The 72,089-nt window shown below is 39.8% G+C and overlaps 2 protein-coding genes and 1 long non-coding RNA gene across 7 annotated transcripts; 1 reads left to right on the forward strand and 2 right to left on the reverse strand.

Moving 5' to 3' along the window:
• Positions 1-206: 206 nt before the first annotated feature.
• On the forward strand, positions 207-7,436 carry LOC128906159 (cytochrome P450 7A1). The gene is made up of 6 exons (XM_054193054.1): positions 207-409; positions 1,726-1,966; positions 2,643-3,256; positions 4,584-4,714; positions 5,672-5,847; positions 6,476-7,436. Exons 1-6 carry the CDS (start codon positions 330-332, stop codon positions 6,773-6,775), a joined length of 1,542 nt encoding a protein of 513 aa, XP_054049029.1. The 5' UTR covers positions 207-329; the 3' UTR covers positions 6,776-7,436.
• Positions 7,437-8,778: 1,342 nt separating this feature from the next.
• Positions 8,779-15,801, reverse strand: LOC128906160 (uncharacterized). The gene is made up of 3 exons (XR_008465081.1): positions 15,687-15,801; positions 13,633-13,747; positions 8,779-10,322 (listed from the first exon to the last, which is right to left on the reverse strand). It is a non-coding gene; the product is annotated as an uncharacterized LOC128906160 (long non-coding RNA).
• An 11,106-nt stretch (positions 15,802-26,907) lies between these two features.
• On the reverse strand, positions 26,908-46,165 carry UBXN2B (UBX domain protein 2B). 5 transcript variants are annotated; one of them, XR_008464988.1, is made up of 10 exons: positions 46,000-46,165; positions 43,680-43,780; positions 41,160-41,231; positions 39,434-39,593; positions 38,813-38,890; positions 37,336-37,445; positions 36,741-36,878; positions 34,259-34,420; positions 28,819-32,137; positions 26,908-28,258 (listed from the first exon to the last, which is right to left on the reverse strand). XR_008464988.1 is itself a non-coding variant. In XM_054192316.1 (9 exons), exons 1-9 carry the CDS (start codon positions 46,126-46,128, stop codon positions 31,975-31,977), a joined length of 1,113 nt encoding a protein of 370 aa, XP_054048291.1. In that variant the 5' UTR covers positions 46,129-46,165; the 3' UTR covers positions 26,908-31,974. The 5 variants fall into 5 exon arrangements, 4 of the variants coding, with proteins under 4 accessions (XP_054048291.1, XP_054048294.1, XP_054048292.1 ...); XM_054192316.1 differs by having other exon boundaries at positions 26,908-32,137; XM_054192319.1 differs by having other exon boundaries at positions 26,908-32,193.
• Positions 46,166-72,089: the final 25,924 nt, after the last annotated feature.

The raw sequence follows: 72,089 nt of genomic DNA on the forward strand, positions 1-72,089 counted from the left end.
AACAGACCTTCAGATTATCAGCTGTTACAGCTGTTTGATTACTTTGGAACCGCTACTGATAGGTGACATCAGCTCAAGGCCACGTCTGCAACCCTCTACATCAGTCCAGCGAAGCTCTCTGCAGAAAGATGTCAGAACAGAGACAGAACAGGCCTCCCTCCAGAAATGGTTAATCAATAGCTCGCTAGGTTGACTGAAGGCCATTAGATACAGTGGGGTCCCTACTGTATATAAATTGCGACCCGTCTTCTGTATCATTCTCAGTCACCATTCCTGCCATACTGGTAGTTACCAATTTTCCACTTGGAAGTTTTTGGGCATTACCAGACATGTTCGTAGCATCATGGATCTGGGGAACTGTGATAATACTCTGCTGTGTTTTTTGGTTTCTTCTAGGGAGGAGGAGGAGGTAAGGTATCGATTTGTAAACGCATCTCAGTATACCTAGCCTTTATTTCTTTCAAATATACTGTACATATAACTAAAATAAATGTAATCTTAAGACTGTCAGATGGACAGATGCAGGACAGCATGGGCAACACTGTAGTTTGGTCTTTTGAGAGATTTATTTTATAACAGAATTTTTGTGTACCGGCTTTTTAATAATAGTGAACTAACACCTAAACATAGCTGCAGATAAAAATCTGTGCATAAATGAGGTAATTAAAATATGAATATGCATGTTCTGATTTCCTGAAGTGCTGGGCTATAGTTTTACCTGCATTGTAATCACAGCTAATACCTACTTTTATCTAATTATAGTTTAATACCTACTTACAAACATTTTCATATTATCAGTCTATTATATCTAGTTACACCATGTAATAAAGGTAATATTTATGTACCTTACTACATTGAATACATATTCCTTAAAAGCATTTATCCTACTGGCACATTTACATAAGGACCAAGTAATTTGCTTACCTGTTGTAATTTTGTATTTTTCAGCAGTCATTTTCTTGTTTTACTTTAAAAATTTTAATGGCAAAAGGTGAAAATGGTGAACTTCAGATAATAACGACCAGGAATTTACTAGAAAAGCTGAAGTATTATCTGAAAGTTATTTTAGCAGCTGTGGTGTCCTTATGCAGGAAAGTAGTTTTCAGACTGAAAATAAAAAATATCATTTAAGCATATGCTTCACTTTAAGCATATGCTTAAGTTAAAAGTATGTGCTTTGCCTGAAAGACTAACTCTTATGCTTACTGAAGATCATGGCAAAATTCCCACTGTTTTCAGCAGGATCTGGTCCAAATGGGATATGCCAATAATAACAACCTTTCTACGCTAAAAGGCTATTCCCCTTGGTATTCAAATTGAATTGTGGATACTGTTGCCCAAAAATGTATCAGACAATATTAGCGGGACAGATTATTCGGGTATGGGACCATAGTGTGCATGTTAGCTAGTGGCAACAATTCTGCATTTAAACAGGTGAAAAATGTACTCCTGATCTAGGGAAAAGAAAGATGACATAGTCAAACTGTGTTTTATTATGTTTATTATAATACAGGCTGCTAAAGTTATTCTTTCTTGTATATCATAGACCTCACAGCAGGATTGCTCCTTAAAGGGGATAAACTTGTCAATATACTGTTTGTTTGGGTGTTTTTTACATTTTTTCACATTAAAAAAGCCTAGCATCAGCATTTTACCTACCTGGTAGTCCTGGAGGAGAGATCTTTATACATACTTCTAAATTCAGCTTTTGTTTGTGTTTTGTAGGCGGCAAGGTGAGCCACCACTTGAAAATGGGTTCCTTCCATATCTGGGCTGCGCCCTGCAGTTTGGTGCCAACCCCCTTGAATTCCTCAAAGAAAAGCAGAAGAAGCATGGCCACATTTTCACTTGCCTAGTAGCGGGGAAATACATTCATTTTCTCACTGACCCTTTTTCATACCATGCGTTGATACGCCAGGGAAAACACTTGGACTGGAAAAAGTTCCATTTTGCTACTTCTGCCAAGGTACGACTTTAAAAATGGTTTTAATCTCTAACATGCAAAGCATCTGCTGGCAGGACAGAGGTACCCTGTTAATCCCTATAGCATAGCTATGCCTTTGGAATATTTCGTTCACATTTCTGCGCTTCTATTGGTTTAAAACATTGGGGTCTTTTTTTTTTTTTCCCTTTCCTTAATGGAAAGGAAATTTTCAGTGATTTGGATTATCCAAGAATGGCATTATTTAGTCATGCAGTATCCCAAATTGCTAAAGTAGCAATACAATTAGCATCATCTGCAAAATGATAATATAGGTTGCTGAAGCTGAAAACTTCAGGAGGCACTCACCACTACGGAAGATTTGGTCCTAATGCCTTAAAAAAAATGATGCAACACAGTAGGAGCTCAGTCAAACTCTTACTGAAGTAAGCAAAAAGACTCCTGTTGATTTCAATGGGAGCTTAGTGAAGGTCTAGGTACCACATCCATTTATTTGTAAGCATCTATTCGAATCTACTTTCATTTGCCTACTTAACTGCTATGGTTCACTGAGAAAGTGTCAGTCCTAGTACTAATAGCCCTTATTATGCTTCCCTCTAGTAAGCTATAAAGTTATACCTTGTGTTTAATTTCTGTTAGACTTTATCGTCCGGGTTATGGCAGGCCTTATTTATCATGCACACAATTTATTTTGTGACAGGCTTTTGGGCATGGTAGCATTGACCCAGCAGAGGGAAACACCACTGAAAATTTTCATCAGACTTTCATTAGAACCCTTCAAGGTAATGCCCTAGATGCCCTCATTGAAGCAATGATGGAAAACCTACAATACGTCATGCTGCAGTCAAGAACACCTAAACTTCAGTCTAATGTTTGGGTGACAGAAGGACTTTATACATTCTGTTGCCAGGTGATGTTCGAGTCTGGCTTTTTAACACTTTTTGGTAAAGAATTTAATTCAAATCACGACAAAAATCTATCATCAAAGCAGGAGACCGAGAGGGCTCATATCCTAAATGCCCTCGAAAATTTCAAGGAATTTGATAGGATCTTTCCAGCCCTCGTGGCGGGGCTGCCTATTCACCTCTTCAAGAGTGCCCACAGCGCACGTGAGAAGCTAGGAGAGGCGCTCCTCCACAAGAACCTCCTGAAGAGGGACAACCTCTCTGAGCTTGTCACCCTCCGCATGTTCCTGAATGACACTCTGTCAACCTTCGATGACATGGAAAAAGCGAAGACCCATGTGGCGGTGCTCTGGGCCTCGCAAGCCAACACCATTCCTGCCACATTTTGGAGCTTGTTCTATCTTCTTAAGTAAGTCCCAGTGCTTCTCGTTTTCAAACAAGAAAAATGTTTGTTGTCTTTCAGAAACCAGTTCATTACTACAGGCAAATTCCACTGCTTGGTACCTTATCAGTGTCAAAAAGCTTAGTCATGACAGCAGAAGTGGCATGCTGTTCTGGACTTCCACAGAAACCCCCTTCACTCGTCTGAGACCAAGTAGTGGTACCACAGAGCAATTCTATAGAAGTTTTTTTTAAAAAAAACACTCCAGAGCAATGCTACAGTTTGTCAAGAAAGCTTTGGAGTAAATCTACAAGAAATGACTTTGAAAGTGCTGGTTGCAGTCAGAACACTAATTGTATTAAGGATCCCAATGTAATCAGATATTTTTAGACCATCTCGCTACAGCAGGCAAAATAAGCTTTAACTTCATCATTGTTTTCACAGAGACTTAATAGAAAATAGTTTATACATTGATAGACCCTACTGCGGTTGCAGTGGAAACTGCAGTTGCTGAGCATGTTACTCACGAGAGGAGCGCACAGTTCAGATAATATTATTAGGTGTCCATTTTAGAGTGGGCATCTGTGGAGTATAATTCACCTCAGCATGACCGACTCTTCAGTATGCAGCTAAATTGCTGATGGTTTCATTTAGTCAGTGGCTTGCACGGTCATATCTACCTGCCAATGCTAATATCTGAGGGGTTTTAGTACTTTTCATTCCAAGAATGCATTGGCTTTAGGTCTTCTGGCCTTGGAGTCTTTTAACTGACTGATGGTGCCTTCATCAAGACACTATTGCATCCTGTACTATTATCTATACGTATTTCACCATAGGTCATATATTCCATGTCTGTAAGAAAGTCTAGTCAGTGAAGGATACTATGTGGTCTTCTCGTATTAGGAAGATTCTTTTCAGCCAGACAGAATATTGCCACGTAATAGGACATCATCCAGGATAAGTGATGTTATAAAACTGATCTATGATCCTGTTCCTAAACTTTCTCCCCACAGTGGGGCTATTTCCTAATCTGCAACTGATCGTTTTATTTCTTATTCTTGGCGTTGCTTTTAAGTGACATTCCTATTTATTACCCGAGTTATGCGCATTAGTTCTGTCCCACTTCTCATTGGAGAAAGAATCAAATACTTGGGTTTTTTTTTCCTTTTTCTGAAGCTATCGTATCTTTGCCAAGACATGAAAAAGTGTAATTGCAGCATACCCCTGCAACCTTTTCATTTTAGAACGTTGTACTTCTCAGCTAACAAACTAAATTTTAGTCAGGAAGAAAGTTAATGGCAAAACTCCTTTTTAAAGCATTCTTAAGTGTAAAATGATGTTTTTTTGATCTTAGGAATCCAGAAGCAATGAGAGCTGCTACCAAAGAAGTGCAAAGTATTTTGGAAAGTTCCGGAGAGAAGATCAGCTTAGATGGCAAACATATTTCCTTGAACCGGAAACAGCTGGATAATATGCCCATACTAGGTAGGATTATTTCATACAGGAGTACCAGAAATCACCCTGCAGTTTTCACAGTCTTCTATTTGTTACCATATAAATGCTTGCTATGGAATTATTATGGAATTAGCCAATGAACACTAGAACAAAAAACCTATATATTCCTTAGCAATAGCCAACACAATCAGTCTTCCAGATGTCCCAGTTGCTACTGAGGGTGTCAAAATTCACACGAATAGCACTTTTTCGTGGGTAATGGCAAGTCTCAATACTGCTACACAGCTACATAACATCGTATTGGAGACCCATGGATAATTCAGACCAATATTTTGTTTAGTAACGACTTTACATCAAATAAAAGGGTGTTGCCAAATTTTACATCCCAATTCTTATGACGTGAAACAATATCTTCTTATGTAGCATCACTTTTATTTCTTCTTAGTATTTTTCAAATTATAGGTACATTTTTTCAAAAGTGTCCAAGTTGCAGAGAGTTTTGAAAATGTCACCCTTTAACTACTCTTGCTTTTTTTAAAAAAATAAAAATATCAGCTTATATTGAAACAAAGAAAACCTAAGTTACTTTTTATGAGAACTGGTTTCTGTGCAACACATCTTAAAGTTTCAGAAAATCCTGATCACTGCACTGCTTCTTTTTTGCGTTATATTTCCAGTTTTGACCGTTTTGTTCTTTATCGCAGGGTGAAAATGTGTCTCACTTTCAAATATTCTGTCATATCAACTACAAGTATTTTTCTAGGGGAAAGCAGATTATGTTCTCACTGTTATCTGCGGAAGGGATAATAACACTAAAAAGAAATGAGAAAGACATTTCTTAGGCATCTAGAAAGTTATTGCTAAAATATTCCTTCTAATAAATGCAGGGTTTGATAATGGGTTTGAAATAGTTCAAAATGCCTGACCTCCCCCAAGGACACACACACACTATTTCCATGGTAATCGTTCCTTTTCCTCTCCCGATAGACAGCATCATTAAGGAGGCAATGAGGCTATCGAGTGCATCCATGACTTTCCGAGTTGCCAAGGAGGATTTCACTTTGCAATTGGAGAACGAATTTTACAACATTCGCAGTGATGATATTGTAGCTCTTTATCCTCAACTGTTGCATTTTGATCCAGAAATCTATGCTGATCCCTTGGTAAGTAGTTATCAAAGTACATTAAACTCTGAGCTCTAGCAAAAGCTTTTATATAGCTTTTAAAAAGAGCATTTATCATGGGTGCCCCCACGGCTGGGTTTCCACTGTACTCCAGACAGTCTGTTCTTACACCTGGAGACGTAATGATAGGCAAGAAAAAGAATAAAATCAGTGCAAGTGCTATCCGCAAAACATGTTTTAGTGTAACCAGAAGGTGTGCTGCCATCCCAAGAGAGCCTTCTACTTACTGCCTTCCTCAGTGAGGAAAGATCACCATTATGGGGGGGTTCGAGGGAGGACAAGGATAAGGATAATATTTTCCCAAAGGTGCAGAATGAGAAATCGTCCAGTTCTGCTGCATGAATGAGGATTCTGGTTACACTCCTTATTTTAAGAGCTCAGAAAATAAAAGGAGAGTTACCTGAAAAGAACTTGGGATCACGTTCCGCATACCAGAACTTCTCCGGGTCTACCCTCTCCAAAACAGCACCATGGAGCCTGGCGCTACTGTACAATGCTTACTGCGAGAGGGTCTTCTTTCCCAGCCTGCATTTTGTGTCTTAATGGCATTATCTAGTCTTTGGAGGTGTTCATATATCAAGTAACTCTTTTTTGGGTTTTATTGCAGACATTTAAATACGATCGCTTTCTCAATGAGAATGGAGAAGAAAAGACTGACTTCTACCGCAATGGTCGCAAGTTGAAGTATTACTATATGCCATTTGGGGCAGGCATAGCAAAATGCCCTGGCAGGTTATTTGCTGTCCATGAAATTAAACAATTTTTGGCCTTGATATTCTCATATTTTGAGATAGAGCTTGTGGACAATAATGTGCAGTGTCCTTCTTTAGATCAATCCCGTGCAGGACTGGGTATTTTGCAACCAGCCAATGACATTGATTTCAGGTATAGACTGAAATGTCTATGAATATACATTTTATATTATACATATAAACTATGCACTATATAAATACACTATATAACATATACTTTATGTATATATGCAAATGAAGCGTTGCAAGTCTTGGGGGAAAATCTGTAAGAATATGATAATTCATCAGCCTAATGGAAAGTGCATAATGTATACCATTACGGGACCAGCATGCAGTGGGTTTAATGCACTGTGTTGATACAAATATTTCCCCTTTTACCAACCATTTTGAAATTCAAGTTGAGATTCTGAATTGTGCATGTACAGTAGTTGGTTGTGTTTTTTTTTTCTGACAACAAATACTTTCCCAGAGTTGTTAGAATTTCATCAGCTAATTCAAAATAATTGTCAAAATTCAACTACAGTTAAAACTTATTCTTTTTTATAATTGAAATGTTGTGGATGGTGGTTCTCTCCACAGGTGAAATAAAAAGTTTGTTGTATAAAGGCAGGTGGGGAGGGTGGAGTTTCCTGGGGAAGTACCTTTATGGTTTTATGAAAAACTAGAAAAAGACTTGAAGAAAATCTACAAAAATGTTCACGTTCTAGTGAAACTGCAAAACTTGTTTTATATTCATTATAATATACTACTTTTCAGAAAGCTGTAACTGTATTAAAATAAATGATATTGGCCGAACCAAATGCATCTCTAGACTGCTTGTCATTTGCGTGTCTTAACATTCTCAAAGATTTACATCAAAGCCACCTAAGCCAGCTTTAAATCTGTCGTTTGTTTTAGCGGCCAATCTGGCCCCAACTGCGACAACTAGCCAGCTCGAACACCAATATGGAGATAAATAAATAGCCACCATATATTCACCAGGGGTTCTGGTTGGATTTCGCACCATTCTCGGAACTCCATATTTCCATAAGCCTCCATCGGTCATACTCCTTCGGTCTTCCTGGTCTAATTCTATTAAAGTTATCATGGGTATGCCCACACGTTTCATTTTCAGTGGTGGCATGTCCAAAAGAACAATTGTTCCAGGAATAATAGAATTTGGTTCTCTGTAACGTCCCTGTCCTTTCCTGCTGCAAAGGATGGATGGATGTCACAAAAGTCCATTTTTTAATGAAACATCTTCAGGCTGAAAGAGATAGTTTTCTTATCATCTGCCAATAAAAAGAACAAATGGGCTTAAGATATTGCTGTTATGCTCTTTTTGTATATTTCTAAGGACTTATCGTCTGACCTTTTGTCCTTGATTCAAAAGTAAGCCTTATCACAGGAGATGAGATACAGGACTATTAGATATTTTCAAATTTCACATTCTGGCAAGATGTCAGTCTGTCTGAGAGAGCTCTTCCTAAACATGGAATTTTGGATCGAGTCCTAGAACTGCTTCAAATTATGCATCTGTTTCTCTTCTCACTATCTCCTGTGCTAAATATTCAATGGAAAATGAAAAGAATCTTTAGTGTGTGATTATTTATTACCTATGTGTTGTCTCTGTAATTTTATTTAATCATCTTTAATTTTCAAAAGAGAACAGACAACACCAATTCATTGCCATTTGCAATACGTGTAATATTAAACTATTATGTATAATGCAAGCGGTTTTGAATTCTTACTTTGGTTCTCTTGGTAAGGGAAGCATCCAGTCTTTAGGTACAGCTTGTTTTCATACTTTTGTTAATTGATTTTTTTTTAATTATTTATATAAATTATAGCATATTCATTGTGAGTTGGCACTGACTCAGACAACGCATGAAAACCTGACATCACCAAAATTACATGTGCCCTGGCACATATTATTACCATTAGAGTATCTACTCCCCCTTTCTTAAACAAATATTGCTTAAACCAACAGTTTTTGTGCGTGGCAAGGCTATGCAATGTTTTAAGCAACACACCCCTCCTTGATGAAAAGGAATTCCACATAGAATTACAATGGCAGATAACAAAAGGTAAAAAGATGACTGCAAAACTAATTCTAGGTTCTCTGGAAAATTAAGCCTTCTTTTACACCCTTCTGTCTCCTTCAAACTGACTGCTCCAGATCTGACTGTGGTTTAATGTTTTCTTTCAGCCCCCTTGGTCTATGAGAAATTGAAGTATTCAGTAGCTCCTAGAGCTGATCTGACTTTCAGCTACCCAAGCAATACCAACAGTAGAGAACTGAGGGGAAGGTAAAAACACCACAGGATTCACCCCGCAGGTTAAAATCAAGTACTGAACATTGTGGGGAGTCTAGCAGCTTTATCGCCAAGTGCCCGTACTCCCAGAGACAGCACAGGAGATACAAAAGCCAGCATCTCCGTGTCTGCATTGACTGCTTGGCACTTCTTCTCCCTTCCCCTGCTATGTGATAATCCCAGTGCACTGGAATTGTGTTCTCTGAGCTTTGCTTGACTGGCCCGATCCCATTTCCCAGTCTTCCCCACTATGCCGACAGTATCTGCATTAGGTTTTTCTTTTCCTGGGACTTTGAAACCCACTCTTCCGTCAGCTACTCATTCTTCTCCTTGTCATAATCCTTTTTCATTCCTTCTGAATACTTGCTACACGGGCAGATCTACAGAGGGTATTTGGAAAGACATTGGTGTGGTCTCTCTGCTCTTTCGATCCCTTCATAGGGACTTCAGCATTTCAAATAGAAGTTCAGCTAAGGGAACCATGCCACATTTTTCATTGCGGCAGACATATAGGGAGAAGCTTCAGTTTCTGTTTGAGGTTTATTTTTTCATACTTTTTTTCAGCAAGGATTAGACTAGACTTTAATGTTCAGAATGTACCAGATAAATGCTACAAATAAGTTCGGTTTTGTCTATAGCCTTTAGCGGTTTTGCACCGACAAGATGAAGAGCAAGTAAACAAAAATTGTGAAGTTCTCTCAGGCTGGACTGCTATTTACAAATTTATGTTTGGCTTTGAAGTCAGTGCTAAAATGCTTGACATTCTAGAACAAAAAGTGCTTCCTTGCAACTTGCATAAATCCCTATGAATTTCTAATGGAAATAATCTAACTGATGGTCTTAGAAGTCTATTTGCAATTAAAATAACTACAATTTTTTAAAAATTTGTAATACCTATTGACGCACATGATGAACGACTTTGCTTTACAAAATATTTACTCCAATATGCAAAGTACCAAGCTTCATTTTAAAAGAAATCTTAATAAATCCAAGTCCCTTCTAGGGTAGATATGACTAAGGAATGGACAGAACTCCCACATGTTCATGCAATGCAACTATCTTGTAATAGTAACAACGCAGGTCTGCATACTTTAAAATGGCCAGATTTAGTACACTTCACATTGCCCTCCTGGGGAGCTAATCCGAAGATTTCCTAAAAGAGGCAGCAAGACCATTCCCAGGTAAGAAACAACAGCAGGGGCAGGCACCAGTGTCCATACCCATCCCACCCAGGTCCAATGCCTTAACTGCAGAGTCATCATAAATTGGCAGAAGCCAGACCGTACACCGGGTCCCGCAGGGGTGGCTCAGGGGCTCCTGCCAAAACTCCTGCGGGGAGCGTGTCTCTTGTCCCGTCACTCCTCTCTTGCTGGGGTAGCAGTTCTCCAAGGACGGCTGGACCCATAACCTGTGGATTTATGGTCAGTGTATAAAAGAACAGAGGCGACCAGCTCTTTCTGCCCAGTTCTGAACTCCCGTAACACAAGGGGTATATCAGCATGCCCTCAGGGGGCTCTGCAGAGCCATGCTGCTTTTTAATGTTGACTTAGTGTTATGCCCCTGAAAAGATCTAGTACAACCCGCTGAGTACGCTTCCACTTTGTGACAAAAGACATACAGACGAACAGTTTGAATAGTTTTCCATAGGGATTTCTTCTTTTTTTCATATTGGGCTATATACAAATATTGTGGTTTGCTGCCAGGGCTGATAATTTTCTAACCTCAGTTACACCCTCATTACTGGGGTCACACAGATGCAAGTGCGGAGAGAAAAGAGTACAAAGTCTGTGGCTGCTATGCCACAGCTAATGTAATCAAATACTTCAGCAATCGATAGTCATCTGCCTTGCCAGGGTCATGGGCAACCACAGGGTTATAACAGGGCAATTCTCTTTGCTGCCTCTCCTAATAGCAGTGCTTTTCTTAAGACAGGAGACCAAAAAAAGTAAGACCAAAGACCATAAAGGCAATTACAAAACAACTGGGCAGATCCAGGCTGGCGGGAAGGAGCAGCCTCTGCCGTGGGTTGTGTATTTCACATTACGTACTAACTAGGCAAAGTGCATAAAGAGATATGAGCAAAAGGGTGGCAAAGACCTCACTCCCCAGGTAAGAACCTTACCCATTAGCTTAGCTCAGGCATTCACTCCTTTTCTCAGGGAATCTGCAGCCTGTTTTCTTGGAAAAATGGAACAGATTCAACAGGATAATTTGCATGACTCCCTGACGGTATCCTTATAGCTAACGTGCTCTCTTAGCTGAGAAAAGATTCAATTTCCACATGGGATTGAAGTCCCTGAGGCTCTCCCACAGCCCAGGGAATGACTTTAACCTTGTGGTTGTCCTGTAAGGGGGTGAGTCCTGCAAGAGATACCTCCTGAGGGAGGCACAACCACGTTATAATTAGGCACAAAAAGGAGTTTAAGCACTCAAACTTTTTTGGACCCAGATGAGCTCTGTGTTGGGTTAGCCAAGTGCCTCTGCACTGGGATTAGGAGCGAGACATAGGCAGCCAGGTGAGAGCAGGTGGCTCATAACCCAGCAGAAGGAGGCATTTTGGCTCAGCTGATGGAATCTAGGCAGTGAAAATGTTTTGCAGTTTTCAGGCTAAAAGAAGTTTTTACCTCATCACGGAGTTCTTGGAGGTGACATGATGATGTTACTAATGAAACAAGACACCTTATCAGAAAACAAGACAGTTGTACATTTCTGAAACCGTGCTGGCCATAGCTGTTGTTCACCAGCTGGGATTCATCCACAGAGAAGCTACCCCACATAAGCTTTTGATATATATTAAGGGTTATGTAAAACTACCCTTGGCAGACTCATCTAACCCCAGCAAGCTGAACCAGCTCCTTTCCAGCAATGTGAGCCTGAAGCATCGGCAGCCACACTGGGAGGCAGCAGTGGGAGGCAGCAGTGGCAGGCTTGGGAGCAGGAGGATGCAGCGTGGAGGGGCTCTCAGTGGTTGAGACCTGGCCCTTGTGAGCGGCAGTACACTGGTGATTTTCTCAAGGTTAAGGTTCAGCCTGGAGCTGCCTGACAGGATGAAGCTGAAACCATCCAAGTCAAATTTTAAAAGGAAGAAGCTGCCACTGCATTTGTGTGGGGACTTGCTCTGCAAGGCTTGCTTTGAGGAGCTCCCCAACGGCAGAAGGAGAAGACCTCCTGGTCTATGGATCCTGATGGGCTGAGGGTCAAAGCTGTGTGCAAAGTGCTGCTCTTCTCAGTCAAAACTACAGCACGTCTGGGCTCAAACAGAAGCAGAACTGTAGGCACCTAGTAACAGCGCTGCCACTGAATTCAGGCAGCCACTCTCCAACTTGTCAACAGTGGCTTTGGTGACTGCGGTTTTGAACAAAGACTTTCAAGCCCTACCTAAATTTCTTAAATGGCTTTTGCATTCTACTGTAGAAATATCAGGATGAACTGGTGATTATATTGTAAGACATTTCACGCAAGTTTCTGAAGAAAAAAAAAACCAAGGAAGTGAAAAGAGGAAAAGTCATGGGATTTTTTTTCTGAGAGCGTGAATTAAATTTTAGTGATAAATATAGTTTAGTTGGCACTAGGGTGCTTGAAAATATATTGCTCATGGTCTTTGTGTAAACAGGTAGCTGTAGCAGCATAAATAGGTTATTTACCATCTATGAACCGCTCTGAGTGCTACAGTCGTGTGTCGGCAGCCTGAAGATAGGGCCAAGATCTGCTCTCATTTACACCACCGTCAGGTGAACACAGTTAAGCAGCACACAGAGGAGGCTTGATCATAATTATGCCTACAGTCTGTCCCTCTTAAGCTAGCTGCATACAGGGTTTGGTGGTAAAAGCAGTCATTGTCTCATAATAACCTTAGAATTAAACAATAAAAAGGTTACATACTATTAAACGGACTGTTGTCTGTGTAAATACACAGCTTGCTAACTGTTGTTGACTTTAATTTGTTTTCTGCCAAGATGGACAACTTTGTGGGACACATTTCAAATCAAATGATCTTCAGTGGTCCACGTGTCATGAAAAGAGAGAAAGGTCACTTCAGAGCAATTCACTAAAGAGCCACAGATTTTTAAAATGAGAAGTTCATTTTACATAATTCGGTGATAAATAAGATCCTGCAGACCCTGCTTATCTTTTTAAGACTAATAGTAATTTCTGAAATTCATCTCATCAGACAGCAGGATCCCACAGAGATTTTGAAAGATTAAAATACCTTGTCTGACTCTTGTTTTGAGCGCTCTTCAGTGTGAGGAGCCATGTAATTATTTCTCATCAATGTTTGTGGAACAGTTGATTGGAAGGGGACTAGAAGTCTCACAGTCTCCAGTAACAGCAGACTTGAGACACACAAACATCCACAAGAACATCATTAAAGACCATAGGCTGGAAACGGTCAGGCTAGAGGTCAACTTCACCCTAGGCATGACAAGAGGTCCACTTCAGCCAAGAGCATGGCAAGCACAAGTGGAGCTTCCTCAGGATCTGTATGAGGCTCCTAAGTAAGGGATTTACTCTCAGAGGTGCTCAACCTACAAGTGCTCAGCACTTTTCAAGAAAACAGCTGTTTTTCTGTCAGGTTCTGGAAGGCTCTGGGAGGCCTCCATCCTCCTGTTAGCTGCTGGTGAACACCCTGTGGGCAGTGCCTGCTGGTGGGAGCATGGTGCCCTGTCCTTGCCACCCCTCTGATGTCCCTCTGCCAGCTGCGCCGTGGCCAGTCTCACCTTTCACTTGGTTTATAGAGAGACCAATGCCAGCTACCCTGCCTCTTCGCAGGCCGTGCTCTGTATGGACCTCTGGCCTCTTTCACGTGGAGCACCTCAAAAGATAAATCAGAGCCTGCAAGAGAATTGTGGACAGCTATGAACATCTGGTGACTGCGAGAGCTTTACCATAGAATCATAGAATCTTCATGGTTGGAAAGGACCTTTGAGATCATCGAGTCCAACCAAACAACCTACAATCTCTGCCACTAGAGCATGCCCTGAAGTGCCACATCTAGATGTTTCTTAAATACCTCTAGGGATGGTGACTCAACCACCTCCCTGGGCAGGCTGTTCCAGGGCCTTCCACTCTTTCAGTAAAGTAATTCTTCCTAATATCTAATCTAAGCCTCCCCTGCCACAACTTCAGACCATTTCCTCTGGTCCTGTCATTATTCACCTGGGAGAAGAGGCCAACACCCACCTCTCTCCAACCTCCTTTCAGGTAGTTGTAGAGGGCAATGAGGTCTCCCCTCAGCCTCCTCTTCTCCAAGCTAAACATGCCCAGCTCCCTCAGCCTCTCCTCATATGACCTGGTCTCCAGACTCCTCACCAGCCTGGTAGCTCTCCTCTGGACACGCTCCAGCACTTTCTAACTCCAGTTATATGAGTTCTGTTAACTGCGCCTCATACTCGTGATACATTGACTTCTTACAGGTATTAGTTACACACAGCAAAGCTATGTAAACGGACCAAAACAATTGTTGTCCATTAAATTGCGTGTCTGGAGTTAGAAGAGATTCTTCTATGTCTGAAAAGAGATTATAGTCAAAGGACTTTTCCTGAAATCTGCTGATATGATAAAGCATTAGGAATTCTGCAGCATCTGCAGAAACCATAGCCAGATGCTCCGAGATGCTACAGAGATGTTCTACACTGCAGAGGTTTCTGCAGACAGCTGACATTAGGTTCCTCGTGGAGGCATTGCAATGCCAGAAGGTAGATGCCTGGTTGCACCGCAGAAGACCCAAGCTGGCTGCTGAGACTCCTGGCGCAGGCAGAGCAGAGGTAAGGGCTAAAGGGCCAGCCCCATCTCGCCCCACGAGCCGTTTCTAAAGCTAAATGATACCTTTGGTTACATGCTTATTCCTTAGCCTCCCTGCTAAGAACATTTTTACTATTGTTATTTACTATTGATATTATTTCCACACAGATCAGGACTTTGATATAAGAATTATACAAACACAGAACAAACCCACCATGCTTTTCCCAAAAATGTCACAATCTAAGGAAATGACAAGGTGAAAACCATCCATCTAAAGGAGGGCAAGGACACAGTGAGGCAGCGTTGCCAGCATGCCAGCTACTGGTCTGAAGAGACCAACATGTTGGTTAATGTCAAGATTATCACTGACACTAAAGCATCTTGATATGGTCAGATCTAAAACATGAGAACTACACGGTCAATACCAGATGACAGATATGTGAGGATTAAGCTATGAAGCTCCTTGAAAGTGAAAAAAGAGCAATTTATCTTTGGTGCTATAAAGGATGCAGAAGAAGGTGGCAAGGGAGGAGGGATCACAGTATAGATAAATGACATTTGCAACAAAAATACAAATGGATGTAGTAGTACAGGAGAGCACTAGAAAATTGGTACAGTGCAAGAAGGGAGCACTTGGATTAACGTTTTGTTAGGAGAATGTCTAGTAAAGGCTATATGTTAACAGCAGTTATGCAGAAGCCAAGAGAGAACATTTTAAGAAGAGGAGCACCACTGACTGTGGCAGAGACTGCTGATGGGTGACCAAGGGCGAGGATGAGGTACTGTTTTTGAGACTTGACCTGGCTAAATCATTGGGAAGCAGCGTCACTTGAATGAAGCAGGTGTAAATTCAATTGGTGGGAAGCCAGAACAGCACTTAAAAGCAGTACTTCAGAATGTGATTTTAAATGGTGTGTTCAGCAATCTTGGAAGCAAGAGAGGAACGTGGCACGATGACCACTGGAGTAAGCTTGCGTTAGGAAACAAAAGAGCAAGGGAGAACAAGAGGTTAAGGGAAGGAGTGACAGACCCGGCAACTCTCAGGAGATACGACAGGATGGGGTCAGAAGAAGAGGAGGACAGCCCAGTAAAAGTGCTGGTTTAGTGGAATCCACAACCCTCGATTCCTAGAGTAGACCTCAGACAGACCCTATTCCAAAATTACTGCTGTAAATAAAATACAGCAGACTGAATCCACATGCACGTACTTATGCAAATATTTGCTACCCCTCTGATCAAAGTTATTAGGTGATAATATTCAGCCTTGGAAACTGGCCTTGAACAGCATTTATTAAGGTGTTCCACTACTACAGCTATTGCTAAAGACCAGTACACCAAACTGCACCATCAATCAGCCTTGAACCTTTGTGCAGAGGACTACCAGTAAAAGCGTACAGAAAATAACATACCTGGAGCCTGCCAAATAAAACGCATGTGCAACTATCACCAGCACTATAGAACCATTATTACAATTTACGTATTATCAAAAACATGCTGGGAAACAAGAAATAACTACAGAAATACAGAATTTTCACTGCTTGTTATGCTTATCTGGGGGATAATTACAACATTTTTGAGGCAGCTGCTTTTCTTAAGTTAACGGCCTTTACTTCAAGTTCCTAGTTTCAGCGTAATACAGATTTTTGCAATGAATACATAGTGAGCATATAAGAAAGAAAGGAAAAAATTGGGTGCCACATATATAGATGAAAATAATTTACGTTACAGTCTGAAGAATAATTAAATTGTGCCACCAAACACTATAGGAAAAGATAATAAAAAAAAAGTTTTAAGTCCTATTTTGAGAGTGTCAGAGAGTCAGAGTCAGCTCACAGATTAAGGAACCTATCTGTAGGTGTCCATATGTGAACTAGATTTCAAAACTCCTAATATAGCCGATGGAGATCTGTTCAGCACAAGCAGAGAGCTGAGCACCAGCAGCTGCCAAAGCACGCGTGTCTCATTTAGGGTAAACCAAATAAATCTCTACACTGAAATGACAGCACTGACAAAAGTTTTGACTCCTTTGTCCACACACAGGTATCTAGAGCCATCTGAAATGCCCTGTGGTATCCCATGTAATCTCTAGACTCACTTCATACAGGCATGTGGATTCCCATAAATCAAGTGTCAAATCTGTCGGCTTCATGGTGTCCTCAGAGACCGAAAGGCTTCTGGAGTCTGACTGTGGGAAGGCAGCCTGATCAAGCCCTAAACCTTCACAGACTAGAATGGGAACTGGGCACCTTGCTCATACGTAAATGTGTACAAGTAGATACCTACATTTAAGTGTCTTTGAACTGAATTCCATTCTCAGAGTTTCAAGGACTGCAAAAGAAATGCAGGCTTTGAGTTCAGTTTTGGTCATCAACTTTTAAAACAAATTTTGATTTCTACAGGAACAATAGCTATCGATCCTGTAAAATAATAAAACTGCTCTGAAGACTTTTGCTCTTAATTACCCTGTGAAAGGAGATCCTGGAGAGATGGTGTTCTTGGTTTAGGCATCGTAGCATGTAATTTGCGCATAAGGCAAGGGAGTAAAGATTGCACAGATCTGGGAAAACACTTTGGCCAACAACCTTTGTGGAAAAAAATGCAAATTGTAGCCAATCAAAACAGTTATATGTGGTTTGTATTTCCTGAATCACTTAGATTGGAAATAAGGAGATTAATTCTTTCCTTTCACTGTATTCAAAATGACACATTTCTGGTTTTCTTCCCATTTAAAAAGCTCTTTTTCAAAATAACTTCAAGTTAAAGGATTAAAAGATGAAAAGCACAGCACTTTGTTTCAATTGATCTATACTGGCTGTCACAATGTTTTGGTTTGCTGAAGATTCTGATATATTTTACTTAGGCCAGATCTGCTAAATGGCTATCATCCAGGTCTTTCTGAAATTAATTATTTTCACAGCTTCCCTAGAAACCAGAACTTCTCCTTTTTCCATTTTAGCCATAGAACTGTTAACTTTCTCCTACCATGTATTCATATACTGAAATCTATGTGGAGTCACATAGCATTTTCTTTTGGAAACATTTACCAGCCACTTCTTTGAAATTCTTACACAGTAAAAGTTCCCTGAGACACTTGGCATTGGTTTTCTTCCAGTCTCATCAACATCATTAGGAATTTAATCTAGAACTTCCACCACAGGAAGAGAAACCACCTCTTGAAAGTCTCCTCTATAACTTTTACTATAAGGGCAGAAAGTGGCTTTGTGTATTTCTATTAACTTGAAATCACAGAAGAGATACATCAGGGCAGATTCCAAAAATAATTTTCTGTTTATTGCTGTATGCACAAATATGGATCCATCAAACTACAGAGATGTTTCCATCTGCTGACATTAAATTTTGGTATGCAGCGTCTCATGACTATCACAGGCATACTGTTAAAATCAATTGGTGAGATGTACATTGCATAAACACTTCACAGTAAAAATTCCGGTGCAGAACTGCATTTTTGTTTACTTTAAAATATAACAGAGAAAACCTACCTGAATTCCTAATCAGAAATCAAAGACATTGACTGTCATTTTATAATACTATTTTTTTTGTTCTGTTTGCTGTTTATTCTGATAAGCTACTACATATTTATGTTTCATGCTGCAGATGTTTCTTATAAACATGATAATTTTATTAATTTGCTTGTTTTATACAAAGCAATAGAAAATAATCTCTGCTCACAGGAGGGGAAAAAAAGCCGCTCTCGCTAGGCTCAGTGGTGCAAGTCAAATTTACCTCCATCACTACTTCCACCCTGCAAACCTCAGAAAGAAATTATATCAATCATATCATTCAAAGGAAGAATTTTATAGAAACCCAAAGACACCTAGAAATCTCTTCTGGGTAAGAACTACATTCTACCCTAAATGACAACCTCACTAATATAAAATTGAAAACTGAGTTGTATTCCAAAAACTTATAAGTCGTGATTCTGGGGCAAAGATTATGTTTTCGTTTTTGGGACCTTGCCCTTTCTTGACATCTATTCCCATAATTTCTGAAATAAGGTGTATCAAGTCCTTGTTCTAAGCGTTGTCACTGGTGGCAATAGTCCCAACAGGTCCACAAACCTACATCTTTTCATTTGACATGTGCATCACATCTGTCTGTTTTTCCTCAGCCAGAGAATTCATAGAATCATAGAATAGTTTGGGTTGGAAGGGACCTTTAAAGGTAATCTAGTTCGGAGAGCAGAGTAAAAGGGCAGAATCACCTCCCTCGACCGGCTGGCTATGCGTCTTTTGATGCAGCCCAGGATACAGGCGGTTTTCTGGGCTGTGAGCACACATTGCTGGCTCATGTCCAGCTTTTCATACACGAGTACCCTCAAGTTCTTCTCCGCAGGGCTGCTCTCAATCCCTTCACGGCCCAGGCTGTATTGATAGAGGGGTTACCTCGACCCACGTGCAGGAGCCTGCACTTGGCCTTGTTGAACCTCACGACATTCATATGGGGCCACTTCTTGAGCTTGTCCAGGTCCCTCTGGATGGCATCCTGTCCCTCAGGCATTGCAACTGCACCATTCGGCTTGGTGTCATCTGCAAACTTGCTGAGGGTGCACTTGATCCCACTGTCTATAATAATATCTTTATTAAGATATTAAACAGTACTGGTCCCAGTTTGTATCTCTGAGGAACACCATTTGTCATGGATCTCCATCTGCACATTGAGCTGTCGACCACTATTCTCTGGACATGACCATCCTACCAATTCCTTATCCACCAAACAGTCCACCCATCAAATCCTTGCCTCTCCAATTTAGAGAGAAGGTTGTTGTGGGGGACCATGTCAAAGGCCTTAGAGAATTCCAGATAGATGACATCCATAGCTCTTCCCCTGGCCACTGATGTAGTCACACCACCATAGAAAGCCACTAGGTTTGTCAGGCAGGACTTGCCCTTGACGAAGCCTGATTCATGACCTTGCACTTCATGTTTCTCACTTGCAACTCCACAGATTTCCTGCACTACCGTGGTTTTAAATGGATCATGATTTGTTTGTCCCTTACTAAGTCTGCAGAGCAGGGTGAAGGAACCCTAGGGCACACATGAAAGAGAGGTAGCTTTCAACCTAAATTATTCCGTGATTCATCCCTCCTCTTTTATCCCAGTCTTGGTACTGCAGCAGGGAAGCTTCAAGGGACTGATGCAGTGCTTATAGGAAGAAGTTCATAAGCAGAGCCACTTTTTGCTTCTGGAGGTTTTGTCTGTTTGTTTTCCTTTTAACTTCCTCATCTACAAAACCCAGAATCACAGAACGAGAACCCTGGCTCACAAAATGAGAAGAAACTCCTGCTGACTTCTGCAGCAACACAGTCTGACTGTTCTGCTTTAGGAAACAGGGGAAAAAAGTAAAAAATAAAAGAGAAGAAACAACAGAAAGGGTAAGTTCTCTCACAGCTAGGTTGTAATATCTGCAGTCTTTGGTATGTCACTGGATGACAGATCAGCTGCAACGACAGCTAAAATCCCATTACAGAGAAGAAACTAGGAGAGTTTCCCTTGGGAGGCAGTGTTGAAGAGCGAAGGTGCCCAGGAAGGCTGGTCATACTTCAAGCAGGTGCTCTTAGAAGCACAGGAGAAGGCCATCCCCATGTCTCGAAAAATGAGCTGACGGGGAAGAAGACCAGCCTGGCTAAATAGAGAGCTTTGGCTGGACCTCAGGAAAAAAAGGAAAGCTTACATTCTCTGGAAAAAGGGATTGGCAACTTATGAGGATTATCAAGATATAACAAAGCTATGTAGGGGGAAAATTAGAAGGGCCAAAGCTCAATCAGAACTCAGCTTGGCCACTGCAGTTAAAGACAATAAGAAGAGTTTCTATCAGTATATCAATAGAAAAAGGAAGACTAGGGAAAATGTAGGCCCACTGATGAATGAGACGGGTGCCCTAGTGGTGGAAGACACAGAGAAGGCAGAGCTACTGAATGCCTTCTTTTCTTCGGTCTTCACTGATAAAGCCGTCCCTCACAAATCCCGTACCCTGGAGGCAAGGGGGAAGGTCTGGAGAGAGGAAGATTTTCCTTCAGTTGAGGAGGACCAGGTCAGAGACCACTTGGCCAATCTGGACATTCATAAGTCCATGGGCCCTGACGGGATGCACCCGCGAGTGCTGAGAGAGCTGGCAGATGTTATCGCTAGACCACTCTCCATCATCTTTGAAAGGTCATGGGGAACAGGAGAGGTGCCTGAGGACTGGAGGAAGGCAGACATCACTCCAATCTTTAAGAAAGGCAAGAAGGAGAAGCCAGGGAACTACAGACCGGTTAGTCTCACCTCTGTCCCTGGGAAGGTAATGGAGCGACTCATTCTGGATGTCATCTCCAAACACATTGAGGAACAGGAAGTCATTGGAAGTGGTCAACATGGATTTACCAAGGGCAAATCATGCTTGACCAATCTGATCGCTTTCTATGATGTTATAACGGGTTGGCTGGATGAGGGGGAAGCCGTAGATGTCATCTACCTTGACTTTAGCAAGGCTTTTGACACTGTCTCCCATAACATCCTCATTAGGAAGCTGAGGAAGTATGGGCTAGATGAGGTGACGGTGAGGTGGATCAAGAACTGGCTGTGTGACAGAACTCAGAGGGTTGTGATCAGCGGCATAGAGTCTAGTTGGAGGCCTGTAACCAGTGGTGTCCCCCAGGGGTCAATACTCGGTCCAATTTTGTTCAGTATATTCATTAATGACTTGGATGATGGGACAGAGTGTATCCTCAGCAAGTTCGCTGATGATACCAAACTGGGAGGGGTGGCTGACACTCCAGAGGGCCGTGCTGCCATCCAGTGTGACCTGGACAGGCTGGAGAGCTGGGCAGAGAAGAACCTAATGAGGTTCAACAAAAGCAAGTGCAAGGTCCTCCACCTGGGGAGGAAGAATGCTAAGCACCAGTATAGGTTAGGGGTGGACCTGCTGGGAAGTAGTTCTGAGGAGAAGGATCTGGGGGTCCTGGTAGACAGTAAATTATCCATGAGCCAACAATGTGCCCTTGTTGCCAAAAAGGCCAATGGAATCCTGGGCTGCATAGGGAAGAGTGTGGCCAGTAGGTCGAAGGAGGTCATTCTCCCCCTCTACTCTGCACTGGTGAGGCCACAACTGGAGTACTGCATCCAGTTCTGGGCTCCCCAGTTCAAGAGGGACAGGGAACTACTGGAGCGAGTCCAGCGAAGGGCAACTAAGATGATTGAGGGACTGGAGCATCTCCCTTATGAGGAAAGGCTGAGAGAGCTGGGACTCTTTAGCCTGGAGAAGAGAAGGTTGAGGGGGGACCTTATTATGGCATATAAGTATCTAAAGGGTGGGTTTAAGGAGGATGGTGCCAGACTCTTTTCATTGGTTCCCAGTGACAGGACGAGGGGCAACGGGCACAAGTTAGAACATAGGAAGTTCCATTCAAATACACGGAAAAACTTCTTTACAGTGAGGGTGACAGAGCACGGGAACAGGCTGCCCAGGGAGGTTGTGGAGTCCCCTTCTCTGGAGATTTTCAAGACCCACCTGGATGCAGTCCTGAGTAATGTGCTCTAGGCAATCCTGCTCTAGCAGGGGAGTTGGACTAGATGATCTCTAGAGGTCCCTTCCAACTCTGAAGATTCTGTGATTCTGTGAGTTGGCAATACTGCCAAAGTGCTCTGAACTTAGGTTAAAAGTGATAATCGTGCGCTTAGTCAAAAATTATGAGAAAACAGAGAGTCAAGGTCTAGCATGCAAAAGACAGAAAAGCAACAGGGAAAAGAGGAGTCCATAATAATGTATTGCCATGAGAACTGGCCACCACCCCAAGGTCCTTTTTTGTTACCATTCACTTCTCATGTCCGCTATGTATTTCACTAGAAAGATCCTCTGCAGTCACAGTACTTTAGCTCACTGAGTAAGGGAATAGGCTCATGCTTCCAGTGCAGATCTTGCCTTTTACCTCTGTCTACGAATTAAAGGACTTCATTCTGGCCACAGTAGGGCCAAGAAACATCCAGATACCAATACCTTCACAGTACTGGCAACAGAGAAGCAATGTGGAAGAGATTTGAGGTATTTAATATGAAACGTTTAGCTTAGCTACTGCAAAAAAAAAAAAAAAAAAAAAGGAAGTGCAAAGAGTATAAAAGTATAAAAAGCAGAGTCCATTAGTGATGTTTGCATCTGTCACTACTGAGTTGAGGGAGAGTTGTTTTCCTTTCTTCTACTTTAATACATCTTCCAAATGATTTCTTAAATGCACAAAAATCTGGCTCTCTGAAAGGCGAATCCTTGGAATACAAACTATTATGATCTATCTTCAAGAAAGTAATTTTTCAGCAGAAAAGAAACTGCTACATGACCAGCCTAATAAGCCGACCAAGCTATCATCATTACTCAAGCGTTAGCTGCAGAAGACCAAATAAAATGGATGAGGTGCAACATAATAGACAAGACCCTGAGGGTACAGAATGAAAATACGCTGTCAGAAGACTCCCTCAGTTTCAGTGTCAGATGCTCAAGTAGGCAAGACTACAAGAAAAAGCACGATGTTCATGAAAGAAGGGCAGCCACCTGCATGGGAAGCGCAGACTGCAAGCTCTGTGGGTGCTATGATAGCTGGAGTAAGAAGGCAGTGTCTTTTACTGTCACATCTGTTGAAGCTTTTCTACCTGATACAATCTGTTCCTCCCTCAGAATGACAAGTTAAAGAAAGGAGAAAAGAGGAGAAAAAAAATCTCCCCCTAATCATTTGCTGTGATCAACTTGCATCGTGTTTGTAATCGACTGCTCTATGTAAGGGCAAACCAGAAAGGAAAACTGGGCTCTGCTGATGTTAGCATCTGCTTCTTAATTGCTGAAGTCTGGCCTTCAAATCTCCAATACACTCAGGCTTCTTTTTGAAGCCTGACACTTTCCTTCTGTTATAAAGTACAACTTACTGGCAGAATCCATATTTCACTGAGGGAATTTAGGCAAAATACTTACCATATCCTGAACAAACCATAATAACAGTTCATTCTTGAAGATTAGTCTGATTTCATCAGACCCGCAGCTTTGGCAACCCCTGCTTGGTTTCACCTGTAAAATGCTAATCCAAATAAATTTTTCCTATCTGATAGTATAGTTACAGATCTTTTTATCCTGTCTTGCAGGAATTAAAATATCCTTATAGCTGTAGATAAGCTCTCTATAACAATGCTACTGCTACTATACAAAATTTCAAGTTCTTCTGAAAATATTACAAAAACCGATATTATAGACTATCACATTGTTACTCTATGGAAAAGAGACTGATTTGTTCATCTAAGAGTAGACCTAAACAAGTCTATTCACAAAATATAGTTTTCTCCATAATAAAGATATCTCATTATTGTAACAGCATTTAACAAATACTTAGTTACTGTGCTTGCACAAAGACAGCAGTACTATCTGAGCTTGCATGTGCTACTATTCTAAGAAAATTTATAAAATTACATGCGTGTTTGTTGGTGGCCTTGGTCACGAGTAAAAGCTATTTGGAAATCACTGACTCCAGGTCACCTCTACCTTCTCTGCTTGCGCAGTTGATTGGGTAATAAAGCCTATATAGACATCTAAGGCAAACAGACCTTGCCAGGTTGACATGTTCTGACTTTTTATGGGTTCAGCTAAACTGCCACTTCAAAAGAGAAAGAGAAAAATATTTTTCTCTTCCATACACTTTCTCTACGCCAAAGCTACAGATTATAGCCATCAATGCATCAACTTGGAGATTCATGGGACCGATACTGCAATATCAGTCAAGGCACTAGGAGCTAGAATTTGTTCTGGTATTAGGAGCTAGAATTGGAGAAACCAATAACGTAGTCATTAAACTGATTTTTTTTTTTGTTTCAAAGTTTTACTGCCACTATTTTTAGGAATCGCACACACACTGAGAGACATGGCACGAGCCACAAAAAGCTTAGGATTCGAACATTAAACCTGAAGTTAATTATTTTCACATGTGCCAACAGTCTCCAGGGAGTTCCTTAGGAAGAGATGCATTAAGCATTGCAGGCTCAAGCCTCTGACACAGAACTTAGAGACTTTCTGCACACATATGAGATAATGTTTATCTGAGTAAATAACAAGTAAAAACTGCTGTGTGGAAGAGGTCAGTGCAGGTTATAGGAGAAACATGGAGAATCAATGTTCTTCCAAAATCCTTTCAAGGCTCTAGGTTTCTCATATTTATTTACCAACACTGTGACCTACTCCACGTCTCTATCACATGTGCAACCTAAGCTTTATTTCTTAATTTGGGCAATGACATACTACAAAAAAAACACAAAAAAAAGACAGAAATGTATTCCAAAGGCTGAGCTCTGCAACAACAGGAAAACAAAAAGCACTAGCTAAGTAAACCTCATATATTATTGAGTCCCTTGGGGAAGCGTCAAAGAATTAGATTTAAATGTGAAATATCAAAACATTGGAGAACTCTGTGCAGCCTGGAATACACAATGACTAACCAAACTTTATTTGCTAATAAACCAAGCAAATAATAGTAGTAATAATAATAAAAAAAATAATTCTTGCCATAGTGAATTGAGGACCTGAGGAAGGAGAGCTTCCCTCATGAGAACTCCACAGGGCTGGAGTCCTTGGGTAGAAATTATCTGCCAGCACCATAAGCTTACCAGAAGGGATACAGGGAAGGCACCAAAATTTTGATTGTATAATTTGTTTTGTTTGGGGCAAACCAATTAGACAGAAGTAGGGCAAGTGCAATATTTCTAGGTGACATGGTGAGACCATAAGACAATCCAAAGTTGATTAATGCAGCCAGGTTAAGCGTTAGTTTAGTATATCTTTGGGTCTTCTGTTGAAGAAACTTGATCAAGAAAGATATTGAGGGAAAGGGGAAGACTTCAAGTCTACCTTTTGTAGCAGACTCTTGCAATCCGCTACAGTTGTCTGTAAGAGCCGACATACTCCAGGCACTATTCTACTGAACGACCAGCAGAGACAACTAGTAGAGAGCCAGGAATGAAGGAAAGCATGTGTCAGAAGCTGAGCAGCCTGGAGTCCCAGCTTTGATCCAGCTAACAGCCTCTCACAGAACACTCACTATTTCAGCAGGGATGTGTTACAGGTCCGCACTAAACAAGCATCCTCTCCTGCCTACGCCTGCTGAGTGTGGCTGTTCTGCCTCCTAGGCTCAAATTGCCTCTGGGTTTACCAGACTGACACATCCACCTGCCCCCTCTCCTCCGTTTATTTATCTCTGTTCGTTTAAGTAATTGCTTTAGAGAGGGGCAAGTACAGATCATGAGACCCAGGCAGAAACCTTCATGCTGAATTGCACTCTGTTTTCCAAAAATACCCCTTTGAAATTAAACCTTTTTGTCAGCAAGTCGAAATGACTCCGCTGACATCAACACCTTAAATCACCACATGGCAAAGAATCCTTCATTTACGATTTCCCCTTGCCCACGTGACAGGCGTGGTTAATATACAATGGGCAAGACGGAAATGTTCAGGGAACCTCCCTTAGGCACATCCCTAATAATAGGGCTTAGTCCTCCACTAAGGGTTGTGCCTGATGCCAGACCTATCTGTTATGCCTAGCTGAAACCTAGAATGTTTCCAGGCCTTTGAGTTTGATTTTTGATTCTACCAAGGTGGATTGTTAGGCTCTGTCTTAAAACCAGCTTGCAGTACAGTGAGGTCAGGAAGAGTTAGCTCTCTCCTTGCAAGCCAGTTGCACAAAGCTTATTTTTACCTTTTCCACAAAGAGCAGAGGGAAGAGCACCTTCAAAACAACTAAAATCAAGTTAGAACAGCCATTTTCCCTTTTTGTGGATGAAAAGATAAACTTTAAATATGCATATACAACTCAGCCTACGCCTGAACTTTCCCAGCGTTGAGATTTAAGACAGGATTCAGTTTCACTTTTTTCCTCTGAGCAGACTGTTTCAAGGTCTAATGGTCTGATGTCTCCAGATGAAGCATTCACTCCTTTCACGGAAGAATAAATTCTGGCTTACAATATTTGGAGTGGTGACCAAGGTTACCAAGCAGTTCCAACTGGGTCTAAGATCTGTGTCTGCTTCCAGGAAAAACAGTGTTCAGGAAGACTCCTTAGAAAATCAAAAGAATTACTAGACTGTAAGAGCAGGAGCACATCATTTAGTGAAAAACATTTAAACGTAAACATCTGCCTATGCTCCCTCTTCTGCTTTCAATGATTCTTATTAGACTACAGGAATTGAGGACTGCTATGGTAAGTAGCACCGCATTAATAAAAATATGCAGGATTTTAACTATTTTATAATGAAAAGTGTTGAAAGCACACACATGACATTCAAAACAAAAGAACCAATGTAAAAAAAGTCATAAATAAAAAAGTGAAAACAAGCATTTCACACGTATCGAGATACTCATTCATGGACAAAAAGCGGCAGCACTACTTCTGCATTCAGAGCCAAAGTCTTCTCCATTGAATATTTCTCAATTTCTTTTAACAAGAACCAGCTTGCTAAGAGAAGAATTCAAACACAAGTAGCAATAAATATCTTACCTAAGTTATTTTCTATTAACTGCAAACTTTCCAAAAAAACTAGCACTTACATTTGCACATTCAGGCAGAGATTATTACTTGTAAAATCTAATTTAAAATGAATTAACTAAATCAGCACAAAAGACTGTAAGGACATTTAAGTTGTGAACATCTGATTAATGATGATTTAATTTAACTTGATTAGGAACAGTTGCAAGATAAACAGAAATGAATTCTGTTCATCGAAACGGAACATTTATCTGGGGTTTGCACAATGCAGGCACTAAAATTTGAGGCTTCCAGTGGTCCAAAACACTGTTATTACCACGAAAAAGTTAATTAAAATTTAATTTGGAAATCAGATAATGTAATTTGTCCTCAAAGTGCAATTATTTGGTAATTTTTATGACAGATCTAGTAAACACTATAAATTCTTTTGTTTTTTTTCTAGCTAGACAATCAAAATTTTTATATCAGCACCTAGTAAGACACTAAGAATTCCATGAAATAAATGCCAGCTTCACAGCCCTGCATAAGTAATTCTTTCCGTTCCAACTTCAGCGAAAAATATCATGTAGGAAAATGACTCCTAGGTATTCCCTTTTGGGAGTACTTGCTCATTAGTACATAAATTGTCTTAAGATCTCACCAAATTCATTTGGACTGAGGTAGATATATAGATGTAAAATAGTAGCTCTTCCAGAATAATTCCCTAAAGGAATTTTTTAAACCCCACTGCTAAGAACATCTCGCTGTTTACCTTAATGCAGTTTGGAATAACACATCTACCTTCTTGTGCCCCGGAAAAAGAGCCCAAATCGGTAGCTTATAGATCACATATTTAACTCGAGAGCAGACAGCTCCCAGCAAACAGAAAAGAAGGAGATACCCTCCTCACTTCTCAGTTTTAGATGAAAAACTTTTTAAGCTTAGTTTCTTTCCTTTAATGTTCAGATGTGCTGTCAGAGAGCTCTTCAGTTATGGACAGAAGACGACCATTACCAAAGGAGGAGTGTTGCAAGTACGAAGTGCAAGAAGGTGACTTCTGGTCTGTCATCTAAGTTCTGTTAATCATCTGTTTGAAGTTCAGTAGGTTGTTTTTGGAACGCCTGTAATGAAAATATTGAAGATGCACAGTATTCTGGCCTTTAAATATGAAACATACATCAGAATTTATTAATTGGAAGTATGATTAGACAAAGGCAAAATAAATTGCTTTCCAAAAACCAAGCCATCTGATTTTACCTTGTCTCAGTAGCAAAACCCAAATAAATTTGGTTTAATTAAAACAAATCTTACACAAAGCCAGCATAATAATGAGAATTAAACAAAAACCCAGAAGACAGAGAAGTTGATTTCCAAAGCTGGTTCATTCCGGTAGTTCAGCTATTGAAAATTGTGGTTCAATTTCACTTTGAAAATACCTGAACTGAGTTTCCAGCTTTGTACAAGCTTCTAATTCTTGTTATGCTTTTCTCTATCAAACAGCCCTATGATACTTTTTCTCCCTCTGTGAAGTAACTCACCTCTGTTTTCTTCCTGATAAGCTACCTGTTTTTAACTGTTTCAAGATAAGACATTTAATTCAGCATTTCCGTTGATTCTTTTGGTCCCGTCTCTAAAGTTCTTAAGAAGCAGGACCGGCACCACAAAACAGTATCAAACTCACCAATAACAAATACATGGATTAAAATCATCTCCCAGTCACAACATCAACTCTGCAAACCCCAAAGTGGTGTAAATAGTTCTGCTGCATTGTTTTCCCACTGTCATCCAACTCCTTTCCAGGGCCAGCACTTTCCAGGCTATTGGTGTCTTTCACAGTTGGTTCCAGATCCGTAACTTGACATTTGGCTGTATTAAGGATGCAGTTGATAGGATTATTACAGTTCATTAAATGTTCATCATAGTTGCTGCCTGCTGTTGTTTATCATTGCACTAATCTTTGGGTTTTCAGTTTATTTTCAAATATTTGACGAGCAGTCCTACTTTGAATCTCTTCAGGAACCCATTACAACTATATCCATCCCATAGAAACACCACAAACTTACTGCTTTTGGCGTGCCATAAATTCAGTTTTTATTATTTCAGACTCTTGCTGCTGACTGTCTCATCTGCCCATAGAACAGCACCTGTCTACGCTGAGGCCTGTCAGGCTTAATCAGCATGAGCAAGGGGAAGGTTCAACTCCGGGTCTCTTCTCCCTGCACAGAATAATACAATTTAAAGATCAAGGGAGCTTTAGCTTAGTGCAAGCAACTAAGCAGGGAGCTTAGTAACAGCATCTCTCAGTGCTTCCATGCTATTCCTTGGTTCATTTAATACTGGACAGATTTTCAGCAAAGAGCAAGAACAGCATGATATAGCTGTTAATATATGCTAATTGCACAAGTGTGTCCAGTAGTTAGATTAAACTAGAATGTTTACAAACATCTCAATACGCTGCTGAAAAAAACCCAAATCCAAAAAACTAACAAGGCTGATTGTGTTTACCCAGAATAAATGTTTACAAAGATGGGAGCAGTATCAAAAAAAAAAAAAAAAAGAAACCACAAGTATTCAGGTGCAGGGAGATTTTAAGAGAAAACATTCAGTTTTGGATTATTTGGCTCTTGGGTGATAAAGGATTTCTGGGAAATACAAGCAGAGGTAAAGCCTGAGCCTTTCCTAAGCTGCTGTGAGGGAAAGATCATCATCCTCTACCAAGTTACCTCTCCCTTGTTTCAGTCTCCCTTCTCCCTTGTAGCCAGTCTTAACTGCATATCCACATAGGGCTGTATTCAAAGAACTGGTTTGTGCCAAAAATGCCAACGCGTTAGCTACAAGAGTGAGAATTTAACGTTAATGAAAGGTATGACATAAAGTTACGAGACAGAAGATTCTACAGGTTTTAAAGTACTGAGAAGCAGGAAAATACATAAACACGAGCATTGATACGTTTGCTACCAAACACTAAAGTTTAACAGATATTTGAAACAAAGAGATTGTGAAAATATGCAGTTGTGGTTTTTGGCATAATAAGAGGGGGAAAAAACCCAATGATTTAGTTAACCACTGTCCTTCATACATCAGTGTTTAATTAATAATGGTCTTCAGAAGTAATAAGCAATGTAACTTTGTCTATATTCTGAAATATGCCCAAAACACAGATTGCTCAAGATCGATGCCACAATACTGACTTTGGCCTTGCATTTATATAGAGAAGTGCTAATATATAAAATATATGCATAGGAAGTGTCCATTCCTTTCCACTTAGGCTTAAATATTTGGCATGCAACACAATCACCACTTCATCACAACATAAATTGGGAAGAAAACAAGATTTGTTGACTATGGTCTTTTTAGCTTAAAACTTTAATTACTTAGCATGTGAAATGAGTTATGAATAAAATCATGCAGATATTCACATTACAAAACAAAATACTTCAAATACAATTGCACATTTAAAATTTAGTCAAATATCTACTTTGAGGTAAAAATGTAAGATTAATCAAATATACGGAGCAATTATAAGCTTAGCATAAATAAATTATTGATATTTTCAGAATAAAATAATCAGTGAAAACAGCATTTTTAACACACATATTGGTACAGAGATACAGCCCATTTACCCTCCTTCAGAGTGTGATCCACTCATCTGATATAAAGCCACAAATACTATAAAATTGCATACTACTAAAGCACAGCAGCCAGTTTGCCTACAACATAAGATTCCTACCTGCATACTGCAGTGCAGGGCCAAGTTATTTGAAAAAATATATAATTTCAAAGATTAAAGGGTTTAATTATACAGCATCCAAACAAGTATACCGAAAGCTGCACAATCAAATCCCCACTGAATACTAGAAAACGCCTTTGGCCAGAATTCCAAATATAAAGACCTGAAATTCAGGTCAAAAATAGGTGACCAATTAACACGTCTACTTTTGTGCATACGAGTGACAGCATAAACAAGTTCTGAGTTTGTGCATCTCAGTGGATTTTTTTGTTTGGGGTTATTTAAGTTACTGTTCATGTGAAGAAACATGTAGCTGCACAGGGTTAAACTGCATATTCAGTGACCAGAGGTCTACTCTCATGAAATCTAAATCACAGCATTTCTCCAGATGACAGTGGACTCTCCAATTTCTCTAACTTCAAGAAAAAAAGTCATACTTATTTTCACAAGTAGAACAACTAGAGTACAAATGAGAACAATCTACTATAGTCTGCAACAGCTGAGGTTTGCATCTCCTGAACTGATTCACTCATATGAGCAACAATACAGGGAAAACTACATAAAAAATAGAATATAAATATTATACTGCACCATGAAACACTACAAACAGAATATACAAAAATTATATTAGGGCATTAATTATCTGTCAACCTATTAAACAGAACACCTTAATATTACTACAGATTGGAAGGTAAACATAACCTACAGGCTTAGTTTTCACATGGCTGTTTGTCAATGCAGCATAAAACATTTCCATAGTGCAAATCTTACCAACTGTATGAAAGATACTATCCCCCTCAGAAAAATGCTTCTCCCCCCACCCCCCTCAAAATAACAAAGAGTCATTTCACATTTAGTACAAGATGTGGTTTGAAACATACTAACATATGGAAGCTTAATTTTAACACCGAAAAAAAAGGTTAAACAATGTTGAGAAATTAAAATTAAAAAGTTAGATATGCTATAGCTGGAAGACATGAAACCCAAAAATCTGATCCGTGGAAGTGAGGGAATAAAAAGATGCTGATCTTTTCTTTTTTTCATCTGTTGGAATCATATTGTATGACAATGCAGCACGCTCCCTATTTTGTACCAACAGCTGTAAGATTACTTTAGTTGCTGAAGAATCACAGTGTTCAGTATATCTGCTTCTTGTAGAGTCAGGCTTTCATCTGTCAGCTCTTTATTTGGAAATGTAGTCACAAGAACAAAATCAGTTGTTGCAAATGCTGGACGGGACTGGATAATGAAATCTCGAATATCCTTAATCCTGTGGAAAGCATATGGACATGAAAACTTTGTATGATTCCATTTTGACATAAATCTCTGAATATTAAGACGATCAGAGAATACAAAACCTTCTAACAGCCTAAACCATTTAATATGTCCTGTTGATTTTACATTTCCATTTGATCGAGATGACTAATGGGTTTAGCCTAGAATTTTTTTTGCTTCTTGCATAAAAAAACTTAAAAATTAAAATGAATGCTGCTTGTTTTCTCAAATAACAGAAATAATATTTGTAGCAGAATTATATTGCAAACTGACAATTAACACAAAGTCAAGTAATTTCAACACCAGGTGTCAAAAATTTCACTATTAATTAGTATATTCCAAAAAGGCTAAGTTATTAATGCAAGGAGGAATCTTAAAATATATGGTGACAGTGATGAGAAAGCAGAGGGGAAATATTAACGCACTTCAAAAGCAAGAGGTTTCCCCTACATCAGCAGTATAACAAGAATAATTTAGTTTTATAAGACATGGATGAAAAATAAGATTTTAGAGATAAAAACCTGAAATTTTATGTTTCTGCCTATGACAGTAAGTAAGCTGAGAATAAATCTTTGAAGATCTATTGTAACTAGTAAGTAGACAGATTTACTGTGGCCAAATAAGCAGGGCCTTCAACTTTCTACCAGTCTTCAAGGCTTATGACACAAGCAATGCACTTTAGTAGCTGATTTTGATCATACATATGGCAAGTATAACTAAAAAGATTCACATCCAAGAGAAAATTAATAATGATGAAAATAAGCTTCTGTCAACGCACCCTTGGTCACAGATGTTACTGGGAAGTTTACCACTTCTACCCTTTCATGCAGGCAGAAGAAAACACATCACGGCTACAGAGGCTCCAAATAAGCCCTACTGTTTATCTAAGTCACTTCTCCAGCCGGTTCTGTGAAGAAAGGATCTGGGCCTGTACTATTAGTGTACATTACCAGGTCTGCAAAAATATGTAAAATTATTGCTGTATCTTCCTCCCTATCTTGGCTAAAATTGCCTTATTGTGGTCTGTGTATGTTGTCAGGTGAAGAAAGCTGCACATTGGCTCTGCCCTTATTCTGAGTGAGAAGGAAAAAAAGGAAACGTGAACTCTCCATATAACAATATTAACATGGAACTGGGTCCACGCTAAGACCACCTCCAAGGCAGGATTCAAGCTCAGTGCAGATTTCAGATCAAAGCTGGCTTGAATCCTGCTTGCTGTGAAGCATGGGTGGAATTACTGCCCAAATCTCTGCCCTCTGCCCAAAGTTCTCTCAGCCACACAGTGCAAAGCAGAGCTTTGCAGAACCTTGCACTAACACAACCTCTTAGGCAAATAAACAGGGTTGGCCAACACCGTTTGTGGCAACGCCCCAACAATGTCAATAAAACTGATGGCAAGCTCTAATCAGCAAACTACTAACAGACCTAAAAAACCCACCAAGTTCACAGGCTGCCAATTCTTAGAAGATGACCACCCAAAACAAAACAAAGGTTGGTTCTCATTATTATGTCCAGCTCACATGCCAGATTTGCAAATGAGCATGTTATGCCCACACACCCTTCTGCATATGGGCTGCAGACTACACTTATAACCCATGTTATGTTGAGTCACAGTCTCAAGTGTAATGAGGTAGAAAGCTGGAGCTCTTCATTATGGGCAACAGGATTTCTCTGCCTGTAGTGTGGACTATATTCCAACTGAGAATATACTCCACACCTTGCAATATAATGCCTTCACCGTGCCATCCGATTCAGCCACACGCTCCTCCCAAGAAGAGTCCAGGGCTGGGATGACTACATAGCGAGGCTGTCCGGATTTCAGTTGCCCTGAGAACAGTTATGGCTGGTACCGTTTCCTTACAAATCATGGGACATAATTGGTCATAAAAGTTTGTGACTTTGCAATTATAAAATATCTTGTGTTTCCAAGTGACAGAATTTTGCTTTGGCAGTCAATTTACCAGTATATCTATGTTATGAAAATGACACAGACCTACAGCATTTCAGTGGAACTGTATTTTCCCCTTTTTGATGTCTTGCTGATATTCATTTCATGACAAAACGCAAACTTATCAAAATAGTTATGGTTACCTACATTGAGGCAGAATCAATTTACCTGTGTGCTTGATTAAATCTTTGTATTAATCGGCTTCCATCTGCTAATCTAATTTGAATTTTAGTTGCTGGCATGGAATCATCAATCAGAACAGGTGCATTAAGAATGGATTTCTCCTCCTCTTCTGGGGAAGAAGGTGTGCTGACTATTTCAGGTGTAAGGCTAAAGGATTGGAAAAAAACCTAAATAAACTCAATGTCACTAATGGAGTCAAATCAGAACTGAATAACGTTTCAGTTTTCTTTTTCATTGAATGACTACCATGCATATCTAGTACAAATAAGCAATGAAAATCCTCTCAAAGTTATCTGAACTAAGTATACACATAGCTTTTCTCATAGACACAAAAAATGTTTTTGTAGTTTTATGTCAATGATTGCAATATTTCATATTTATTTTTCTTATAACTGTGCATATCATTACACTTGCATGATTTTAAATAGGTAATCAAGTATAAACAAAACTATCTTTGTTTATGCTTACAGAGCATGAAATGACAGTCTTCTATACTGAGATTTATATATCATACCTCCTGGACTATATTAAAAAATAATCATGTACCATTATAGTGCACTAAACTGACCCAAACTGCTTTAGTAATTGCTTCCAGGAGCACTACTTCATGATTCTGGGCATCCTTCACCCTTTTAGAGCACAAATTATATTAACAGGTAATTGATATCACCACATAGTAAGCGTGGAATTTTTTACAGTTAGTATAAAAAGAACATAAACCTGATTTGAGATAACCATTTGGCTGCTCCTTTCATTGCTTACATATCTGAAACTTCATAAGCTAGCAAAACAAACAAAAATGCCACACAACAGGTGGGCATATTTTCCTACATACAGAACATCTCCTCTTCCCCACCTATTTTCTTTAATAATCTTCAATAATCTAAACAAGTGCTTAGGTGAATAAGTTATTATATACAGTTGTTCCCTATGTCACCCCTACCAGAGCTTACAACATTCTCAGTTTCTGAGTACATTTCCTCATTTTTAAAAATATGAAATATAGTTAAAAACCACCTACCGAATTAAATTACTTGCAGAAGCAGACCAGTAATACCTTTTTTTGGCAACCAAACATATTACATGAATAAATGCAATCATGAACAGAAAGTATTCACAACTCAACAGCTGATCTCAAGTCAGCTGAAAAAGATGCTAAAAAGCCTATAATCGTTATGTGAAAAAGCTGATGATTGGCAGAGCTGAGGTCACATTTACTGTTTACTCTTACTGACCAACTTAGAGGTGAACAGAGATTACGCACTTTTGGGCAAAGTAGCCTGAAATGTTCAGTCACAGAATGAATTTTGGCACATTCTGTATCAGTTCAATTGAATTATACACGTTAGAGTTTTAACAGCATCAGCCTACCCTTGGACCGGGACAGCAAATGAAACAGAACCAGGTGTAAGCTTTTCTAAATCATTAAATTTCAGGGGGTTTTACTACATATATGAAGTTTCTACTGTAGTTAGAAATGACACTAGAATTGAAGGAAGTGAAGGCTCCAATCAGAGGTTAAAAGTTGAGCCTCTCCTCTCCCACAATCCAGGCTTTGCAGTGTTATTTCATTTAGGGGAGCAACAACTGATTTCTCTGGTTGTTTGCTTTGAAAAAAACCCAGCTCCTACTATAGATTTTTGCAGCACCATTTCAAGTTTTAATCCAATCCTAGTAAAAATTGAGAGACTTTGATACAAATTATTGCCCATTTATTTGAATCAAATTAAAAGAAATCAGTTTATCAAATTATTTCTCTTTCTTAAAGCTAACAGACTTGCCTTATATAACTTATAATGATTGACTGTTTACAAGGTTATATTTCAGGACAGTATGTCTGCTGCTTCATTCCAGAAAAAAAATATGGGAGTTGCTCCCATACAAAAATATTTTCCATCAGCATTAAGTCAGGCATCAGCCATACTGCTGCAATAGCATCTTCTGTTCCCTTTGTGATGATCCCAGTAATAAAAGACGACATGCACTGCAGCTAAACCAGAGCAGAGTGTACCCTTACTGGCCAGTATCGTATTATAACTAAGTTCTGCCTGTTCCTCACTAAATGGGGAAGAATTCATTTGGGTCTGCTTCCTCTATCAGTACAGTACAATACTAATCACCTTTCAGCTTCCTTTGCTCCCATTTTAAACACAGATGAAGTTAAAAAGTAAAAAAAAAGATAGGCAAAATTATATGCAAGAACAGGCACAAAAATCTCAGTCACAACAAAGCATCTAGCAAATCTCTGAGCAGTTCCAACAGAGGGTTAAGACTTAACTTTTTTCAAGATTACACATAAACTTTCATGATTACTGGTGACACTGAGATCAGGTCTGAGACTTGGGGAACAGAATAATTTTATATTGCTTTTGTCATGCGATTGGCTTCTCCATCAGGCTCCTAATTGATTAAATACAGCTTTAGAAATAGCATATGAACACAGAACAGAAAACCTAGTGGTTTTTACCTTCCAAGTTTTTGCCCTTCGCCACTGAAAGCTTTGAAACGCAGTCTAGGCTTCACATACTCCTGTTCTTGGTGGTCTTCCATATCCAAATTAACCTGGCCACCATGAACAATCCGCTGCAATTCCACAGGAATTTCCCTTAATTCCAAAAATAAAAGTTTCCCAATTATTTTCTGAACTGCAATACAAAATTACATAAAAACCTTACACAGTACAATATGAGTTGATACTATTAGTATGTTTACTTTAAAAGTTATAGACGTCCAATTTTTTTATGAATTGATTTCATCCTAAAGGAATTAAAAAAAAAAAAAAAATCAGTGAGCTGACAGTCAAAACCTAGAGCGTAATGACAGTCAAAACCTGGAAAGCGCTAACAAAACACGTGAAACTAAAAGCATCCTGTAACAAGTAAAATTCAGAGTTAAACCACCAGAAGGAACCAAAGCGTTCCAAATTTTTAAATGCCCCATGCATTTGATGACAAACACAGAATATATTTAATGGGTGCAGGCAGAGAAGAAGATGTGGAGAAAGAATTTTTCTTCACTTCACTTGAAAGACATACCTCAAAAAAGTTGCCATTTTAACTTACCCTCTTTTAACAGACTCAAGAAACTGAGCATTAGTTGGGTCCGAATAGGATCTCAATTCACCGTCATCTAAACTAAAGCCATTCCTCCACAGTTTCAGCAAAATTTGAACCTGTGAAGAAAAAATGTTGAAATAAAAAAAAAAATGAAGACAAATAAAGTAGTTCATTTTCATACAGATTATTTATACAATTTTTAATCTATACTTAACATATTATGCAGCAGACCACAAACAAGAACGCAAATGACAAAAGAACAGAGCGCTGCAATGTAACTATCATTGTTAGAATCCTTTAGAAAAAGCAAATAATAGTTACAGACTACTACCTACGTCAAGATCACTTTTACACTTGGGGAAAAAGAATCTCCTAATCTGCTATCCATGACATAAGAGATGATACAGCGACTGCGTAGTGAAATTCACAGTGTTCCAATTACTTTCAAAACCAGTAAACATTTCTTGTTGATAAATGAAGAAATAAATCCATAAAATTACAAATTACTGCTGATACATCAGTTACAGTGAAAACTATTATTTCTTCAAATTATTACATGCTGAGCTCCAATAAAGTTGATACTAGCTCCATTTGGTTCAAATGTTAACAATCCTGGAAACTAGCCTCCTTCACTCCCTTCTTATTTTCCTGTGTTACTGTACTTCCAACCAGAGCCTGCACTTCCTTTCCCTGCAGCTGCCCTGCAGTCCAGCACACCCAAGTTTCGCTAGCCAGCAAAACTGACCTTCCCTTAGAAAACTCTCCCTGCCCCCAGTTATGGTAACCCCACTGCAATAGGCTCAGTACAGCTGGCTATCACTTAGAGGGTAGAAGGATTATTTAAGAGGGTAGATGGCAGCAGCTTCTGGTGTGACGTGATAGTGCGCCCCAACCTGAACCACATCCTTTGGCCTTACTCATTGTTTTTTTTTCTAGATAAGCTTAACGTTTGCTCTAGCCATTCACACAAATGGCAAAGTGTAGAGAACTTTATTTTTCCCCATCCTCTCCCTCACTTTCTCCTTTTTAAGTGAGAGGAAAGGCAGGCCAGACAATTTTCAAAAGGCCTCTAACCTGCTGCTTCACCATTCCTAGAATACATCCACACCCTCAAGTTTGAGGTTGGCTACTGTGCAAGCCACAACAAGAAACAATTCCTAACTTAGGAATATTAAAATGTTAGCATAGCTAAGAGAATGCAGAACAACAGCTAGAGGAAAGTAACTGAAAGGAATGTCTGCTAAGAATTTCAAGGAAATTTATGTCAGAAAATTCCACAGTGGAGGCCTTAGAGGTATCCAATGAATATCTGTCCTCTGTGGACACTTTCGCTTTAACAATTTCTACTTAACACATATCTAATATTTAGATATTAATTTTTTCTCATAGACATGGTTATAGTAATAGTGACATTTCAAGCTGTAAACATCATTAAGCAGACATCTGTTGGAGATTGTTTCCTGCTATTCAGAATTTTACTTACATCTTGATTTTCTCCATATATGTATTCAGAGTGCTTTTGTGATGAGTCACCCAATCTATATCCACCACCGGAAAATGACTGGAAAAAAAAATACATAGAAAAGCTTATTGAAATAAGTATCTGAAATAGGTTATTAATATTCTTACCTAGGTGGAAATAAAAGCATCAGCAAGCTTGCGTCTGTGATTAAAAGCAAATACACTGTTCTAACTTGTATACTGTCTAAGTGGAAAATTATACCTAGTAACCATAATCAGGCTAAGCAGGTTTTACGTAATGTATTTCAGTTTCTAATCTGTACAGTTTTTCAAACATTAGTAATTCAACAGATAAGGAGATTTTGATTGCGATGCAACTGCAGTTTATTTTTTTTTTTAATCAATTTTAATTAAAAATAAAGCAAATAATTCCAGTTCAGGCTGATTTCTAAAGATTTCCCCTGCAATTGTGTGGTTCCTCCCTGCTTTATTTTCTAGAGCAAGCTACCTGAGCACAGATAATACACAACTGTGTATCCTCTGCTATTCGCAAGCCACAAAAACGTGTATTTGCTCTCATATGGTTAGACGAGTTTCAGAGAGACAAATGTAAATAGAGATCAAAATATGTTTTAACTTTTACCTTAGCTTTACTGAAATCACCAGATGCTCGTGCGGCTTCATCTAATGGGACAGCCCCGTGTTCTCTTGCTTCCTTGAAGAGTTCAGCAACAATTTTACTTGGATTATTAGAAGCCCCAGAAATCTGTAGTTCTCTATATTCCGAGTCACCTGAATAAAATCTTTAGAAGAGTAATGTTCATAAGCAACAATGCTTTAAACGACAAGCAAAATTTTCCTCTTCCCATCAAAAGAAAAAATAATTAACCAACAAAGAATCAAATTCAGAACAAAACCTTTGCATTCTGATCACAGAAATGTTACACTTGGCTTTGACCTTCCCAGCAATCCAAGCAGCACTACTCCAAAGACATTTGACTAGCAAAACTACCTAGGTGCCTTCTGGAACAGATCCCAGAGGTTAGGGGCAAAGGCTATATGTTTAAGTGAACACAGTCCTGTTGCAGCCATGGCTTTACACACCTCATCTTATGTGGATGCCGTCTGCTCCCAGAAAGACCAGTTTCCTCAGGGGTGTCCTGTGCATGGGACTGTGCCTGGGCTGATTAGAATAAATTCACAACTAACACTGCCTTGGCACAGCAAGCGTAGAATTTTGTTGGAAAACTCAAAAAGTGCCACAATTTGATCTTTAAAGATCTAATATACTTCAATTCCTGCCAATGTCAGAAATGGAAAGTTTTTAAGAAATTTAATTAACCTTTCAAGGCATTTTAAAATCAGCAGAAACTGCTGTGAAAGCTATTTTTGTGCTCTTTTTCTTCAACACAGCCCCATTTCTAGGTCTTGAAGATAAAAGGTTAACCTACAAATAATTCTGTTGAAAACTGTATCTGCTTGACTATGAAGATCAAGATATTCCTTGATAATTATCTTGAGGAAGGCGCTCTAAGTCTCTAAATACCAGTGGAATACATGCTGTAAAAAAATCTATATATAAACACAAAATCTAGCAAACTTTAAAGTGTTTTGGTTTTGACTATAAGAAGCACTTATAATAAACACTTTCAACTTTCCTTAACTTTTTACTTAACCACTTGGGACAAGGCAGATCATGCGTGAGAGACATGCGAAACTGTCTCTCAAGCCAATGTCTTCCAAATGCTCTTGATTCCACCATATTTTACAATTACACAAGATCAGCAGTGGGTATGTTACAAACAAAGGCGCTGTTCCAATCGTACTGCATTTATGATGTCACATAACTGACAATCCCTTATTATCAACTCTCCTCTGTACATAAATCTGTATTTATTATCCCAATTGCCATTTATATGGAAAATCTTTGATTATTAGATTTAAAAGAATTATAGTGGTAAGGAGACAAAACAAGAATTCTCATCAGAGCTTGTATTCAAGAAAGAAAGGAAGTACTCAAATATTTGAGTATTAGACACACAGAACAATTCAGGATGTTTGAGAAAATGCAAAAAAGCTTCTGAATCCAAGCATAAATTACAACCGTTACATCCATCCAGTCACGTGTTAAGGCATATACAGGTCCTAAATGACTACAGCCAGATTCTGCTAAACATAGTTTTACTACAGGAGTGTACGACTAACACTCTAATAAGTCACATAGAGTCTCTGCAGTTACTAGCTCTTTGCAGGACAGACTTAACTGACACACATTTTGAAAAACGGGGGGGAGCAAAGTGTGAATGTCACAAAAAAACCCAATTACTTCCACAATTGTTAAATGATATTTTTTTTTGTTTTAAAAATACCTTTGGTTTTCTTTGTCATCGCTCATGCTTCTCTCTGGTTTTCTCAACCTTCTAAGAGAATCAATTTTAAGACTGCCAAGAGAATAAAAGAAAATGTTTGAGGATGACTGGTACATACACTTCAATAAGTACTTCGTATCTAACTTCTGAAACTGCTTATTTTTCAAAAACAGAGAATATCGAGTTGTTGGGGTTTTTTTTGTTCTCACCACACTTTTTTTTGGCCACAGCATATAGCCATGGATGCTGCTCAGTGAATAAGCAGGAAAGAGCACACGTATAGCAGAGGCATTTTGCAGTAACAATTGGACTAGATGATCATTGTAGGTCTCTTCCAACTGTACTCTTCTGTTCTATTCTAGCATAGGTTATGCAGAATTCTGCTTTACGCCACTAGTGGTCCCACAGATAACACAGGTAATAGGTAAACTCAACAGATGTTTCAGAATCCAGTTTACCAGAATTAATTACACTTCAAATTCTTTCCACATTTTATCTGGTTTTGTCAAAAGGTAAGCTGCCTAACAAAGTCGACGTTGGCTTTTTTTGATGTCCTGGAGTCCCTGCCTATGAGGAACCTAAAAACTAAAAAGTAGTTGTTCTCACTTCTATTTTACACAATTTTAAAAATACGTTGAATGGCAACATCACAAAGACTTTCAAAAGATGATTAAAATGTAGAATCAGATTCTGTTTTACGGTAGGGACAGATTGATAAACTACCATAGGACAAGCTAGGGTTGTTAGCTTGCAAAATGCCAGGAAAACCTGTATGGATATATGCTGTTATCCTGTAGTACTTGATAATAAAATTCATTAATGCCAGATGTGTATGAGGTAGCTGACTACCATGGGATAAGACCATACATACAATCTACTACATGAGTAATGTCAGATCACTAGTTCAGATTTATGTACTTTGTCTGATTACTATACCTTTGAAATCAAGGTGTAGCAGAGCAGGCCGTCACTTTTTAAAGTATCAGTGTCAATAAAACAATGCAATTCTACATCCCAGTGAAGGATCTGCTTCTTATTACTTTCTCAGAAAAAATGTATTGTTATGGACTTAGGTCATGGGCACTTGAAACACTAATCTCTTCTATTTTCTCCCTTTGTCGCATTGTAGGTTTTGTGGGGCTTCTATTTTTGTGCCAATAGTCTTGAGTTTCAAGGAGCTTGCACAACATGACAGCATATATAACATGGCACTTGCTCCAACACAGCCCATAGACATTCTTCTATACCTGCAACTGTGGATGGCAAGCTGACTAGATGACTTCAAGAGCAGATATGTTTCCTTGCAATTAATACACTGTTCATCTGAGAACCAAATGAAGCCTACTAAAAGAAAAATCTCATTTTGGATACCATGCAAATAGCAGCCATCTCTTCTTTCTCAGACAGACTCCAGTATGATTGCCAACAAAGAGCAAGTGTTTGCCAACTGCTATCACACTGAAGTATGTGAGATACTGTATTGCAGCTTTCCCTTAAGTTGGAGTGGGAAGTTGTAACTTCATGATATGTCTTGGTAAATGAAGCCATTTGCTTTATTTGTTCATAAACTGTGCTCTATGTAGCTGATTAGTCAACTTGAATGGTTTCACCAAAACAAACAAAAACACTCACCAAAAAAGCTATTATTTTCCAAGTGTCACACACTGTGCTAAAATCCCTCTTCCTGAAGATCTGCATTTGCAGATGCACTTGAAGCATGGCTTTGGTGACTAAGATCTTTTCTGCTGCTTAACCTCCTTTAAAACAGAGATCCATATTGGCAGCAGCAATTGAAAGAGAAGCCAAATACAAGACAGTAATGTTGTAAAGACTTATCTTTTTTAAAATGATTTAAATAAGAATTAATTAAAAACTGGCAAGATTTCTTTATAAAAAAAATTAATACTGCATTGAATCTTCAAATGCCTGCAAACACTGCAGGCCAGCAAACATTGGATTTATACATAGGTACATGTCTTCCTTCCACCTGCCAAACCCAGACAAATTAAGAAGCTCTTCTTATTTCTCTCTTCCCATAGGAGCCTTTCTAATGAACCTACTAATGATTTTTCAAATTAATATTTGTCTCATTAGGTACTGACTTAAGCACAACACTCAAAGCAGCTCACTTGCCAAGATTCACACGAGCTACTGCTTTGCCGAATTTTGAAGAAGCAAAGAACTGCAGTATTTTTCTGATACAGCAAATTTCCAAATTATGTCTGTGTAAACAAAGAACAACACTGCATTTCACTTATAGCTTCTTAATCTTATCCTATCTGAAGTGGGTTTAAAGTGTTTTGGAATGCCGTATAGCACAAAAGCTCCTAAATAAATAGAATTTAAAAAACATTCGGAGAAGACACAGACTATGCATTATTACAGGGATTCACAATTCCGAATTATGAACTGCTGTAAATTGCATTTTATACAAGGAGGAGATCAAGTAAGCATGACAAAGTTTTGCGGGCTCATACAGTACCTATTCAACACATTTCTGAAGTACAAAGCACATCTTACCTCTGTGATACTTTTGTGTTACTGATCTTTGTAGTCGTTGGTTTGTCAGGACACAATGACTGCCTTTTAGCTTCATCTTCATATAACTCTGCCAAGGCTAACTGTAGGAAACAAAACTCTTATTAGAAGTCTGTAACTCCAGAACTACATATGGAACAGAAACCAGACAAAAACTAATGCAAAATGCACACATGACCAGAAAAATCAGAAACATCAACATAAGAAACCCCAACTACTTCTCTAAATTCAAACTGCTTTCTGCTTTATGAAAAAAACACACAATGCTTAATACCATTGTGACTTGGAACTTGTACTCTGCTGTCATTTGGTTCACACTGCTACACTAACTGCATTCAGCCTGTAGTAGATTCAGAATCACAAGAGTATATGCACATGCATATAGTAAGCATCATCTCTTTAATGTTAATAAATTGGAATAAAGTTGCCTGGTAGCCCTCTGATAAGACTGGGGAGCAAATAATAAATTTTACAAGCATTTTACATAGAAATAGAAAAAAACATAACTCAAATGAGATTGTACTAGAATTAAGAACCAATTCAGCCTTGCTGTCTTGAATTCAAAATATCATTGTGAATACTTTTTTTTTTTTTAAAAAAAAAAAAAAAAGAAAAGTTTCCCAAAGGTTCTCCAAATGCTGCAAGTTCATTTTTAGGAAGTTGTGCAAGGCGCATCTAACGTGTCATTTTTAGCAATCTTACTTTTGTCCTGAATAACACTCTACTTTGTTTGTCAAATCATCCTTAATTTTGTCCCCGAACTATTTTGTCCACACTACGCAAGTGATACTAAGGTTTTATCATACATACCAGAATAGGTACTAGGCTATAATTTCACTACAGTTTTATGCTGAAGGAATACACATTAAAATCAAATGAAACATCGTCTGTCCTTCAAAACACACTGCTATGAACACATGACATTAATCTCATATTATTGTGAGGCATTTTCTGCAGGGGAACAATATGAGCTGAGGAATTATACCCGTTAAGAAAATTAAACTGAGTAACAAGACAGCTCAATAAAACCACTGAAGACCTCCATCCTATCTGAAGATACAAGCAAATATCTTTTAGATATGTAAAGCTGATGGAGTAAGTCATAGACAAGTCCATAAACAGACACTGAAAGGAACAGGAAAAGACCTACTCTGTACCATCCCTAATCCAGAGTTTAAGGGATGCTGAGGGAGCATAAAAGGGCCTGATCAGGCCTCTGTGCTTTCCTCATACCGCACTTCTTAAGGTGCCAAAACAAATCAAGTACTGAGCTAGACGGATGGATGGATGGTAGCTACTCTTATCCAGGACGGTACTTCTTTGGTTTTTAACATTTTATCAATAATCATCTACCCAAAACACCTGTCTGCTTCAGTTGACTATCTAAAGACCTTACGAACAAAAAGTACTAACACAGACTTTGTTACTGTTACATATTGTAGCAAAGTTAATCTCAGCAAGAACCTACGAAAATTCCAAATAGTAACCAAGAAAAAAGAAAACTATATCCATCTTTCTCTGTCAATTAATGTACAATTAAATAAAATAGGGGCAGTTTCAGTTACCAAAAGATTCACCTCCTTTCCAATCAATTTGTTGATAAAATATTTTCAACCTTCATACAGTTTCAAAGTCACACACACAAAAGAAATACTGCTAAAAGTGTCTGCAATTAAACATTTAAGTATCTGCAGAGTAACATTTTGTGATCACACAACTCTCTCGAAACTTTAGGCCTGCAAACGTGGGAAAAGATCTTGTCCTTAGCGTAAACCTGGGAAAAGATCTTGTCCTTAGTCTTACACCACTTTTGCGGAGACTGACGTTTTCATGCGGCGGAAAGACACTCCTACCAAATAATCGGGAAATACAATGGCGCCAAAAGAACTACAAACACAGTTAAAGCCCAGCGCTGAAATGCCGGGAGAGCCCTTCCAGTTCCCTGGAGAGCTGACCACCGCACACTCTGACCGACCACCGCTCCCTACAGTGCCTACTCCTCTTTCAGAGGAGCCCTTCCCTTCCCAGCCCCAAAAAGGGGGGGGATGTGGGAAAACAAGAAAAAAACAGAAGGCGACAGCCTCTGCTCAGAGGCCCAGTCCTGCCTGGCTACAGGGGGGGGAGCCCCGACTGGCAACGAGAGGGGCGGGGGAACGGCTCACCGGAGGGGCGGCCTGGGGGAAGGCCGAGGCGCCCCTGAGGGGAGCCGGCGCTCCGCTCCGCTCCGCCCCGCTCGGCCCGGCCCGGCCCGGCCCGGCCCCGCCCCGCGGAGGGAGCGGGCCGCCCACCTCCGCCCGCTCACCTGCAAATCCCTGGCGCTGGGCGGGCGGCCGCTGCTCCGGGGCTGCCGATCCCTCCGTCCACCGCCGACCGCCGCCGCCGCGGACACTTCCCCTTCCTGCCGGGCCGGACCTGTCCCGCCGTCCGCCATCTTCCGAGGGCGGTGGCGGCGGCGGCCGAGGGGCGGGGCGGGGCCAGCGCCGCGAAGCCCTTCCGCCGCCAGCGGCGGCTGCCCTGGCAACGGGAAGGGCCGGGCCGGCGTAGCCCCGCCCACCCACCGGGCCGTTGCCATGGTGACGGCGGGGCCTGCCGCCACCGAGGGTGCAGGCCGCACGGGGGACGGCGATCTGTCTGTCTGTCTGTTTGTGTGCGTGCCTTCAGCCTGCCTTGCGCGGGAAGGATCTGTGGGTGCAGGGGCCCGGCCGTGTCCCTCCCAGCCGACGCACAGAGGAGGTTGGGGGAAACGTGGGGGTTGCCCGCGGCCTCCTCGCCACACCTGGTGATGGAGGAAGGCTTTTGTCCGCTGACAGGCCTGGGCCTTGGTGGAGACCGGCAACCTGCACTCCACGATGTCCGCCCAATGGCCGGAGCGGGAATTTCTGTCGACTTTTACACGCAAGGCTCTCTGCAGAACTGTAAATTACCATTGATAATCGATGAAACCGAACAGGGTTGTTCGCTTAAATGCTTAAGCAAACTTGGAGGAGAAAGGGCTATCAGCCTGACAGATGGCGACTTTGAGTGCTCGAAGCAGTGCCTTGTGGGTGTCAAAATACCAGGCGGGTTTAAAAAGTGTGAGATTTTCTTTCTGACTCTTAAATATTGAGGATTAAAATTTTTTTCTAAATGTGGAAGTCGAGTATGTCACTTTAATCTTATAGGATGAGATACTCTTAAACTTTGAAAAAACATTGGCTATTTTGTAATAATTTTGTAGTCAGGTATCAAACTTGACAATGTCATCTTTCAGAAACTACAACTAGAAACTTAGAAGTAAAAATTTAGTTAAAGATCTCTGCTACCTGTAATGTGGTGGTTTGACCCTGGCCAGCAGCTAAGTGCCCACCCAGTTGCTCGATCCCTCCCCACCAGTGGGATGGGGGAGAGAATAAGAAGAGCAAAAGCTGAAAACTCATGGATCAAGAAAAAGACAGTTTAATAGAGGAAGCAAAGCTCCGCACGCAGAACAAAATAAGGAATTTGCTACTTTCCACTAGCAAGCAGTTATTTAGGTACTTCATGGAAAGCAGAGCTTCGTCACACAAAATAGTTATGTGGGCAAACAAACACCATAACCACGAGCATCCCACCCGCCTCCTCTTCCTTTCCCTGCGCTTTTATTGCTGAGCATCATGCTGCATGGTATGAGATATGCCTTTGGTCAGTTGGGATCAGGTGTCCCAGCTGTGTCCCCTCCCAGTGTCTTACCCCCAGCGTACTCACTGGCTGGGCAGAGTGGGAACTTGAAAACCTGGATGCTGTGCAAGCATTGCTCAGCAATAGCCAAAGCACTGACGTGTTATCAACGCTGGTTTAGTCACAAACAAAAACCACAGCATTTATGGACTGCTATGAAGAAAATTAACTCCATCCTAGCCAGAGCCAGTACCATGAACTATTGAAATTTTGGTTGAATATTTTACATGCTAATCTGCAGTGAAATAAAAAAAAAGAGTGCTAGAGGTAAGACCTGAGATGACCCTAAATGTAACTAATGAAGAGCAAGTAGTGTTTAAAAGTGGATGTTTTCAGTTTCCCAAGAACAAATGTAAAGCAAAGAAAGCAAGCAAGCAGTAAAAGAAATCCTTAAAATAAATTCTCAGCAGACATTCGTATTTGCCATTTGCCATGGGGCAAGACATTGTGACAACCAGACTGACCGCAAGCACTTTGATATAAAGCACTTCTTTGATATAAAACAGGGGCTTTTATGTACAACGTGAAAGAAGTATTGATAATAGTTCAAATAGGAATCAATAGATCAGTTTCCAATTCGGTATTTCATCAAGATGTGGGTCCTTAGTATCTGCACACGAATAAATTATGTATATATTTTTTGTATAATATATAAAGAAATATAAAATGTATTGCATATATAATACATTTCACGTAACTCCATATTCTGAACTATATCTGCTGATCATGTGTGCTTGTAAAGAACTCTTACTCTTTGCTTTATTTAAGAAAAAAACACCAACCCTGAATGGAAATAAGATTCCCCTTCAGTGCTCCTGTACTCAAAACCTTTGTGTGATGACTATGTCAAGAATAAAAATGTAGTCACATGTTGTTTCATTCATCCTTCCTTGGATTGGTAAGTGGTGTGCAGCTGTTGTCTAAGTGAAAATGTCCTGTGATGATACAGACTGAAGTAGCAGAGAGGACGTCTAAACTGTAATCGCTTTAAAATCCAAATAACTTTATTATGAAATCAGTTTTTTATAATTAGGTGTCCCATGTTTTGACAAGCATATCTTCCCTAAACATTGGCATTATTCCTGTCTGTCTTTCTCTGTGATTGCCTCCTCTTTGGTTAAGGCTGCCAGCGATGTTTCAAGAGATCACCTGCATACAGATTAGCACATAATGTTTTTCTCAGTGAAATTTATACAGTCACAGACATCTGGAAATTTAAATCTGTCTATCCCAAGCAGTCATTTTAATTTGCATAGCATTATTATTGTGACCAATATTTTCTCGCACAGCTATATAATTAAAACAGTTAATTACTACCTGGCAGCTCTAGTTCCTTAATTAAAATTGGTCCTCTATTTTTCTTTGTGTCTGAAACACACTTCAATTATCCTAGATATTTTCTTCCTAGAGATTAAAACTAGCAGCATTTACAGTATTCTCTTTGGGAATAACTCAGGTAACGGACAAGTAGTCTTTTGTTTTCAAAATCTCACTGCAGTCAGTGCACTCCAGAAGTAGATATAATTAAAATGGAAGTAAAAATAATAATGCCTGTCCTGGGCCAGGATTGGATTCCCAGCATCTCTAGACTAGGAGAGCTAGCAGTGGGAGGGAAAGCTGGAAGTTGATATTGCCATGAAGCACACTTTGTCATTATTCTGAGAAGGCACAATATTGTTGCTGAAACTCTGAGAAGTGTCTGATTTAGAGGTCTGGTAACTGAGCAGCTCGAAGAGATTTTTAAGAGTTCAAGAGAGCGTTAGGAGTGAGGTTTTTGATGAAATCTCAGGATACCAGTAGCTCTTGAGGACATTCCACCATATTGATTCCACCACATTCCACCACGTTGATACTGTATTATTGCTACAACATTCGCTGTGCCTCTCCAGCCTTTAGATTTTGAATGCCTCATTTATAGTTGACTTGGCTTCAGACAGCATTTCTGTGGTAAATTTCCAGGCTGAAAATATAGTGGGGTTTTTTTCTAACTAACGAAACAAAACCCACACTAGAGTTGGTGGAATGAAGATACACAAGATAAAAACTTTTAAAGGCACTTCTGAAGTCACAGTGAATTATAATAGTTTCTTGATTAGAAAACTTGTATCTTTCTTACTCAAACACCAGATAAATTCATGCTGATCTAACATATTTATTTAAACCCATTTGCTTGTTTTCTGCCAAAAATGCATAGTCCTGTAAGACCGGTTTTGTGAGCAGTGGTCAGCAGCTAATTCCGTGGTTGTATTGCTTCTCCAGGAGCTGCAGTCCCATGGAGCTTGTGGTGGAAAAGGAAGTGTGCAATAGGGAGGAGGACCTCTGTGCTTTGTGGTTGTGAGTGAACTGTGTTAGAGGGAAATTTCCCATAGAAAATAACGTAAGAAAAAGTAAAGGTTTGGGGTGAACACAATGGGTTGTCATGGCCCGTGGTCACATTGTACCAGCTGGTTTGCAACTGATAACATTGTATGATAAATCAAAGGAAATTTCTTAGGGGCTGAGATTCACATTTTTATTTTTTTTAAAAATCACTACCAAACAAACAGGGCATAGTCCATTAAAAATGTATCAGCATTACTAATTTGTAAAGCTTTACACTTCTCAAACTCAATATATTAAAATACTTTAATAGACTTTTTGTTATTGTTGCGGTCTAATGTTCTGCCATTTCATCATCACTTCTGCCTAGAATTTCTTTGGCTTAACTGTGCAATTTGCTTTGGATTTTGTTACAGACATGATATTACAATAATTGCAAAACAGCAACAGCGGCTTCATTTTCCCACTGCTGTTTGGTTGTTTCCAAATGTTTCATCACTGACCAAGGTTTTTTGCTGCTTATATTTACCTACGATATTGAAAAAGATTTAATAATGTATCATTCAGTTAGGGGATCTACAAGTGCCAGGTCTTTGGCTTTTATTTGATTGTTATTCTGAAACAGTAGAAATAAAGTGAAAGATGAAGAGAGAACTGAGAAAAATGAAAACCCCAAAAACTATGTCTCCAGCTGTAGCATGCAAGAGCAGAACTAAACTGCTGGACAAAATGAGGTTAGCCACTTCAATGCCTTTAAAAAGAAGATACAGGTCATTTGGATCCCTGACAACCTTAACTTTGTAGTTGACATTGTGTGACCAAAGGGTTAGAGAACACACAGTGTGACCAAAGGGTTAGAGAACACACAGAGTAAAGAACAGAGGAATTTAAGGCTTTCAGGCAAATCTTCCACAGACAATACACATGAAGTAAAAAAGCAAAATAGACATTTCCTTATATTTTAAAGGTTATTTTAAAATAAAGTCTTCCTATTCTTTCTGCAGAATCTGTGAAAATCAGGATAGTTAGATTAATCCTGCCAGTCCTAATGTATGTTTACTTCATTTTGGTGCTCTAGTGGCCACCTCTTTGCGTCCCTCAGGGCAGCTAGTGGGTACAGAGGCAAAGTCCTGAGAAAGACGAAAGTTTTGGAGGTTTGACAGTTGGTCTGTAGTGCAGCAGATGCTGCAAATCAGATTTAAGGGATTGCAGTAGGAAAGCATCTTGATAAGGAAAAGCAGTGAGGGTATGTTTACATGGATGTGAGAGCAAATCTACAGGCAGCGAGTCTGCAACAGACCTCCCACTGTTTCTGCCAAGGGGGATGCTGCAATAATAAAAATATTAGACAAACTATTCCACAGAACTAAGAAAGCCAAATTCACACAAAGCTGTATCCTGCATTCCCTATTTCCATTTCTCCCTTTTTACCTCTCCCCATTAGATCCCTCTCCAGTTCCTCGGTGATATCCAAATGAAAATATCAACTTCTTCCCTTCTCCCATCCTCCTTAAGGCCCTTTTGGTACCTGCAGCCCCTTCTCTAAGTGCCATTAGTTTTTTTGTGTCCCCAGTGCTCTTGCATTGCAAGGTCCCATCTCCGCTGCCGTGTCTCTTAGCAACCTGTTTTGACCCATGCTTTGGACCAGGGGCATCACCTGCTGTGGCTTGTCCAGAGCTGCATGTATCCTGCATGGCTGGCTGGCTGGCTGCCTCCCAGAAGAGCGAACAGACTTCATTATCCCCACGTTTCCCTCTTCTGATGCATGAATAAGTTTTATCTGCTTCACTTGGGCATCTATTTGCTAGATTTGGACATTTAGCAAAAAGAAACTAGAATTCAACTTCAATTTAGTAAAAAACCTTGATGTATTGTATCAGCTAATAACTGAAGTGGACTGGATTTGACGACCTTTGAAATGTCTCCCAGTCTTGACTTTCTGTATTCCTGATGTTTTTAACAGTAGTACAGTCTCATGACTCTCCCCTTGTAGTCCCTTCAGGAAAATAACATGCAGCTATCAGTAATTTAATGTGTCTAAAATATAGAGATATATAGGCTTTCTGTAGATACAGCTGCTATTGTCAGTCCCACATGAACTGTGGCTTGCATTGGCATTTAATGCTAGCTGTCAGCTTGGTAGAGCACCTATTGCAATCAACGCAGAGACCTCAGAAGGGTTGTTGATGCCTCCTTCAGCATGGAATGGATGCCCTCTCTTGATACCTACTTATTGCACTTCAGGGGTGCACTGGGAGAGGTGCCTCAAGCTCAGCATGGTATGTACTGTAGTGTTGCAAGAATAGCAAGGGGGGTTTTCTGGGACAAACCGTGGCAGTCACATCTGGTCAGGCCCACTCATCTGATCGAGAACATACTCCTGGACGTGACTGTGTTGGGTGAAATGAATCCCCCCTTTGAAGTGCTGGGACTACTCACAGTCACAACAGGTGAAATGAAGTGTATTTGCAAACCTTTTCAGAGTCATTCACTGCGCTGATGAATCCAATCTTTGTTCAGTTGCAAAAACACGATGAACTAGATTACATATGAATAAATGATGCAAACCAGAAGTCAACTCTACAGATCCTCTCTGCTTCTTTCAGACCAAGGTTTGCCTAACGCAGGGTTTAAGAGATTTGGATAAGCCTCTTATTCTATTCTCCGTACAACAAATAACATCAGCACAAGTTGTTCTGTATGGTCTCAAAAGAGTTTAGGAAACAACAAACTTTCTTACTAATGCCCCCCAAGTATTTTTAGAGCTCAAATGAAATGTAAAGAGAAAACTTCTGGACAGCATTACAAAGGAAAAGGGTAAGAGGTACCAGTAGGTGGTGCTGATACAACAGTAAGCAGGGTCTGCAGACTGGACTTCAAAGCCAACACTTAAACCTTTTTCCTCCCAGCTGATACTTTTGCTACATCACTTTCTAATTGTAAACATTATCATCTTATTGCTGTGGGGGCTAAGAGCTGTAGCTATGTACCAAGGCGACTACTAAGCTCTAAGTTCTATATACATAGAGAGAGAAAGACAATATATAGCATTTTGTTCCTCCACTGGTTCATGCAAACAGGTTAACAATGTGTTACGTAGCAGTCATGGGAATCCTCAGAAGTTTTGACAAAATGCCACTGATGAACTAAAGGTCGAGTTGAGGTGGTTTGTCTACCTTCAATATAGTTCACACCTACAGGAATACCTCTATATTACTGCAAACACAAAGAGACGTGCTTGAAACTTGCAGTTGAATTGTACAGCAGGCACTTGAAAAAGAATCTGTAGAGAAGTAGTGTCTGCATAGAATACCACCCCTACCACTTTGAATTGTTATCTGAAATTGAATCATTTACCCTGTAAATTAGTCAAGGGAAAATATATTTCCCACAAAGTGCTCTTAATGTAAGTGTGTTATGGTTACCCAGTTGTGGAAAGCATCCATTGTCCTTGAGTCTTTTTTTCCTCCTGTCTTTTGGTGCACAGCTCTACCATAAGTTAAAGTTAAATGTTTGTTAGGGAAAATCAGATGAAGTACAGGCAACACAGCATGAGGAATTTAGTCGCAGGAAATACTAATTTGTTCTTTAATTTGCTAATGGTAGTTGCAATGAATGGATTTGTTATTTTTTTTTCTCTTGTAAGTAGAATTATACACAGTTCTCATGCTTACTCTCACATTATTTGCACTGACTTAGAAAATTTAGTCTCCACTTCTTTTGGAAAGAACTAAAATTTTGTCTTTTTTTAAAATAAATATTCTAGTTGTAGTGTAATGCTCAGAAAGACACATCTAGAAAAAATAACACATTTCAGCTGTGTTCTGGACCCCAAGGGATGCTTATTCCTTTTGGTCTTTGTTTCTTTTATAATTTTATTACTTCTTCCTTCTTGGAACACAGATTGACCTGATTTTTTTTTCTGTTGGAGAGTGAAATTAGAGTGTAGCAGGGAACATGGGCAATACTTCATCCTCATTCACTTAGGCTTCTGACCTGTAACTCAGCACAAGCCCTAGAAAGTCATCTATAGACATCCTGTCCATGCAACCTTTCCTTTCATTTCTACATTCTACATTTCTCATCTTTGGCAGTTCTTTAATCTCCCCTCATTACAGAAACAGTAAATGGAAGCAACGAGGAGGGAAAGAAGAATTAAAGGAGGTGAATAACAGGAGGCAGCTGTTGGCTGCTACTCAGCAGCCACAACAGTATCTTCTAAGCATTTACAGACAAATGATAGAAATATGGATCTACAAATCACCCTCCGTTAATCTGCATTAGCAGAGACAGCCCATGGTGGAGTCGTAGAACCTGCCACACCTTGCAAGATGAGAGATGATGAACCCCACCTGCGCTATTTCAGTATATGTGAACTTTGGAAAAAGACATCACCCGAAAAACGTCTATAGAGAAAGAATCCTGGAAAAAGGGACATCTCCAGTGAGTCTTTGAAGTACAAAGCAAAAGCACGGGAATGCCACAAAAGGTCATTTGGTATGGGGTAAGTTGGTAGATTGATGCTTGCAGGTTTCTGCAAACTACTGCAGCTGGGAGTCAACTGCAACTTGGTTTTGGAAGTAAAATGTTTTTCTTCCGCTCTTTTCCTTTTTTAATATCAGTTTTGGCCCTTGCTCAAATCAGGATGAAAAATTTAAGTCTTGAAAAATATTCATGAGCAAAATTAAATAGGTCATTTATTTTTAATGATTTCTTGGTTAGTTTAGATAGCTTGAAGGAGCTTGAATTTCAAAATAAGTAACTTAGGAGAGCTGGAATCTCACAATTAATAATGATGCTAATAGATATTTCGACAGGTTCAAAATGCGGTGTTATTTCCCCAAAATATTTTCAGGAACAAATATTTGTAGCACCCACAGCTCTTTCCTGACTAGTAGCATGTCGGTTCTGACAATCTGGCATTTTGCAGTTGGAAAATCACTTGAGTGAGAATTTTCTGCCCAACTGTATTTATAACAGGGGAGGATTAGGCGGTTCTGCAATCCTACCTCATTGTTCTTCTTCCCCACAGGTGACTGTGAAAATACTCTGAGGTTCTCCACCTAGTCATCTAGTAACTCACCTCAGAGAGAACGCACCATCTTGTTGCCTGCTTTGCTGTGGCACTACCTTTCAGATTGTCCGATGTGAAAATATATTCTTGCTGAACATGTCTGCTAACAAATTGTTGCCTACCTAGTGAAAGAGCATGGTAAAAGCAGTCCCAGGAGGGACAGCGAAGGAGGTTTGTATGTACCCTGCTGATGCGTGAAGCTGGGCATCTTCTCATTCACCACTAATCTGTGAAGAGCTGCTAGTTGCAGGACTTACGTTATTAAAAGAATTGCTGAAGAGTCAACTCATGCTTTTGTATTTATTTGCCATTTAGGAGCTACAAGCTGTTCATGGGTCAGCCTGCCTTCAAGAAACAGGATGTTGGGAGTTTCCTCCAGTGTGTTTTTGCAAACATTGATTCCTCTCCCTGACTTGTTTTGCATTTAAGTAAAAAGCACTTTAAAAAAAGGAGTCCTGAACACTCATCATTTTCCAGCATGCTGTGTAATGCTAAGTGATGAGACGCTAAAAGGCCAGACCTTTCCAAGACGGATATTCAAAGGCAGTGCAGTTATGGTGGAGCCAAGCTCCCTGGAAAGACTTTTCCTCCTGGAATATTCTGCATGGTCCAAATCTCATGTGTGGCTGCCCAAGTAGTCAGTGACCATAGGGCATTTTTGGCCTTGTTTGAAATTATTTGATATTACATGGTATCAGCTTCTTATTCTATTGGATTTTTATTCAATTTGCTGTCAAAACTTTGCAAATTCGGGCACTATTAGAAACCGTTGTTTTGTTAAAGGATGCTCTTATGTCTCTCTACCCTTGTGAATGTGGAATTACATTCAATATTGCTAGCTTCACCAAGTAGCTGGCATTGTCCCAGGAATGAAAGATATCAAGATTAGTAAGCCATAGCGACTTCAGATACATTGACATTGGTCTAGGAGAGCCAGAACAAATGCTGCGGGTGAGCTCTATCAGCGTACCACTTCCAGCAGAGGAACAATAACAAGACAGAGAGCTTTGATCAACGGAGAGATTTCTTTTGTAGTGACACCACTGGCACAGCATGTCTGTGAGGCAATTAGATGCTACATTTGTATTGGAAACAAATGAACTGATTTTTATTGTGAAAGAAAAGAAAAGGAAAAAACACGCTGAATTACCCAACAGAATATCACTACATTAAGTAATTCAAAATGAGCACGTTTTTGGCCATTGGGGGACCTTTCTGCATTTCTCTTATCAGTAATGACATTAAGCTCAATTTGTTTGTCTAAATATGCCCTGAATTTTCAAAACTCCTCCATTTCTGTCCGAATGTGAGTGGGATATTGGATTGCACAGTTAAACTTCTGGATCATTTCACTCATCAGAAGCTGCTTTCAATGCTAACCAAGGAGGCCACTATGTGGAATTCAGACTGATTGTGTGAAAAGTGTATGCTGGTTTCAGGTCGACTATGGATTGCAGGATTCAGGATTGCAATCTGTGACTTGATGGGTTGCTACTCGTCAACTGCATGGAACCACACTGTTCATGTGTGCTCTTAATGTGTGACAAAAATAAAGTATCATGACTTAGATTACACATCTTTAAGTGAATACTGAAACCTTAAAAAAAGTTCAAGTGAGGAAGTTATGGATTTTTATTTAGGTCATGCTACCTTTGAAGAGGTTAAAAGTAAGAGTGTTGAAAGAGGCATAATGTAACAGAAGTGGTTCAGTCATCAGAATAATTATGCTGGTAGTACGGTCCAAAACTTTTTCACATGTAGACAATCTTTGAGAGCCTTCAGGCTGTAATGTGATCTGTACAGGTTAGATATTCCAACGTAGTTAATTATTTTACCTTTTGTTACTGCTGAAAGGGAAGTTTGCTAGAAATCGACAATCGGAGAGTGTACAAAGCAAAATTCAAAATCTGAGCTCTCTGTATGTTTGAAAGTTGAGATTTACAAGCAAATGTCTTTGTTTGTATGTTAAGTTACCAAAGTTATCAGTTACTCCAGTGTTCAATGTACTTGCCACCCCACCTCTGAGCAAAGTCAACATGTCTGTCCTCCCTGCAATAGAAATGAATAACAGAGAGGCTGATTTTTTTTCAAAGTTGGTTGAGTGGCTACAGACCCAGAAAAACATCTAATGGGATTTAGTGTCTAAATACTTTGAAAAATCTGGTCATAAGTAATTTGCTTAGGACTACAGTGAAAACCTGTCATGGAGACTTGAACTAAGGTTTTAGTTATGTGTCTCTGAAAAAGTTCAGTTTCAGAAGCATACGTTAGTGTTTACCAGTTTTTACAATTAATTTACTTCCATCAGCTTCTGACATAGTATAGATTCTCTTTTGTTTTGCTTTTAACTTTGCTAAAATTGAAGACGAAACAGTTTCCTTCCTGTTTTAACAAACTACCTCACCCTGGAAACTTACTTCTAATACAGTATCTCTAACTTTGTTCATTTTCTGAAGATACATTTAACTCATTTGTTCTTTGACTTTGAGAGACTGTGGCATGAGGTCAGTACCAAGAAGTGGTCGGAATTTTAAATATAGACTAGAGACTGCGTCCCTGCAGACATTTGAAAAATCTGAGCTCTTCCATTAACTGGATGCAGTACAGGTCAGTTAAAAATTAAGGCAGGATGGAAGTAAATTACTTCCTTCTTCATGGTTTAAGAAAAGGAAAATGAATCTGAAATTGAAGGGTTTTTTAACAAACTGGTCTAATAGGGCTGAATAAATTAAACTGTCAGACTTTAGTCATTACACATCTTCCTGTGTGAAGCATGGAAATTGGAAGCACAGACTGTGCATATTATGTTAATACTATTTACTCTACTTGGTATCCATGACGTATCCTGGTGAGTCTAAGCTACAACAGAATTATGCCTTACAGAAAAGAAAAAGAAACAAGGTTAATGAAACGGCATCTTGGCACTATAGCTAAGTAAAACACATCTCTGACTAGAGTGCTGAACAGTATTTGGGGTATTCATGAGCTATTCTGCAGATGCTATGGCCCACATTAGCATGTATAACACCGAATCATCCTGTCAAAGAACCCTTCTTCTGTTCAATGGCGTAACAAGGCATTGATTGTGATTGTTGGATTATAGAGTCTGTCTACTGAGATTCGTGCAAGATGTTAAAATGACACAAAGGACCATATTCTACACTAGAATCCAGAAGTCCAACTTCCATAAAATATGTTGTCCCAAAAATATAAGGAAAGACTGTACATTTAGAACTGACTTTCTGTTTTGTTATGCTGTAGCATTCTGGAGTGTCTTACATGGTGTTTCGATTTCACGGTAAACAAACTTCCAGTTCCACCAAAGAGATGTTTATCTTAAAATAATTTTCAGAAAATCTATTCATTTCCCCCAGGGTAGCATCTCATTGTGTCCTATTGAGTGACAACCTGAGAGTAAGCAACTCCTTTTCAGGTAAAGAGGAGACAAAGTTAGTGAGTATTTTTGTCTGCTGTACATTACACGGAGTTCAACAGAACAAACACCAAAGCACTACTGGATATTGAATAATTCTTTTATGCCATATGATATAGATCTGATATAATTTTGTTTGGTTGGGTTGTTGTTTTTTGGGTTTTGGTTTTTTTTGTGTTCGTGTGTATGGTTGGACTCGATGATCTCAAAGGTCCTTTCCAACCATGAAGATTCTATGATTCTATGATTCTATATACAGAGCTGATACTGCAGGAGTTAGTGACTATCTCTTGGGCTACAGCTAGCCTCCCAACCCCTGTTATGCTGTTATCAACTAGTTTTACTTTGGAAAAGCTTAACATTTATTATAGTCACTAGAAGACCGATTTAGAATTAGATCACTAATACAACGTATATGCAAGCTGTGGTATGGATATACAGGTGATAGAATCATAGAATCACAGAATGGTTTGGGTTGGAAGGGACCTTAATGATCATCTAGTTCCAACCCCCCTGCCATGGGCAGGGACACCTCCCACTAGACCAGGTTCCTCAAAGCCCCATCCAGCCTTGACATCCTGGTCTTGAAAGGGCCTCAACATCTTCCCTGGGAAACCTGTTCCAGTACCTCTCCACCCTCATAGTGAAAAATTTCTTCCTAATCTCTAATCTAAATCTAGCCTCTTCCAGTTTGATGCTCATGCTCAGGTCTTAGCACTACAGTGCCATGTTATATGGTGTTTCTTAATTATGTGGTGCTTTGTAGGACGAAACAAGAATTACTTTATTACATTTGTCACAGGGTCAACTCCAAGGGTTGCAGCATTGCAAAGGCAGGTGCAGCCATGGCACTGGGAGCCACCAGTTCTGCAATGTGGCTGTCAAGTCCAGTTGCAGCTTTACGGGAGATTGATAGGCTGAGAGGGCTTTTATGCCTATTAGCACTAACTGATACACCTTGCATGCATCTTGCTGTGTAATGAATGAATAGATCACCATTGCTCAGCCCCACCACCAGAACAGGGCATACATCTGAATGGACGAGAGAGGTTGCTCCCTCTAGCCAGACGCCAGCACTTGTCCCCATCTCCCCAGACCAGGGCCCAGGGCTTCCAGACAATGGCTGCGGCAGAGATGCTCTGCAGCACGGCTGAAAGGGGGCAACAATGCCTTTTCCTGGCTACAGGAAGAGTTTTCTGACTCTTGAAATATCAACACTTACAAAGAAGGTTTATTTTCTGACTCTGAAAAAAGTATAGAAATGTTCTGGCAAGAGTGAAATGGTGAAAAAATGTCTTTTCAGAAACATTTAACTGTTTTTGTTGTATTTTTTTTCTCCAAAATAAGGCACAACAACCTTTTTCCCCTACTTGGGTCCTCAGACGCATGGGCAGATGAGGCTGTTACCTCTTAAATAGGAGAGTCCTTAGCTGGTGTGGCTGACTGTGAGAGTTTCAGATAGGTCAATGGACTGAGCCACAGATGTGCAAAAATACAGAGAAGGGTAAAAAAAAATATATTTAGTAACAGTAAATGTGAATGGGAGATGGGGAGAGGTGGGGAGATACTCTTGTGACTTTAAACAGGCCAGTGTATCCCTAACTCAAGAATTTGGTCTGAGAACAAGTGAAGCCAGGCTCGTTTCTGCAAATAGCGTGTTTGATGCCGAAGAAAATTCTTAAGTTATGAAGCCAAGTACATTAACAATTTTCTTGCCCTTGGTGTTCATCCTGAAGGTTGTATTATGATACAATTTGGAGGCGGATATTTCTGTTGAAAGAAAGTAGAATTTTCTAAACCATTGGTCACAGACACAAAATGACCTAAAGTGAAAGTGGAATGATGACTCTGTTGCAACGTAATTTAGAAGAAAGTAATTTAAAAGGGATATAGAACACTATTTTGAGAAAATTCTGAAATATATTTATTTTAATTGGATAAAAACTGGCTAATGAAATTATTTGCATTTAGCACTGTGGAATGCAGTGAATTAATTTATACATGACACATTAATATTTCTGTTTAAACCAGCATAACCTATTTTTAATTTGCTTTGCTGATCAAAATATGCAGCTGTAATAAATTTGGGGATGAGAGGAAATTACCAGGTTCCAGAAGGCTGTTTCACAGCATGTTTTACCAAATGAAAATTTGGGCAGAACATCTAGAGAATCTAAAATATGAATTTTCTTTATTAACAATAAAACTAAGTGTGTTGCTTCATTGACTTTAGATTCAGCAACAAGTAAGACAAAGTTATGGCTGGATAAATGTAACATATGGAAAGAAGAAAAAACACAACTCTAATTAAAAATAATATAGACCCCAGGATACTACATTTGTTAAAAGACATGGAACAAAATGGAATTTAGGTGACTACCTCATGAGAAACCAGGGGGAGAGAGAGACCTTTAGCGATACCTCAGATACTTTTGCAGCTCTATGACTTAGTGATGAATATGCTTAATATACACTTTGTTGATTTTGTCATTTCATTTTACAATTTCATTTGAACGGGTGGTGGGGAGTCCCAAAATTCACTTGATAAGAAACATCTTAATGCAGAAGAGAAATATCTGAGAAAGAAATAAGATTATGCAATATATGTGACACTTAGGTGGTTATACTCTAATTAAAAGAATTAATCCAAGGCAAGTTTACATACGAAAGGAAGACCTCATGGAAGCTCAGTGTGGTTCTGAGTAATGCTAATTTTATTGAACTTAATGCTTTTGTCCAGACAATATACATGGGCTGTAGAATACAAAACAAGGCTGGAAAAGTGCTGTGCATCTGCCTCACTATGTTCTGGGGAAGTGACAAATATGGTTCCCACCAGACTTCAAAAGACCAGTCTAAGTGGTTTAAAGATATGAAACCCTGGAACTTTATAAATATGCATGAAGTGTTGAAATAAAATATTTAAATCCAAATAACAGAACCTTTCTATAATCTACCTTTCTATATTCTACAAGTACTCCACTACATAAACAGACCCCCTCAGAGTGATGGAGAACATAAAGGAAACAAGTCTCCCTTGAAGGAAGGCTTTTGCAGAAAACTGGCATTTGATTTAAAATTGCTCTTTAATTCAGACTGCACCAATCTGACAAGCCTCACACCACTGTGTAAGACACAGCAACTGCTTATTGAGCAGGGAAAAAGTCAAAAAGCCACATGATTTATTTGCCAGGAATATGGGAAAGGCACTCAGCACTATGATGTACTTGACTTAAGGCCCTTTTAAATTTAACAAGAGAATTTTATAAGTCCTGAGCAACTACACCTTTAGGAAATCATGGGGAAGAACAAGCCACTTCATCAACCTCTCCCGACTACACTGGCGCATTGGTGTTTTTCTGCTTATTGTTTTCTCCCTGGCCTCCATCTGCTGCTGGTAGTAGCCAAAAGCTGATATTCTCATTTGCCTTTCCAGTTGAAAAAAATGAGTAGGTTTACATCCCCCTATCCTCTTCTTACAACAGTACTGACAATGGCATTAAGGGTTCTCTATAAATGCTAGGCAAAAACCTACATTCACGCACAGTTGCAGCCAAAATGGGCCATTTGAAGCCATTGCACCCGTCTGTGCTCCAAAGATGAAACTTCGGGCAAAAGGGCCTTGGGAAGGGAAAGGATTGTGGGTTTTTTCCTCAGCATGGGGACTTTTTTTTAAAAAGGGAAGGAGTCAGGACATTGCATAGGGATGTGGGGCTCTTCCTTTGAGAAGGTACCCATGCACTGAAATGCAATACAGGTGTATTTTTTTTCTCCTCATTTAAGTATGGTTGGACTTGATGATCTTAAAGGTCCCTTCCAACCTAGACAATTCTATGATTCTATGATTCTATGATTCCATAACAGGTGCTGGACTGCATCCCTGAGGCAGTGGGAGCTAAGTAGAGCTGAAGCAAATAGGCAGGTGACGGAGAATCCAAAGGAATGCCAAATCTGTAGGTCTGTCCATGCTGTTGTCGAGAAAAAGATGTATCTGGATGATATACAGTGACTGGCATTTTCTAAGCATCAAGAGATTTTGGATTTAATCTCTTGCAAACCCTCAGCAGCAGGCCTTTGAAAATCCCAGCCACTGGAGATACATGTTATTTTTGGAGAAGGATGGAAATATCCTACCTTCATTATAAATATTATAGCTTTGGAAACAGTACAATGAAACCTTTCAGGTGGTCCAGCCTTGTAAGCTATAGTGTCTGGATTCAGGCAGGGGGGCCTACATTTTGAGGCCCCCCTGCAATGTTTTATGTTGATGTAGCAGTAAGCGTTGGGCCGTGCAAATGGGTATGGAGAAGAAATGCCTGCAGTCTCACTTTTCCCTAGGTACATACAGTGCATAAATATTTCAGCTCCAAGTGCTCCATCGAGCAGTCTTCCCTGTGTTTCCTTTGTGAAATGTGGTAGGCCAGAGGGATTTGTCCCATCGAGCACCAAATGAACCCTACTGCTGTAAGTGATCTTTCGGATCTGTATTACTTGGATTTATTTTTTAAGTATTATGATTATTTATTCTACGAGCCAAATTTATCTTGCTAGTCTGAGGCTAGAGTCAAGATAGGACTGAACCTTGACATTTTAGCAATATTTTATTTTATAAACTTAAGGCTAAGTTTGGTGATTTTTGTTATGTTAAAAAAATACGATGAAGAGAAGGGATAACTTTTTCGCCTCGTCTTCCCATAGATATTTATATTGAGATTCACCAAAGGCAGCAAAGCCTTAAAAGCCCGTACAACAGCCTATTCTACTCCGTTCCAAGAATATGTCATGTGCTTACATACTGAAGAGGGCTGTGTGCAATAGAGCAGACTTAGCCGAGATGACTGGAGAAAATGTTATCATTAGCTCTGTAGGCAAACAACATTAGGAGACAGAAAACACTTGTGGAAGCCAATATGATTAAATCACTGCTTGCTAGTCACGATCACGTTGCGTGTCATGTCCAAAAATATCAATGCACTTATTGAAGGTAGGACTAACAAAGAGTGCAAGTGTCACATCTTTGAGGGGGGAGAAAGTATCAGACTTATCCCCTCCTTTTTTTCCAGGCTAAGAAAGGAAAAGTTTTGATTAAAGGAAATGATATCATGGGACTTTTCTAAGCAACATTCAACATACAGAATAGAAAGTTCAGCAGTAGAAATGAATCAAAATGTCAAGTAGATATTGTTAGGAAGTCTAGCTTTTCCAAAAGATTCCTCATGATTTCCATACTAATTAACCGATAGAAGACGAACCTTTTTCTCTGGCAAATTACAGCTCTTTAATAACAATCACTGTGGGCTACAAGGTACCAGGCAGTGACTTGTAACGTGTCACCTTAGGTCCAGATTCAGTCTCACTCTGCAGCCGGCTCTCCCACCCAACAGATCTGGGCTGCCTCTGGCCGCCAGCTGGTAAAACCCAATGTAACACTGGGCAGCAGACCCTGCACCAACCCATGCAGGCACTCGGGCTTCCATGACTCTTAACTAGCTGTGCAAGAACCTCCATTTTGTGCTGTAGATATACTATGAGTTGCATGTAAACTGGTATGTTAAAGAGGCCAAGTGGCACTGACTTGCTTGTATCCACAGTGCTTAGTGTTTGGCTCCTCTAGAGCAGATTTTTCCCGGAGAGACCCCATTAAAACAGTCCAAAACAGAGCAGGCTAACAATTAATTAATGTGGGCACTCAGGGTTCTGGTGTCTAACTTTGCTTCTATGCCCTCTTTTGTTTTTTAGTCCGGAGCACACAGTACAAAGCAACTCAGTTACATTATTGTGGTCTGCTACCTTTATCCCACTGTAGTGTCCTACTCGGCGCGTTGTGCACTGATGTGGCTGTTCTTGTTGCTTGAAAGCAGTTTTAAAAAGGGACTCATTCCTCGCTGCACTGCATGTATTATTTAAAATATTCATATGTGTTCCTAGGTATTGAATATTTTGTAAACAGATGTGTTGAAGACATCAGCCTATGAACAATGCCGCCTGTCAGAAAAAAAAAAATATGCAGGTTATATAATGAAATTCGGAGAAACTCCATCAGTTACCAGGCAATGTTTTCAAATGTATCCATTACTAGCGATGAGACTTTAAATTCTTTCTACTGCCATGCAACGAAATGAACTGTACTGGAGCAAACGTAATAGACACCAGAGATGTAATAGGTATTGTAGCCTGTTGCGAAAGGAGATGGTTTCCTTAGCAATAAGAATGATGCCAAAAGACTAGCCTTTCTCTTCTCTTTCTTTCTTTTCAGTAAATTCTCATGTTTACTGTCTTGCATGAGGAATCAAATACCTACTATCTAGCTTCAACTGATGTGAACAGATGCAAAGGGAATAGATTTCATGCGGATTAGCCACTAGTAAATTTTACGAGTTCAGGCTCTGTTTAAACTTAGAAATATTAATGATTTTAATATTGGTGTGCATTTCCTGATTGATGCTATGGGAAAACATTTGCATTATGTAACTGGCTTGACATTTGAAACGGTGAGCATTGGCATATCATCTTCACTGACTTCAGTTCTCATACTATTAGGTCACATGAATGCATTTAATGCTTAAACCAAAGTCTCAGATTTTGCACTCGGGGGAAGTATCCTAGAGCTATTAGGAAATCAATATCTTTCAGGTACTAATTAATATCTGTGTTCTTATGTGGAAGCTTTTTATAAAAAAACATTCAGGATTTCTAAACATTTGACTCTCGTAGGACTTGATTCTTATTTACACTGGTACCCAAACACTGTTCTGGCAACATGAAAGAACTTTAAACCATATACATTTTATTCTCAAGATATAAGAAAAACTTACTTGTCGTTCCTGAACACAAATGAAGGATGTTCTTCATAGTCATAACATATAAATCTATAATACAGTTTTTTTAAAAATAAATGAGGTTCTGTGGCAAAACAACTACATACAAATTTAAACATCTGTATTGCTCTCCTCGAGAGAAGTAAACAAAAGCAATCCTCTCCCGGCGTGTCCCTTACCTATAACTTCTTTGATTTAGTTATGAATTTTAGCGCACCGTGTTGCACGATGTGCAGTGATGTTTTTTTTAATAATGATCATAAAACATTCTAAGCAAAGCTGAGGTGTGCACAGCATACATCCCCACTGTATTGAAAATATATTCAAAATCATATAGATAACACATTCTGAAAGAATCGGCACTAAAGAAGACATAGGTAACAGTGCACAAAGCAGAAGGAACGTCGCACTGAATTGTAATGCTGTGAGTGGTCTGCAGTGTGGATGGTCAGGAAGGGTATTTTGCTTCCACACTGAACAAATGCAATGCCAGTCTGATGCATTAAAAGCACAGACTGTGTCTTAAGTATGACTTAAGAGCATATGTAACGCTGCCCAGTGTTTTAACACCTCCAGTAAATGCTCACTTCAGTATGAACTAACATAACTCAATAAACATGAGAAACCCCGATTCTTGGTTTTTTTCTGAAATGCTTACTATGGCTGAAAATATACTGAATATTTAAAAGATTTACGTTATTGTGTTCTCATTCCTGCCAGAACACGTCTGTGCGTGGCTGAAAGACAGTGCTGTAATGCCTTGTTGGGCAATGGATCGGATGGCAAACATGTAAAGTGCGTTGGCCCCAAGCCCTTGAGACACTTGGGAAACAGTTCTGCTTTTGTGGTATGAAGTATAGATGAGCTTAATTTGAAAAGAAGATTTTCCCATGAAAATCTGAGCCACAAAAATCCTAAGGGAAATGATCAGATGGATATTATCTCCCTCAGTTTCCTCTTTTTCCTGTGTGCTCCGTCTTCCAAACCAGCTTGGAGCAGACTCCAAAATTTGATAAATTCACATGAAGTCATCAGTCTCAGAGCCTCTCAGAAGAGCTTGATAAAGAACACCAGGCTGTTGAAATTACTGTGTTGTGTTTGAAAGGGTGAAGCTGACAACAGCTCAGGCGTGTTTCAGGGGTTGAGAACGTCTCTCACACTACATAGATGTCATTGAAGTAAAGTATTTCCAACACGATCTTTTTACCAGGAGTCTCTAGCTGATAGTTTCTTTTTCCTGAAGGTGGACTTCAGCTTAGAATTCTCTGGCACAACATTTAAAAATCATAGCCCTTGACTCTTACACATGTAGTTCACCTTCTTTCTGCAGGCTCTTATTCCATGCATTGAAGGCAGCTGTCATTGCTTTTGAGTCACTTCATCAATCAGAGATTCCCCAGGTTGTGTCCACATGTGGATATATATCCTCCATTATAGGGGGAAAAAATGGTTTAATTTTAATGGTTTCATTAGGTAGAGGACCAAAGCTTTCTCCAGCTTTTAGCTCTCCATAGGACTTCATTTTCTCTTTAGCCATCTAAAATTACATTCTAACTCTTTATTTGATCTCTAATGGGGAGTGTCTTGATGCAAGACATAACACAAACTGTATGTGTGCTCTTAGGGATGCTTTTCTCTCTTCATTTATGGTGTCTTTTTATTTCCTAGTACTCCCACGCTGTCAATTGTACTGTTGATAGTTGTTGATACTGTGATACGTACTTTTCTGAGCCCATTAAATATTAATCAAAGAAAATTCTTTTCTGAAGAACACAGACAATTCTATAGCTAGTGATTTTTTGATGTTTTAAGTCCTACAACACCAGCTTTGCATGCTTTTTCTTTTTTCCCCTGCCTCTTTATTTTACTACTTCTTCCCCCTGCATTAGGTTTGGCCAAGGATTGCAATGTCATTGCCAAAATTTATGTGAGAAATTAATCACAAGAATAGGACCATAAAAGAGAAGTCCCAATTTTATATCAACTTTTCTTCTCCCAGATACCCCACCATGAATTATGGATTATACTGTGTGACCAGAGGGTATCCTAAAAGCACCTTGGAAGGACCTGTCACACTGAGTGAGCAAGGAGGTAGGTTCATTCAGTGACCCATTTTTGCCAGACAGTGTTACAGAAGGAAGGGGGCCTATGCCTGGGGTGTCACCTGACAGCGGACCCGGACCCAGACCCAGATGGCCAGTCCCAACCCAGCTCCTCCCACAGGAAAGCTCCACATGCAGCTCCACAGACGTTCATGCCTCCTCCTCCTTGGTCCTCCTGACTGCCAGTCACCTGCTCTGCTTGCTCCATAGGAATTTCTGAGAGGTTCTATGTCTTTTTATTACCTCTTGGGCTTTACTGCAGGCCTCACTGACCTTAGAGTTATTCTCCTACCTCCTGCTCCAAAGTTGAGTGTCCTGTCACAGAGGGTGAGAAAGGAGGCCACCTGCCCCACCATGGAGGATGGTGGCTTGGTGAAAGTGCTATGGCTCCACTGATATGGGGAGGATGCAGCGGCCTGTGGGGTGACTAGCCAGAAAACATGGGGCCCAGGCATGCCCTCAAGAGCCTAGCAGCTTTCAAAGATTATGGGTAGACTAGTCACCTTCCACAAAGGTCCTTGTCGAGGTCTTTGGAGAGGAAGGAAGTGTAGGACAGAGGACAATGTGTCGAGGCACTACTGAGGCAGCTCTGGTGGCTGAGAAAGCATAGCGTTGGTGAAATGTCACAACCCACCTGTGGTGATGCATAAAATCCCCTTTCCGCCTTCTCAAACAGTTAACAGCATCATGGGAGAGTGCTCAAAGGGAGTGTTAGGCATTACTTGCAGTGGTGATAGTGCTTAGATTAGGTAGTGGCATTTCCAGGTTTTCAGATGAAACTTTAAATATCACAGCTGGTAGCATTTCTAGCTTCAGTTGCTAAAACTACTGTGAAAAACTGAGTTTTCCCTTCTCCTTTCTGCATTGGATAAATTGAATTCCCTTCAGCTTGCTACATGCTGAATATTCAAGACCAGACTTCAAAAGCTGTGTTTCCGTCTGAGCAGCATAGACATTAAAAATCTTCAGACTAATATATGAAGTAGCTTCACCTTTCTGTCCTTGGCCATGATTTCCTTGCTTCCAAACGCTGCAGCTGTGGGATGCCACATGAGCTACCTGGCCTCTTTCACCCTTGAAATAGCTCTATGTCAGTGCTAGAGGTTGTATATCATTAATTTGGCATTCTTTGGTGTATAAGGACCTATGGATATGCATTATTCAAAAAAGAAAAAGCCTTCCAAGACCTAGATAGGTTTAGCTAGCTGCTTGCCTAGCCCTTCTGGAAAGCAGGGGGAACTCGCACCATAACCATGACTCAAAGCAAGCATTCGCAGTGACATTATCCAATGCATTGCATTTAGCCGGCAAAACTAATGCAAAACTCTGGCTAGCACAAAGTCACAGAGCATTCCCTTCACACAGCTTCTGCAGTTTCTCTGTCGCCAATGTCTGCAATATTTTTTCCATTGTGCAAATATTTGTTTTTTGCACAAACTCTACTTTCAGAGCTTTGGCTGTGTTTAAATTCACTGAAAGTGGATGCTGCCGCAGTGAAGGCAATGGGAACGCATTTTGATATGATGTGAGGAAGTTCAGTTTCAGGGCACACCAGTCCTTTGGTGAGTGTGATCTGTAATGTTGCCTGCGGAGTTATTCCTGCCTGGCAGAAGGACTCCATTAGGATGTGATGCTATTACAAACTCCTTTTTACCTTCGCTGTGATCTCAGAGGGACAGTCTTTTATATTCTCTCAGACTTCCTTAGGAACTAATTTATCTTTGCAGAGCTTGTCCTGCTCTTTGGAAGGCAGAGGCTCACATAATTAAAAATCTGGCTAGGAGCTGTTCTGGGGAAAGTTATATCCCTCCAGAATGAGATATTTTTTTTTAAAGTCTGAAGAATATGTTTTGTTTCCCTCTCTTTTTTAAAAGCACTTACCCTGGCGATTAATTAATGTGATCTAGGAGCACATGGCAGCTTTTATCTGAAGTCTCCTATTCCAGGCTGAGGTAAGTGTTCTAATGAAGGAAGCAGGAACAAAACACCAAGAAGCCTTATTTGGGACAGATAAAGCTGTGCAGGTCAGAGAAGGTGCCACGTGGGGTAAAAGCAGTTTAGGGGAAGGAAGCTGACACTGGAAACAATGAAGAAGCTCCCTTCTGAGCAGCTTCCACAAAGGAGAAAGAAATTCCAAGCAAAATGCTGAGTGGGATTAGAGCAATCCTCAGGTCCAGGATCTAAAAGTTCACAGCTGTATACCACTGTAGGCACAAAGTGTTTATCTATCAGTACAGCACAGCTAGCTGTCTGTACGTGAGCTGGGTACTTCATGTAGAGCTAGGCATCCTGGCAGTGCCCGCTATTATTTCTTTCCACATGCAAGAACATCATTTTGACAATGGAACCTAGAAATTGAACTGTGAAAAGTATTTGTGGAAATGCAGAAATGCGCTTTCTCCAAATTATATAAATTGCAAATGGGCGTGAAGGGGAGCTGATTTTCTACATGACTCAATATCCAGTTTCAGGAAACTAAAGAAGATGAGGCTTTTGCTGGGTAACAGGATCCTGACAGAAGCCGCTAGTTCACGAACACTGCTAGGAACCTTATGGTTCATGTGGCCTTGTTGTCTGTGAATCAGGATGTTACAATCTGCTAGGCTTTTTTTCTTTCTGTTTTTTTTTTTTTTTTAAACTTTTTTAAAATCACGGCAACAATGATGCATCGAGTTAGCTTTTATATCTAACACAGTTTCCTAAATCGAAAGAGTGAAAAACTTCTCTCCTCTACCAGGGGTTTGCACAGAGATGAAACATGCCAACAAAGCAGATAAGCAGATGCTTTCATGGAAGTCCCAAGGCTGCATAAGGATTATCTCCCTACCTGAGTCAAACACACTGCAGTGAAATAGCTGTTCTTTATATAAATACTGAAGTGTAAACTAAAGACTGCTCACCCCCGAAGCAGCCTAAGTGCAAAGCTGACTTAGCTCCACTCACTGTGGACTGAGGTTCCTTAAAAGTTTATTACGCTAAAGCTGCCTGGACCCATTCCACGTCAAAGGTGATGATTGGAACCAAATATCCTGTGTTATACTCTCTCACCTGGTAAAACAGGTGAGGTGCCTGTTGGGAATGGTCCTTGGCTTACAGCATCTCCCAAACTGTGCCTGGGAACTGCGAGAGAAAGTGCAAATCAGACTGCGCCAAAAACATGCCAGAGACCCTTCTAATGTTTAAGAGTATAGATTATTTCGGTTCCTGTGCCTGGGGACACTCCTCAGTGTCATTTCACTTACTAGGGGAAAGGTCTATGTCCGAATATATTTTTTATAACCTATAAAGGTGTATTTTTAAGAGAGATTGGGGTAACAAATAACATCTACAGTGAAATTCGGGCCAGCTTTTTCATTCCTGGGTGACTATTTAAATGGTTTACTACTGTCTCCGATGCCTAGCTGTTAGGCTAAAGTTTTCTGGAAATGCAAACAGATGTAGGGGCTTTTGTTAGCAAAGAAACTATCACATGTTACTAATGCCATGCAGTTTTTGAAGGGGAGTTTATAGTGCTGATTATCAGATGGATGGACATACATAATGGGATAGCTTTTTCTTTTTCCCAGCAAAGCTAATCCATGGAGCAGTTTCAGATGATGGTGTTTATTTTTTTCTGCACTGTGTTGGCTTCCATTACTCGTAAAATAATTTGGACGAAGATCTGTTTTAGAAAAGAAGCACGAGTAAGTACAATTAAGAACTCACCTAATTTTTCCTAGTAATACGTATAGGGAAACAGGGAGAACCTTGAGAAAAGCTGAAGGTGAGGTGTTGTGAATCTTCAAACAAAATAGGCACTTCATCCATTAGATCCACAGCCTTCCTACAGGAATGTACACATGTTAAAGCAGTCTCTGGAGGGCTGTGATATTATTCCTTGCTAGCAGCAACATCATGCTGGGAATTACAAGTAAAAACATAATTAAAATGGAATATGAAACTACATGGCTCACATAAGGCTGGGGTACGTATAATATCAAGCTTTCTCTGGACACACCTAGAAAATGTCATGAAAGATAGAACTAAAAAAGGCATACATTTATACCCAGGAGTTATTTTAAATGGATTGCCTCCTAGTGTATATAAGTATATTTACATTGTGTTTTTCTGCACAGAAATTTAAGTCAGTTAAGCACACTTGCATGTCCTCAGCTGTGTGAAGTTACGGTTTACTCATTCTCTATCAGCTTCAATGCCATAGACAAAAAAAGGGACTGTTTGTCTTTAAGTCACTAATGGGGACATTAAATTATGCCAGTATGTTGCAAAGACAGATTGACGTTATCTTTGCTATTATTCAGGACGTGACATAGAGATGGAAAAAGTTTCTATATGCAGCACGTGTTGGTGTTTATATCCTAACCTCACTCAAATCCCTGACAAAATTACCATTAATTTCACCAGGGCTGATACATCAACCAGGGGCTTGTTTGGAAACACAGGAACACAACTGAAATGATTAAATCTGCTGGTACCCACCGCCTTATCTTACTACCGGTAGAACTTGATAGAGAAGATAATTTTAATTAAAATAAACAGATCCATGTAGCTAGAGGAACTGTATCATTCGTCGTTCTGAATAGCTACCACTTATGCCGAGCGACCAGAAGTCCAAATAACTTTAAGTGATCATCCCTTTAAAAAACTTGTTTGAGGGAGTCTGGATTGAAATTGCATCGATACAGATGAATTCAGACAGATCCAAACGCTCCAAGTCCAACACACACAGTCAGGTTCCGGTCTGGTAAACAAATAATCACTTTAGCATACATGTACCCAGCCCGTTTTACTCTGAGATCAGACAAAAGATTGGTCCACAGACCCCTGAGGCCTGTGGTAAGCGTCTAAAGCATGTGTGCAAGGACTATAAGGAGAGAAAGTGTTCTGGTAGATGGCTTAAATTCACCAAGTGACAGTCTGCTTGTTGAAAAACCCCTGAGGTAGCATTTC

This window comes from Rissa tridactyla, chromosome 2 (genome assembly GCF_028500815.1).
Source record: "Rissa tridactyla isolate bRisTri1 chromosome 2, bRisTri1.patW.cur.20221130, whole genome shotgun sequence".
Classification (NCBI taxonomy): Eukaryota; Metazoa; Chordata; class Aves; order Charadriiformes; family Laridae; genus Rissa; species Rissa tridactyla.

Coding starts and splice junctions, on each gene's coding strand:
- LOC128906159 (XM_054193054.1), top strand. CDS start 330: ATGTTCGTAGCATCATGGATCTGGGGAACTGTGATAATACTCTGCTGT. Junction 1,967..2,642: donor ATTTTGCTACTTCTGCCAAG/GTACGACTTTAA, acceptor ATTTTGTGACAG/GCTTTTGGGCATGGTAGCAT. Junction 5,848..6,475: donor AAATCTATGCTGATCCCTTG/GTAAGTAGTTAT, acceptor GTTTTATTGCAG/ACATTTAAATACGATCGCTT.
- UBXN2B (XM_054192316.1), bottom strand. CDS start 46,128: ATGGCGGACGGCGGGACAGGTCCGGCCCGGCAGGAAGGGGAAGTGTCC. Junction 43,781..45,999: donor CCAGCGCCAGGGATTTGCAG/GTGAGCGGGCGG, acceptor TGTTTCCTACAG/TTAGCCTTGGCAGAGTTATA. Junction 37,446..38,812: donor TATATGGAGAAAATCAAGAT/GTAAGTAAAATT, acceptor TTTTCTTCACAG/GTTCAAATTTTGCTGAAACT.